The following is a 72,089-nucleotide window of genomic DNA, read 5'->3' as shown; positions in this document are numbered from 1 at the left end:
AAGACACCATTCATTTTTTCACAAATCCCTTGACTTTGCGGATGGTACACAGCTCCCAGACGCTGTTTAATTCCCAATTTTTGCTAAATTAATTTCACCGTTTTATCCACAAACTCTTTCCCATTATCTGAGGATATTCGATCTGGAACTCCTCACCTGCTTATGACTTCTCTACACAAAAACTTGACAACAGTTTGTGCATCTTTACACTTAGTTTATGACCTATTTCCTCATCTGGTGCACTAAGAAGAATATCATCCATGTATTGAATGACAGTACTTTTTAACTTCTGATCTACCCCAACTAAATCATCTTTCAATACTTTATTGAAAATGTGAGGACTATGTTTATATCCCTGTGGTAATCTCTTATACTCATAGAATTGTCCCTTGTACATGAACCCAAATAAACCCTGACTTTCTATACTTAGAAACACTAAACAATGCACCACATAAATCTAATGCTGTGAAATACTTTGCATCCGGAGGAATTTGGGCTAACAAAACATGTGGATCTGGCACTTCTGCTGGAAAGTCTGCAATTACTTCATTTACTGCTCTCAAATCATGTACTAAACGATAAGAGTTATCTGGCTTCTTCACAGGCAACAAAGGTGTATTACTCTGCAGATTCTGTGTTATCTTCAGAACATCTGCCTTCACAAGACCTTCAATTTGTGGTTTGGTCCCTTTGATTGCTTCTTCGTTCAAAGGATACTGAGGCTTCCACAGAGGTTTTGTTCCAGGTCGGAGTTCAACTTTCACTGGTTGAGCTGACTTCACAAATCCAATATCAGTGCTATGTTGTGACCATAAACATTTTGGAACATATCACAGCATTTCCTCTTTCAAAGAGTTTGAATCCATCTTCTCATTGTAAAGTGATTCATGTGTCATCCTGATGGCTTGTGGCTGTCCTTGTCCTTGAGCAGTAATCATAATCTTAATAAATCACTGATCTTCACTCCTCCAGATGGAAAAATTCTCTTTTAGCAGTTTAAAGACAACTTCTTCTGCTTCTGCCATCATTTCACCTATTTGTTTCTGCTCACAATCTTCAGACACCAGCAAAGTCACATGTGGTACACTTTTTCCCCATCTCAAACTCTTTATGCAAGTAATCATTTTTGTCTATCTTCATAGCAGCTCCTTGTGGTCCCAAAATTATGCAACATGAACGTAATTCAAATTGCTTTGGTTGATGACTCAGCCATTGTTCTGCATCTGATTGTTCAGCATCCTTAAAATATGTCAGTGTACAATGAAATGGATACTCTGGATCAGGCATGTTTGCTACAATAAATTCTCCCACATCTTGGCCGGTTCCAAGAATTCTTCGCTAAGATTTCCAATCCAAAATACTGAAGAAGCTTCAGTCTCTGTTTTCATCATCAATTGATCAATCATTTCAGTCGGCACTTCCACCAGGCAGCCGTCTGGTGTGCATTTTATTGTACAGTTCAGTATGCACAAAGCATCTCTTCCCAAAAGTGCAATAGGTGTATGTTCTGATACCAGTATGGGTATTGTAGTCTTCAGATGTTTATAGCAGAGCTCAATTGGTTCTGTGAGAGGAATCAGCTGTTTTACTCCCTCAAACCCGATTGTCCGAATCATCTGACCAGACCTGGGGAGGTGTATAGCATCTTCAGGCCGAATACAGGTGAAAGCAGCTCCACTATCTGCCATCATTGTCAATGGTCGATTATTTATTTTCACCTCTATTGTTGGATCTCTCTCCGGCCCTATTGCTACCAGCTGACACCTCCCACACGAGTTCTCCGGGCATCCCTAGAATCCTGGTTCCGGGCCCCTATAAGGGTTCACAGGTCCCTTGATTGACCTTGGTTGTCCTCTGAATCCTCCTCTAAAGTATCCCCTGAAGTTTCCTCCTGGCCGGTTGCACTCACGAGCAAAATGACCAAACTGTCCAAAATTATAGCACACTTCAGGAGGCTGCTGAAAGTTCAGACTGAATCTTCCTGGTCTTCCTCTTCCTAGATTTCCTTGACCTCTTCCTCTCCATGTCTGCACCTGACCAAACACTGGCTGTGGCCAGGGAGTCACTGGAGCATCTGATGTTGACTGGCTCACTTGAGGTTGAGTCTGATCCAGATGTGGTCCTGGCTGATTAGGAGGCTGACTTTGTATGACTACAGCTTGTTTCTTTTCTTTTTTCTTGTTGTCCACCAGTTGTATTTGGTTCAGAGGGTCTCTTCATCCTGTATTTTCTGATCATGTTCCTTCTTTCTATATAGCTCCACTTGATGGGCTATATGATCAGTATAGACACTCTTTGCCATGCTTCCGAGACCCACTACTTCTGCCAGTTTACTTCTCTCTGGTAAGGGTAGTCCCTTCTGTAATTTGGCTCGCAAAATGGACCGCTCCATCTGATTTAAGTCTGGGTCATTTCCTGTGACATTTCTCCATACCTGATGGACTCTTGACACATAGGCTCTCGGGTTCTCTGCTTCTCCCAAAGGCTCAATCAGGATATTGTCAGGATGCACATTGGTTGGAAATTAATCTTTCAATGCTCTCCACATTCAACCTCTGATTGCAGCAAACAGCTCTGGATCATTAACAGCAGTTCTTACATATCGATCTAGGCCCGCTTTCTGTAGAATTTCTTCCATGGCTGGAACTCCCAGGAGATTTGCTGAAAGTCTCTTTATGTCACCTATTGCAGGTTGCGTTCCCACCAGAAGCTCTTCCAATTTTGAAATCCAAGGATGTGCTCCCTCTTGCAAAGTTGGCAACTTTTCCATGATATCTGACATATCTGTATTTTGCCAAGGCTTGTATTCCAAATTCCGTCCACGGACTATCACTTGACACATCTTTTCAAGTGTTTTCCCTTTCCTTGGACACAATGTGTATTGTCTTTCAGATTTTTTAGTCTCTTAATTTTTCAGGTCCTCCTCATATGTCTGCAACTCTTTCAGTTGTGTCTCCAGTGAGCTAGAAGCATTATCTAAGTTCAATAAACATTGGTCTATACTTTTTTCTACTTCTCTTAAAGCTCTCCGTCTGTCTTCTTCTCCTTTTGTGCTGGATGTTGCAGGAAAGAATCCTTTTCCAGAGAAAGATCCCTTACTCTTCCATCTATCATCACTTTCTTCATTCTCTGTTTCATCACAACTTATAACATCCCTCGCTTATAAAATGTTTCTGATATTCTTGCAATGCCTTTTATTAAAGGATTATTTTTCTTAACTATATCAACAGGAGTAACCCCTTTTGAAACATTAGTGCCCATTTTTGGCATAATAATAACTAAATATGTTCCCAACTTAGACTTATTAATTATTTCTCTCCCTTTTTTCTCTGTTTATAGGCCACTATATTATCACAATCAATAAAAATTAAACCCCAATTGAATTTGCCAACTTCAGAGAAATCAAACCTTAATATGCAATACAATTCACACCACTCAATCCCCTTTTCTAAGTGATATAACTACTAAGTGTACCATACACTTAGATTTATTAAACATTCAATAACTACTTTGTAATTAAAGAATATACAAACTTATATAAGGCTCAACAAGCACTTCTAAATATGATTACCACTAAATATTTGCAACCCCATTACACTTATAACAAACCTTATATCAGAAACCCCTTTCCCAATAATAAATTTTCTTCATAAACCTCGTTGTTAATTCTTTATAATAAAATTATTTTCTTAAAATAAACAACCTGTTGACAAGCTTTCTTTAAAAAAGTCTGTCATGTATTGTAGCACAAATAATGGACTAAATGCAAATAGATAAACAAATCAATGAATTTCCAATTATTACTTTTTAATAATAAGACCTATTAATGATTTAATCTAAATGTATCAATGCAGAAGTTTGTGGATAAAATGACTGGCCTTTGCTCTGGGTAACTTCGACCCCCCTTTTTCCCAACCAGCTCCTCGTCTCACCGTCTGAGAGAAACGGACTCACACACACCCCACAGGATAAAAGAAACAGACAAATAGAAATTTAATACATTCAGCTTACTTCTTAGTAATTAAACATTCAGTATGCTTATTTGTATTTTATTTACCAACATTTAGTTCATTCATAACATTTTTACCCTTCATTCAATATTGTAAACACCTCCAATAAATCTCTTCATTGGCTTAAAGCCTAACTGACCTTTTTCTCAACCCCCCTAGGAAGGGTCTAAAGTGATTGATGGCAAAACTAAGTCCATCCTCAGTACAGCTTCCTTTAACATCTGGTTTTGCTTAACCAGTTTAACATAAACATGTCACATACTATTTTACTATTTTATATATATTTATTTTACTTGATAGTAAATTTTCAACCCTGCATCTTGGTTCTTCAAACTTATATACTAAGATAAGATTAATGTACTATGTTGTAATCTTCACATATAAACCATTGCAGTGGTATGTTTAAACCCCAGAAAGCACCAATGTCAAACACTCAAAGTTTTCCAATATTCACACATTGGCAGTATTTTCACTTATCAGTTGGCAGCTAAAAAATTTATTTATTTTTTTTTCATATAAAGTAACAGTACTTCACAGAGATCTAAACACCAGAGACTATAAGTTTCAACCTCTTTTTCTGAGCAACAATTGTTAATTCCTTAAACCCAAGTAAGCAACATTAAAGCTCAACATCCAACCAAATATATAAGGCCATTCCTCAGTTCCACTGGCCTAAAACCATTACCCCATTCAATGTGTCTCAATTTCATCAAACTATTGTATTCAAAGAGAACCCAAACTCTGATCTCTTTTTTTATCCCAATAAAAGCCATCATATGGAGATTTCAAATTCTCTCCTTTCTTCCCCAATAACAATTTTCCCTTTAATTCCCATGATTAAACCTTACAGTTTCCCCAATGTGTCCTATTAATTACTCAGCTTTAACCTCGCTCTCCTTTCTCCTATTCTCAGCATCTAAAAACGTCTTTCTGGAGCTCATTGTCTATAGTTTCTTAATGTATAGTCTCCAAGAAAGCTCATAAAATCGTCTTTCTGGAGCTCATTTTCTACTGTTTTCTTTAATTTACTGTCTCCCAGAAAGCTCATTTATTTTTACTTTATATCTTTTAATTTAAAAACGTCTTCCGTTCAGGCTCATTGTCATAAATAAACAAACCCCACATTTTATTGAGGTTCATAATCCTTTAAATAACTGTCTTTGAACGAAGCTCATAATTTTTACCATTACACATTTCTTTCCCTATTAATTTCTAAATCTCTCATTCTTGATCACATTTCCCCTCTTTCTTTAAACACTCTCTCTCTGACACTCTCTGGGCAGAGGTGTCCTTTCCCCCCTTTCTCTAAACACACCCACAGAAAATGTATGGCTCTTTACAGCGCAAGGGAGAGACCAGTTCTCCCCACACACACTCCTGAGCAACCAAAGAAGGGAGGGGGTTGATCATTCCCCCACTTTCTCCTTCTACTCTCAAAAAAATTCTTTCAGTTTACACACACACACATACACAGCAAGACACTCCTTTTTTCTTAACTCACTAAGCACACACACATACACATCATCCAACATCCCCCAAACAGCGCTTACACACACCCATCACTTTCAACACAATATAGTTGACTCATTCACACATTAACAGCATGCTTTTTTATTGCCGCCCTTTCCTTTATTTCCTTATTCCTTTATTTCCTTATTTTTAATTTATGCTACCTTATGAGGTGTAATAATTCAAAAAGAGACACCATCAATACAGTGTTCGTCAACAGTGTTTCGAGTGGGCACCCCTAATTAAATCTCTGCATCACACCTCCAGTTTATCCTAAACATTCCTCCAGTTTTATCCTAAACATTCCTCTCTGTGGAGCACAGACACGGAGCATATGGCTGAACATGAAAAACATTGAACATTCCTTAATACTGCCTTATAACACCTTCTGATTAAATATACCTCAAGCTCTTGAGATGGCAGTAGTATGCAAACAAGCTTTTTTAAAGCTTTCCTTTATTTCCTTATTCCTATATTTCCTTATTTTTAATTTATGCTACCTTATGAGGTGTAATAATTCAAAAAGAGACACCATCAATACAGTGTTCGTCAACAGTGTTTCGAGTGGGCACCCCTAATTAAATCTCTGCATCACACCTCCAGTTTCTCATCAAACTGATCCAAAAAATCACCTAGTGAATTTTTCAGGATTTACGGCCGGGCTATCCCTGCCTCCACGAGAGGGCTTAAATCTGAATCAGGGCGTCCTCTTTTTATTTAACTCTATTATTGTCTCTTTTCCTCTTTTTTCAATATATTCTTCTTATATTTCTTATATTCCTTTTCCTTTTAACCTTAAATAAATTTTAACCAAATGCTACTGGGCCCAGGGCTTCTCACTATTTCAATATAATCCAACTCCAGAATAACTCAAAGCTTACTTTCACGCAATGACTGTGTTTCATGTCATGTCATGATTTTAAGCAAAAATAGGGCCCTGTTTACCCTAACGTGCGTGTCATCATCAGCTCACCTCATCATTACTAATTAAGCTATTCTACACTTATACTTCAACTTTTACTTTCTTTTTCTTTTTCATTTTCTTCTATTCCTTTTTACTCTTTTCTTCATTATTTTTACTCTTTTCTTCATTATTCCCTTTTATTTACTTCATTTCTAATTTCTATGACTATAGTTAAAATTTAGAACGGAGAAACTTTATCCAACACCATCATCAACACAACACTGATACACTAATGAGTCTATCTCGGTGCAACTCTTTCTGCATCAAATCTTACCTTCTATTTGCCGGCTTTAAGTGGGAGTTCGAACGCAGGAGCTGTCCGAAGCAGGAAGGTCACAACTCAGCATCCCATCCTCGTCGCCATTTTTGTTGTTTCTTTGCTGTGTTGTGAAGGCAGGTGATGGAAAAGAATCTCCGCAGACACGGTTAAAAGTGTAAATACATCTTTATTTACCAAAACAGTGTCTTACGGGTTCTTAAGGATCGCGTGAGAGGAGTGTTCAATTCAGCCCTCAAGTCTCTCTCCCATGTCTAAAATCTCTCTCTCCCTCCTGGCTAGGACCCCGATCTATATAGTCCTCTCCTTTCCAAATAAGGTAAACATAGAGGATAATTTACAATCGCATGTTCTTAAGGGAGGGGTAAAATTTATAGTTTTCTGCCCTCACTGACAGCTTATCCTAAACATTCCTCTCTGTGGAGCACAGACACGGAGCATATGGCTGAACATGAAAAACATTGAACATTCCTTAATACTGCCTTATAACACCTTCTGATTAAATATACCTCAAGCTCTTGAGATGGCAGTAGTATGCAAACAAGCTTTGTCTTTTTGGAATAGCACACATGGCTATGTGCAAAAAAGGTAGAGCCATTTGTTGCAGGACCTCATTAATGTAACAATGAGCTGATAAAGTCCCTGCAATGAAAACTGAAGGTGATCTGGCATTGTACAAAAAATTCAACCTACACCATGACCAAAGACCCTCTGGACATATGACATGTGACAACAAACCCTTCATCTTGGCACTGACCATGTTGCCTCCGTGTCTATGTTCATGACTCCATGACAGTCCATTGTAGTCTCTGGCGATGTTGATGTGGTGTCGTATCAGTCTCTAGGCATGTGTTCCTTTGTTGTGCAGCCATCTGCCAAATGTCCTGCCATTAACTGCATGATTAATGGTTGATTCATGCATGATTTATCACTGCTTGCTGATTGTCCAACATCATTTCTATTCTGTCATTCCACACATCAGTCAATTCGTTTGTTCTTCCTTCCTGTGTTTCGTGTAGATCTCCTAGATCCGTCATGTTGCTGGTGCTTGTCTTCGATTCATTGCCACCAAAAGTGTGCTATGGAAATACAGTATCTGACCAGTATTAAAAAAAGCAATACGGTTGATAAGACCATCCAGCTTCTCTGAGCCCTATGGTGTGAACCCTCTCAAAATTTTCCAGGTGCTTGAACTGCTTTTGAACTATTCTCTAAGGCATACTTTGCTTGCAAAGAATGCTACCGATACCGAAAGTTTTTTTTAGTCCGTCTGGTACAGGGATAAAGCCCTTCCTTGCTCATGGATTATGAATGTGTTATTTGTTTCACAACAGTTTCAATGTAGTTTTAAATAAGTTATTCTAACACTTACAGAGTTTTTGTTGTAAAATTTTACTGCAGGGCACTGTTTTGAAAGTTACATGACACTTGCATAAGTTCTTTATAACAGATGACCCAGCATACACAGACATTTATTAATGTTTATTCTAAAAGATGTCAAAAGTTATAAGGGTCATATTTGTTAGCATTGATGTCGAGTTTCTGGTGACCCTTTAGGGTGTATCCCCAATTTGCGCAGAGGGATTCTGGGTAGTGTCCAGACCCACACTGGATGGTCACAGGAGATCGGGCATAAAATATGGAGCTAAATCGTTGACATAAATGTTTGAATATAAATTTTGAATATTTTATATTCCTTCAACCAGGTAAAGAATTATTGTGTATTTGTATTTGCTGCAATGAAAAATGGGGCTGAAATTTCAATACATTTTATATCAAAATCAGCATTTGAAAGAGTGCAGTTTTCAAACCACAGAGGCTGCAGTTTTAAATCCAATATCTGTTTAGGCAAGGCAAGTTTGATTGCATACTATTTAGACACTGTGATCATTCAAAATTATTTAAAATGAGAAATTGCAAAGATAATAGATGCAAGAGAATTTACATAAGTAGTAAACATGATTCAAACAAAAAAATATATATATATAAAAAACATCAGAACATTCAGAAATGTAGCATCTCAGAAAGTTATATTATATGTTTATATTTGGGACAGAGCAAGCAACAGCAAACCCTTTGTGTTCTCCATATGTTTATCCACTGTTTTTTCTTCATTACTGAAGCCCCAAAACTGATTCAAGCTCTCAGTGAAAATCGGCTCAATTCTCTTTTTTAGCAAACCTTTTTCCTCAAAATCCCTATACTTTCACCTAAAAACATTATTTTAACTTTAAATTGTAGAAATGTCTGTTTCTGACACATGTAAGTTTGAAATTATTTCACAATATAATTTTTGAGGTTTGATCATTTTTTTCAGCACTAGGGAGAGTACACTGCATTATAGACTTCAAAGTACAATCCTGTGGTATGATCTGCATCTTTCTGAAATATTCATGTTATTTTCATATAATTAAACTTTACATACATTTTTATATTTAAACAACAAATCAGAGAATTCTTACTTAATCTACTGCGTTTTCACCAAATCAATCAACCCTGTCTTTACTTAAAAGAATGCCATTTGTTAAGCAATTTGGGAAATATATCCTGAATTTTGAACATTTGTTTGTAGTGGAGTAACAAAACATGATCACAATCAATGACAGGTTTTCGTGTTTTTCTCACTTGCACAATACAGGAAGCTCCATTTTTCTCTTTCTCTCTGTCATGTAATACTTTCTCCATTTAAATCACCAGGGAGTTCAAATTTGAATGATGACATTGTGTACTCTCAAGTCCGCCATGTCCAACCATTTCATTCAAATGAAATAAAAACAACTGATGGTAAGTGAAAGAAATAATGTTTAGCTTTTCTCATCTCCAATTAACTTTTTCCTTGTTGTACTTTGGGATCTGCAAAAACTCTCATTTTGTGTTTCTTATATATAATTGAGTTTTAAAGCTTGAAGAAGAGTTGTTACTTTTGCTTGAGTAGCACAAGCTGTGGACTCATGCATGTAATTCAAGCATCCCAAATTTTGTTTATTCTAATAATTTAAATACTAAATGCTTAGTCACAAGTATGAAACATAATTTGCACATTTGCAATAACAATATAATTGTTTTATTTTCCAAGTACAAAAGCTGTAGATAAATAGACTACTAACAAACTTTTCACATGAACATATAAAGTATTTACTAAATAAATATGTTTATAATTATTTAGTGATAACATATCAGAATTTAACAGATCTCAAAATGTTTAAAATCACACAAAGCATGAACTTATCTGAATAAATATAACCTTGGATACAGTAATCTAACCCAGCCAAACTAGTTATCGCCCACTCTATAGTTACAGTCACAGGATGTGACCAAATAAGCTAAATATCATGTCAGTATAACTGCATTCACTCAGGCAGATTACAATATAAAAATGTCACTTTTGTCCTTAAAGACTCTTTATATATAAACTTTATTTTTCATGTAGTTAAAACAAAGTTGCAAAGAAAACACAACACACCACAAATATGGGAACATGAATTGAGTATGAAACAATGCTGCATATAAAAACATGCTTAAAATATGAAAGCACACTACATATAATCAAACATGCTTTAAATATGAAGCATATTTTATATTTGAAAACTGCAAATATTAAAATGAACAAGCTGTAGAAAAGGAAACACAGTGAAAATATAAATAAAGAAATCACATCATAGGGGCAGCATGGTGGGGCACTCATATTGGAGGTTGTGGGTTCGAGTCCCACTCCAGGTGACTGTCTGTGAGGAGTTTGGTGTGTTCTACCTGTGTCCACGTGGGTTTCCTCCGGGTGCACCGGTTTCCTCCTAGAGTCCAAAAACACATTTTGGTAGGTGAATTGGCAACTAAAAATTGTTCATAGGTGTGACTGAATGTGTATCGTCCTGTGAAGGACTGGTGCCCCCTTCAGGGTGTATTCCTGCCTTGAGTCCAGTGATTCTGGGTAGGCTCCGGACCCACCACAAACCTGAACTGGATGAATTAATTAATGAATGAAATCACATTATAATAAAAGCAAAAAACAACACATACCTCGACACATGAAGGGTACTAAAACCACTGTCCACTCATTTTTAAGTATACAGTGCATTTGGAAAATCTTCAGACCCTTTCCTTTTTTTCCAACATTTTTTATGTAGGTCTTGTGCTAAATTTGCCCAATCAATATGCAATCAGTACCCCATAATGAGTATGTGAAAACAACATTTTAGATATTTATACAACAGAAAATGTAAATGGGGCGGCACGGTGGCACAGCAGGTAGTGTCACAGTCACACAGCTCCAGGGGCCTGGAGGTTGTGGGTTTGATTCCCGCTCCGGGTGACTGTCTGTGAGGAGTTTGGTGTGTTCTCCACACCAAAAATAGCACCTAAAAACAGGACAGAGATATTATTAAGGAAAACCTTATTCAGAGCACTAAGGACCACCGAAGACAACACAGGAGTACCTTAGGCAGAAGTCAGTGAATGTCCTTGGGTGGCCCAGCGAGAGCCCTGGCTTGAACCCAATTGAACATCACTGGAGAGACCTTTGTCTGTCCACAAATGGTCAGCATCCAACCTGACAGAGCTTGAGAATGCCAGAAAATCCTTAAACCAATGTGTGCAAACCTTATGGCTTCCTACTCAAAAGGCTCTCATTGCCACCAATGTTAATTCAACTATGTACTGAGTAAAGGTGAGTACTGAGTAATTTCTTTTTAATAAATTTGCAAACTTTATTTAAATTTTCTTTTCTTATTTAAATATTCTCTTTTCACTTTGTCATTATGGACTACTGAGTGAAGGATGATAGTAAAGAAAACTTCTTTTTAAATTTGTGCACAAGGCAAAATCATAACAATTTGTGAAAAAGCAAAAGGTCTGAAATATTTGCAAATGCATTGTATAATAAATGTTGGTCTAAAAATAGAGATTTGTAGAGAATTTCAACTATTACTATATCGATACACATTGAATGTTACATGGGTAAAAGTTTATTCTTGGGCATATCTTTAAGATTAACATTCATTAATATCAATGCCTGCTCTGAGCTGTGAGGGAGGGTCGAGTTGCAGATTAACAGTGATACCTCCACTGCGATCTAAAACCTTGTGGAAACCCCCTGAGGCTGGCTTAGTCAGCCTGGGCCTGGAACATAAATATAAATGAATAATAATACTAACAATTTATTTTAATGGTCGTCTAGTACAAAAAGTTTTTTTTATATATATATGTAAGTAATTCAGCAAAGGTGCTCAAATCTCTACTTGTTTCCATGTCATACACATGTTTCAACATAAGGTAAGATGTAACTATATTAACTAGTGCTAAATTTAACTGAGGTGAAAATCGAGAGCATTTGTTTGTTATTCATATGCCCATCATTCAGATTTCCCCTTTTGGTTTCTCTTATATCTCTTATACATTTACAATGGGCTTTTTTGTATAATACATAGAGTATAGGTGTGTAGTGTAGTGTTGTCTAAAAGTAGCTAAACAGAATATAAGCAGCTGGTTTGAGTGAGCTAATGGCAATTTTATTATGGCTCTTCTCAAGTTGGGTTAGTCATCAATAGATGCAGTTTTTTATACCATATTTGTCTTGTCTACAAATTGAAAATGTACCCAACACCAAGAGAATCATAAAAACATAAACATTTGTACTTTTCTTTCTCTAATGATCAGTGTATAAAATAACACATTTATTTCACCATTATAACATGAGCATAACCAGTATAACACAGCATAACATGTAATAGTTGATTTATTAATCTTTAATGTTTTTTCAGCTGATGCCACCTACTCCACAGTGAGCTTCCCTACTCTGGGTGAGTCATTGTGACCATTCACACACATTCTTGTTCAGATTCAGCTCATGCTTGCTTTGTTTTAACTTTTATTATTAGATTTAAATGTGTGCTATCCGACATTTTGCCATCAGGAGGCGTACTAGTGCACCAGCACCTCAGATGCAAACAAATACTACTTATTCAGCCATGCTCATGCCATACATTTTTTTTATCTACTTGTTGAATTACCAAAGAAACATGTTTGTAAATCAAGTTGTTTAGTTTTGTAGCACTTTTAGTCTGTGTTTACTTTCATGCATTTATTCAGTTCTATTTACAGCAAACATAAGTCACTATTACCCACCTATGGAACAGGAATTAGAGCAATAGCCACATGTCAGTTCATGCTTTCAATGTTGTCTATTCATTTTCTAAAAACCTCATATGCCATTTCACTTCAGTAAATAGAGAGAGGGAGCCTAGCAAATCTGAATGAGACCCTTAGTATTTTTTTAGCCATTTACTGACAATGGGGTTTCATTAACACTTTATCCCAGTTTCAAGCATGCAAACAGACTGGAGAGCAGCAAATGGTAAGAAAACAGAGATTTATAAAAAGTTTTTTTGATTAAAATCATAAAAATTTTAAACCCCAGTCACACTTCCATAGTGTCACAGCTGAAGAGCATTGGTATCATAGCAACAGCAGAAAAAAATTATTTCTGTTTTATTTACTTTTACTCTCACTTGTGTTATATTTTATCCACACAGAAAAAAAGAGTGGTATAAAGTCTCCTGTGTTGAAACCAGAAAGGTTCATGTTTCCTCCAGTTTCCTTCAGACACAGCAGAGAGGTCACACACCCTGAGCAGCAGCACTGTTGTCTGAAGATGCAAATTTGCTTGTCAGAGTTGAATTCAAGCAAATCTTCATAGGCGAAGTTGTGTATGCAGAATTCGGCTTTCACTGCCAATCTCATTGAAATCAGTTCATGAACACAAACACAGTGTGAGCCCAGCTAGTGTACTACTTAAGTTTGTCGCATTTGCAGCAGTACAGGGGCATTGATATGGCAGTGTGTGTTGTGCTGTTATGAGTGTATCAGTCATAGCAGTGTGGAGCTGTTTAAACCCAGTGTAAATTTATTGTTTACACTATATTGGTATTGTAGTTTTATTGGTAAAGCTACACTTTCCAGGCATTTAGACATTAGACAGTTCTTGTCTTTTTGAACTGTGTAATTTCTAGTTATTTCATTTTCTGCTGTTTGTACATTTGGACTGTCTACTTAACCTCTTCATACAAATATGAAAATGTTCTACTCAGACTTTGTGTTTGCCATCTTTAAGCTCAGGTACTTGACTGACAAACCCCAAGCAGCACAAGCACCTGCTTTTATAACTCTACAAGTGCACTCTCTATTTGTATGTATAATAATTGTTTTTTTTATATATAGCCATTCTTCAAGATCCACCTCAGCGAGGCGAGGCTCAGCATCATCATGGTGACCCCTTGACTCAGCCAGCATCAAAGGTTGTAACGTTTGGGCACACTACAGAGAGACTGCTGCTGATTTCTCTGTGTTGTCTCTTCTTTGTTTTGGTCCTCACCTTGGGAGTGCTCAGTGAGTCCAAACTGAAATATATCTAAATATTTTACAAACAATCTTAATGAATGGATTCTCACAGCAAATTTCTTTTTGAATAGTGTTGCTGTCAGAATGTAAGACTCTTGCCAGTTCTTTTTCTTATTTAATTTATATTGATTATAAAGACTGTGGATCTTCTGTTTCTGTTCCAAAGATGCCCGTCGAAACACTTCGCATGAAGAAACTGTCCGCCAGCTAAGAGGTTTGTGTCATGAGCAACTGTGTGTGATAACAAGTACTACATTTTTCCAAATGTAGCTCCTTTTATTATTGTCCGTTGTTTATGTTCCCAGCACAGACATGTTCAAGAAACATGAAGCAAGTTACTTTGAGGATGTAATTTAAATGTATAAACTTCAGCCAGAATGAAAGGTTTTTAACTATGAACAATAAATACTTTGTCTGTTGTACAGCTTAAATATGTATGAATGTGTAAAAACAAGGAAAAGCTGCTCTAGCCTTTTGGAAAGTCATTAGAGCATTATGAGAAATTATGTGCCTGTATTAAATTTTGTGCAGGATGTTGGTTGTGGCGGTTGTGGGTTCAAGTCCCACTCCAGTTGACTGTGAGGACCCACTGCAACCCTGAACTGGATAAGCAGTTACAAATAATAAATGAATGTCCTGTAGTTCTACTCATTCATTCAGGAAAAAATGTACTTTTATGACTGTGATTTTAGTGGTGTAGTGGAAATATTATGCACACGTTGCGGTTGCATAAGCCCTACATAGCTGAGTGAATGATAATTCATTATTATTTGATTAATAATTAATTATTTAATTCATTTCGATAAGTTCCATGTTTGGGAGTCATTAAATAATATGTAGTGTCTTTACCTGTCCAATTTTAGCTTGGACAAGTAGACCATCTTCACCAGTGGCGATTGCTCTAAGACTGCAAGGGAAGCTCAGCTTCCCCTAAAATGTCAAAAAATAAGTGATCGAATATATACTGTTGTGTGTACATGTCATTGAATAAATATGCACTACAACACGGTTAACTTTTGTTCAGAATCAGCTTCTTATCACTGGTAAAGACGCGACTTTCCTCTCAATCATTCGCGCAGATTCACAGTGATTTAAACAGTGCGGACGCTGAGCATCCACAGAGTTCAATAGTGAAGCAGCAAAGTGCAGCAAAATGAGACGAGCCATTGGATAAATGCTGGGCTTTGTCCCGCCCATCGGACGCTCAGCATCCCTGGGGGTCTATGGGGCAGTGGGCTGGGATCGGCTGGCCCGGACGCTCAGCTTCTCCATGATGATTGGATGCTCTGTCTGAGGCTGAATCCCTTTTTGATTGACAGCGAAATGAGTCAATCAGCGATCCTTTGGTCTAAAGATCCGTGCGAGCATTACATTTTCATTTTGTTCTGAGTTGAACCGGAGACTGTCTTAAACCTCTTAACAGCATTTTCTCTCTCACAGGCGGACACACTTCACATGGGCCAAGGCTGTTTAAGCAGCCTAGCTCTGCTGGCCATTGAGAGGACACTAGTCAAGTCCCTGGAAAAGACGCCTTGTTGGTACGACAGGGTCACAGATCATTTCCTTGAAAAGGAATGGAGGGTAGAATTTACGTATAAATAAACCGACACATTTTATGATGTAGGCTGAAATTCAGCTTCCCCTCCTTGAAAGACCAGCATCCGCCACTGATCTTCACATATTATACAGCAGAATTAGCTAGAATTAATTATTATTAATGAATTATGCTCATTGACCCACTGTAGGTTCTTGGCTCTGAAATTGAATCTGAACTAGAAGGAAAACTTTTCTTCTGTACAAGAAAAGTGCACACACAAATAACCAAGGATTGGTTTTATCACACAACTGGTTTATTAATAATAATATCAAATAATGAATATTGATTATACATTCATATAATGAAACTGATTACAGTGATAGATGAGGGAACAGGGAGATTAATACATGAGGGAATTTCTCTATGATAATTACCCTAAAATCTAGACAGGCTATTGTTTATCCCAGCAAGCATTCAGCACCAACCTCCTGAGCAATGAAAAAAATGAAACCATGTGACCTTACGTATCCCGGGAGATACTGGATATAGCTGGGATCATGTCGCTGACGTGCTGTGCTTTCCGGCGCGGGCTTTCTGCCATGGGCCTTGTAGCGTTGCAGTCGCGGGCGTTCGTTTTCTCCCCCTTTTCAGACACGGCGACCCATCCATCGTGGGGATTCTCTGTCATCTCTGATCTGCTGCCTTGTGGGAGACACGTCCATGCCGGTCTCTTTTGGACAGGTTTCTCCTCATCTCAGAAGGTCATTCTGAGGGTGTGTGTGGCCGTCTTCATCACTGCTTTTCCGGAAGCTTTGTCATCACTTTGAGGGTCAGAGGTCTGAGGTCCTCTCATGCTCTGGCTGGCACTGAATTTTGCTAGAATTAAACTACAGTCCTTTCTAGAACTATTGTTTCTACTAGAGATACAATTAAAATAAAACTTCTGTTCTGTCTGGACCCTGCTTGAGGGGTCCAAGACTATTTACGAAAGCCATGAGTGTCCGACGCCTACAGAGGAGCCTGCAGAGTCATTTCAAAACCTGAATCATTTTCCTCATTTTTCTCTTTTTTTTAAAAGGTGTGTGATAAGAGGACGCCAAAAATCCGAAGCCTGAAGAGTAGCCTGAAAAAAAGTCTTTTTCATTTGGCGCCACTGGCTTTTACCAGAATTTAGAAAGCCCGCCTTTAATACCGGATTGGTCCTCAAGGTTGAAGATTGGATAGGATTGGAGCCTCTCTTGTTCCTGATTGGCTGTTTCCTGTACCTTGGTAGTGTCATCACATAAAATTTATGACCCTTGACAAGACAAAGACAAAGACTTGAAGACCATCCCTTTTTGAATGAATGTCCCAGGATTCTGAATCATACTTTGCAATATAAAAGATTATATGTTAACACAAAGTAATATCATTAAGACAACCATGTTTCATAATTTTTAAGCAAATACATGTGGCTACCTTGGTTCTACATAAGTTCATATACAAAAGAAATGAATTTAAACAAATGTAAATTAATCCCACCTATTTTGATTGTGCGAATGGAATTAATTTCAAACAACTGTGCCCATAGGCAACTTCTTCATCGGGTAAATTAAGGAATGTGATTGTTTTTTTAATGATCTTTCAAAATGTGTGAGAAGACAGTTTTAATCAAGGTTGAGTCTGTGTGTCTCTCTGCATTCTGCATTTGAGAAAAGTTGCATGATCCTCCAAGACCCTGTGTCGTAAACCTTCCTAAAATGTCCTATAGTGTCAATTTTATGACTCTAACACAGATCTTCAGGCACAAATTTGGGGCCAGTTCTTGCTGAAAAGCTTATCTCAAATTCCAAATCTTGGCTTGGTGTGGCTTTGGGATTTCTCTGAAAATCAGCTAAAGTTTGAGTATTTAAAATCACATCTCAGAAAGTAAAATTTCTTATTGGAAATTAATACACATTCATCATATCACACTACAGTGGAACACAGCAACATTTTTACCAGGGCACCAAAGACTGGTAAACAAATAATGATATTTATGTACTACACCAGACTGAACTCTTTCTGCTCTTCTCCAAAGCAGTCATCAGGTTGTGCTCAGATTTCTATGTTAATAGTTTCATTGGTTATAGTCGTTTATGGTTGTGGATTGTTCCTTATCTTGTCCTGTTCTCCTCTGTTCACCATTTTATAGTGTCTGTTCTTGTCTTGTTACTACAGTGTTTTGTTGTTTATACTCAGTTGTATACACTGAGTATACTGTTTAATGCATTGGTTTTTCTCAGTTTTATATCGTTCTCTATTATGTCTTTATGATTATAGCTATTTCCCAATTTTTCATTAGTGTGTGTATATATTAAAATGATAATTTTCTTTAATCTGAGCCTCACTTTCATTAACTTCATTAACATGTTGGTCCAGAATTTCCAGACAAAGAAAATCACATTGCTGCTCATTTTTCTGCATCTGTTTGCACTTCTTGAACTTATTGATGTGAAATCTTCATTTTTCAGGGAATCAAGAGACTATTACACAGCTCCAGAAAAAACAGGAAGAACTTAACAGAACCCTTCAAGGTCAGATCTTCATCTTTACCTTTCAGTAAGATTTTAATAATAAACGGGAATACTGAGAGTTTAATGAGGGATTTACGTTTTTTACTCATTCATTTTTGTTTTTCAACCACAAAACACACACAGGCAAATATATATATATATATCAGCCGCAATTTCTCTAAGACTGCAAGGGAAGCTCCGCTAAAATGTAAAAAAATAAGTGATCAAATATATACTGTTGTGTGTACATGTCATTGAATAAATATGCACTAAATAAATATGCACGCACTCAACTTTTGTTCAGAATCAGCTTCTTATCACTGGTAAAGACATGGCTTTCCTCTCAATCATTCCAGTAGCTTCAGTGCTTTAAACAGTGTGGACACTGAGCGTCCACAGAGTTCAATAGCGAAACAGCGAAGTGCAGAGAAAAGAGACGAATCATTGGATAAATGCTGGACTTTGTCCCGCCCATCGGACGCTCAGCGTCTCTGGAGGTCTATGGGGCAGTGGGCTGGCCTCGGCTGGCCCGGACGCTCAGCTTCTGCATGATGATTGGATGATCTGTCTGAGGCTGAATCCCTTTTTGATTGACAGTGAAATGAGCGATGTTAGTGTCTATTAAAAAATATAATCACAAAACACAGACTGGGACTTATTTGACCACCAGGATCTGGAAACATTCACAGTAACAGTACTGGACTACATCAAGTTCTGTATTGGACATATGACAAAGTCCTATACAGGGCTACTTGAGCTGACCTGAATGGAGAAATAAAAAAAGCTAGCAATAAACCATGGTAGGTGTGGTAGGCCCTAAAAACATCACAAACTACAAAAGTGGTGATGTAGTAACAGGGGACGTGAGCATATCATTGGCAGAGGAACTCAACTGCTTCTTTGCTCATTTTGAGACACCACAGCAACACTCCACTTCAGTCCTGCCCTGGACAACCTGGGCCTCCCTCCCCCCCACATGTGCCTGGATAAAAACTTCCTATCCAACCGGCCCCAAACTGTGAGTCTTGGCACCTACCTTTCCTCCACCCGCACACTGAGCACTGGCTCACCACATACTGTGTGCTAAGCCCCCTTTTGTGCTACCTCTACACCTACGACTGCAGTCCAGCCCACAAAAACAACACCACCATCAAATTTGCAGACGATTCAACAGTGATTGGACTAATCTCAAAGTGGGACGAGGCACCTTACAGAGAGGAGGTCCATAAGTTAAGTACTTGGTGCTCAGAAAACAACCTGGCACTGAACATCACAAAAACAAATGAGATTATAGTGGAATTAAGGAAGCATAAAACTGGCCTGTGCCCCCTCCATATCAATGATGAGTGTGTGGAGAGAGTCCACACATTCAGGTTCCTCTTGATCTCTGCTGATCTCTCCTGGACAGAAAACACCACAACTGTCATCAAGAAAGTTCAACAGAGATTACAATTCCTGAGGGTCCTCAGGAAGAACAACCTGGACAAAAGACTGCTGCTGACCTTGTATCGCTCGTCCATTGAGAGTCTCCTAACACACTGTATCTCAGTATGGTACAGGAGTTGCACTGAGGTAGACAAGGGGAGTCTTCACAAGGTAATCAAGGCAGCAGAGAGGATTGTTGGCTGCCCTCTCCTCTTCCTGATGGACATCTACACCTCCCTCTGCCTCTGCAGATCTCAGAACATCACCAAGGACAGCTCACACCCCGGTTCTCAACTGTTTGAACTGTTGCCCTCTGGCAGACGCTACAGGTGTATCACAACCAGAATAAACAGATTAGGAAACAGTTTCTTTCCCAGTGCTTTAACCTATCTGAACTCTCATACTTACCCACTCTGACTTCCTTTTTCACTAATAATATAACAATAATGAGAAATATATTTAATACCACCACTGCTGCTGCTTCTGTTTTTTATTTTTTTTTTCTTCAGTGTGCAATATTCATATTAATCACTTGAACACCACTGTGCTACTCGAACATCACTGTAATACTCACCTCTGAGCAATATATTTTCTATTTCTATTTTTATATTACATGTACACTTTTATATTTTCGGTGAGCTATGTCTTAGAGCCTTTTATTTTTATAATTATATATTTGCCTTGCACTAAAAAAGGAATAACTCCCCAATCTCATTGTAAATTCTGTATAATGACAAAGATCAACTTTATTAAATCTTAGTGTATTTTTTATTTTTATTTTAGAAATAATTTGTTGAGTAAAGGTTTCAGGGAGAACCTTAGCATTGGACAGGCCAACTTTAATAAGAAAAAAATATTAGCACTACATAGCAGCTCATGCCTTAAACAGAGAGAGAAAGGGAATTATCATCATCATCATCATCATTTTCTTCTCCGCTTCTCCATTTCAGGGTCGCGGTGAAAGGGAATTAATATTTTATAAATATTTCAGCATAAATAATATGTAATTTATATTTTAAATTTAACAGTAGCTAGAAATCATCTAAATGTTAATAGAACATTTGTTTTCATTGATCTGACCCTCACTTGCGTTAACATGATGATCCTGACTTTCCAGACAACGAAAACCACATTGTGCAGCTTCAGACAGAAAAGAAAACACTGCAGAGTAATGTCACAGGTGAGAACTTCTACTACAGTTAAATAGTTAATAAAAATGAGAATTGTAGTCGTGGACTTCCATAAAGTTTATTCAAGATAATCTGAGTGTGAAACCCATTTGTTTATATTCTATATTTTTCTGCATCTGTTTGTACTTCTTGAACTTATTGATGTGAAATACTCACTTTTCAGGGAATCAGGCGACTATTACACAGCTGCAGAAAACCCTTCAAGGTCAGATCTTCATCTTTACCTTTCAATAAGATTTTAATAATAAACGGGAATATTCAGAGTTTAATGAGGGATTTATGTTGTTTACTCATTTATTTTTGTTTTTCAACCACAAACCACACACAGATTAAAAACAAAATTGTGTTCACTTACAGTGTGAGCAGTTTCACAATCTGATTTACTGATGTGCCATATAGAAGAGAGTGCAGAAAATGGTTTTGAACAACATCAATTAATCACCAATTTTTCTTAAATTAATCACAGTTATTTACATTGTCCCTTTTTAAGAGTGAATATTTAAATTTAAAATTAAATAATTCATATAAGATCAAGGGTGGCATGGTGGAGCAGAAGGTAGTGTCTGGTTCAAGCCCCGCTCCTAGTGGCCGTCTGTGAGGAGTTTGGTGTGCTTTCCTCTTGGGGTTCCTCTGGGAGCTCCGGTTTCGTCCCACAGTCCAAAAACACACTTTGGCACATGGATGCACGACTCTTTGTGTGTGTCGCCCTGTGAAGGACTGGCGCCCCCTCCAGGACCCACCACGACCCTGAACTGGATTAGCAGTTACAAATAATGAATGAATGTCCTGTAGTTCTACCCATACATCCAGGAGAAAATGTACTTTTATGACTGTGATTTTAGTGGAACACAGCAACATTTTACTGGGGCACCAATGCCTGCTAAAAAAATGATGATATTTCTGTACTACGCCAGACCGAACTCTATCTGCTGTTCTCCAAAGCAGTCATCAAGGTGTTAAAAGGCTTTAACCTACACTTTAGTTCAATACTGAACTAACAATAGTGTTTCCAGAGAATCCTCTGCTCCCATCACACCATGCATCTAATGAGCTCATTACCAACCCTTTCTGAAGTTGAACTGTGTGTAATAGGGGGACCAGGACTGAGAACCACTAGGTTACCTATGACCCAGCACACGCCTTTTGTCTTCATTGGTGTCAATGGTCTTGGTTTCTTCGTCCTGAGCAGGTTGTGCTCAGTTTTCTATGTTAATGGTTCCATTGGTTATAGTCTGTCGTTTATGGTTGTGGATTGTTCCTTATGTTATCTAGTCCTGTTCTCCTCTGATCATCATTTTATAGTGTCTATTCTTGTCTTGTTACTACAGTGCTTTGTTGTTTAGTATACACTCAGTATACTGTTTAATGCATTGGGGGTTTTCAGTTTAATATTATTCTTATATTATATATTTCCCAGTTTTTCATTAGTGTGTGTATATATTAAAATTATGATTTTCTTTAATCTGATCCTCACTGTCATTAACATGTTGATCCTGACTTTTCAGAAAAAGAAAACAACATTGTGCAGCTTCAGATAGAAAAGGAAACCCTGGAGAGTGATGTCACAGGTGAGAACTTCGACTACAGTTAAATAATTTATAAAAATGGGAATTGTAGTCTTGGATTTGCATAAAGTTTATTCAAGATAATCTGAGTGAGAAACCTGTTTTTTCTATTCTTTATTTTTCTGCATCGTTTGTACTTCTTGAACTTATTGATGTGAAATCCTGACTTTTCAGGGAATCAGGCGACTATTACACATCTCCAGAAAACACAGGAAGAACTTAACAGAACCCTTCAAGGTCAGATCTTCATTTTTACCTTTCAGTAAGATTTTAATAATAAACGGGAATATTGAGAGTTTAATGAGGGTTTTATGTTTTTTTACTCATTCATTTTTGTTTTTCAACCACAAAACACACACTGATAAAGAAGAATTGTGTTTACTTACAGTGTGAACAGTTTCACAATCTGATTTACTGATGTGCCATATAGAAGAGAGTGCAGAAAGTGTTTTGGACAGCATCAATTAATTACACGTTTTTCTTTTTAATTAATAACAATTATTTACATTGTCCCTTCTTAAGAGTGAATATTTAAATATAAAAATAAATAATTCATATAAGATCAAGGGTGGCATGGTGGTGCAGCAGGTAGTGTCGGGTTCAAGCCCCGCTCCTGGTGACTGTCTGTGAGGAGTTTGGTGTGTTCTCCTCGTGGGATTGCTCTCCTATTGCAATCCTATTGTTAACAACAAAAAACATTGACTAGTAATATCACAGGTGAAATGTAAAATATTTTCTACAAGAGTTAAACATTAAATACAAATGGGAATTGTAGTCAGTGATGTGTAGATTTGGACTTGTATAACAGGACAAACATAATCTGAGTGAGAAACCCCTTCAAGGTCAGATCAAGGTACCTTTTCTGTAAGATTTTAATAATAAAGAACAGACAAATTGAATGAATGAAGAGGGATTTGCCTTATTATTTAAATTTTTTTTACGTGTTAATATTAATTTAATTACATTTAGCCACAAGAAAACTCAGGTAAATATGAATTTCAGAAATTGTGTTCAGTCTCGCAGGCGATTTGCTGAGCTCTCAATGTCAAAGATAAAATACCTGTCTGTGTCAAGTAGAATAGGGCTGAAAACGGTTTTAGACTCCACCAAGGACAGTGCATGGTCTGATCAACATTAGCATCTGTATGAGGTTGTGAAGTACCTCTGTTGTGTCATTTTAGTCAGGCTGATTACGATCATAAGATGTGAGCCACTGTGACCATATTTTGATTTTAAAAACAGGACACTGGAGACACATGGGCTTCTTTTTGTGTGTTTGAGGTTCTGGTTTGGGAGCTTCAAGTAGTTATAAGCTTTAAGGCTGTGGTGGTGTGTATGTGAATGTGTGTGTGTGAGGATCAGGTGGGGTAAAATATCATGAAATTATATAAATTAACTTTTACACATTTACCTATTTACTGAGATTAATAAATAGCCTTCAAGCCTCTCTTACCATATCATCTTCTTTTTTAACTTTCTTTTTAAGGTAAAGTACAAAAACATTACTTTTACTCAATTTTATATGTTTTTCCTTTTTCATGCTAATATAAAAAAATATGAATGAATACATTAATAAAAAAAAAGTCAGGTAAAGTCTGATTTGTATTTATTTACATTTACATTTGCATTTAATTCATTTAAAGCTGTAGTCAGTCGACTCTGGTGGGAAGCAGTTTAACCAATAGTTGATGTAGTTACATGTAGATCAAAGCCAAAGCTTTCAGACATGCATGGTAACCAACGTCTATAACATTTGTATCAACAACCTACCAGCCTACAAGTTGATGTCCTGCCTATTACACATGGTACACAGATACCTACGACAGGGAGGTGTGATTGGGCACCACACCATGGATCTCTCAGTGTGCCACTTTCTTCAGTGCGACACAAAATCTTTTCCAAGATGAACATGGAGCTGAATCTCAGCGATCATAAAAAAATACTGTATTGTACTTTACTGAATTATAAATACAGTTGATTATAGTGAGGCAAACTGATTTATTGGGCTCCCAGCCTCTGATCTGTGAGGTATAATGTGAAGCTCAAACAGCCGGACGGCAGAAGCAGTGGCAGCAATGACAAATGTGGCACACAATGATGGCAAATGGAGAGCAGCAATGACATGAATAATGTAGTGCCTTTTAACTGTCCAATTTCAGCTTGGACAAGGAGGCTATCAAGGTGAATGACATTACATTTAATATAGCTGGATTATTCATTCATTCATTCATTATCTGTAACCGCTTATCCAGTTCAGGGTCGCCATTGGTCTGGGGCCTACCCGGAATCATTGGGCGCAAGGCGGGAATACATCCTGGAGGGGGCGCCAGTTCTTCACAGGCTGGTTTAAACCGGACGTGATGACCAATGCCTTGGAAGCCTGATTGGTCCTGAGGGACTAGGGGAGGGAAATCCTTTCCCTTGTTCTCATTCTAATTGGAGATTTTCAGAGTCTTTTAGACTAGAACTTCCCTGAAGTGGTGACATCACATTTAATTTACGAGAAGATAAAGAACTTAGGAGTGAATGGCCAAAATGGTTACATCTCTGTGACCAGGCTAAGTCCCAACGAGTCAAATTTCTTATGAGAGAAAATAAAGCTCATTCATCTCACACTACAGTAAAGTGACAATGGCCCTCAGTGGTGTCATAGTGGCACAGTAGTCCCAAATAACATAGAACAGGAGACTGTGACTAGTGATCAGTTCACTGAGCCTAGGAAACAGACACAGCTGTTGGGGACTGGGAAGGGCTCCCAGCATGCCTTGCAGCTCCCCCTAGGACTTGTTAGGGGGTTATTTTGGGATTAATCTATTGATGATAATGTTGTTTGTGTGTGTTGTGTGTGTTTGGGATTGGTGTGTAGGGATATGTATAGTTTTTGGGGGCTCACCATCATCCAAAAGGGTGTCTAGCCCCTGGACCTCTCTACACACCAAGTCCAAATGCTGCAAGTTGTTTCCTTTCTGAACTGTTTCCCTTTTAGGACACTTAATATTGTTTACAATATATCTGTGTCTTAAATGAAACATCTATGATTCTGTGGAAACTCTGTTCTCACGTTTGTTTATATTCAGAAGCTCTATCTTTTAAGGTGCAGTGGTATGTTTGAGGCTAAAATATACAACTGTTTGTATGTGGCTTAATTTTTTAAGTGTTTTATCAACTTTGAATTACCACAGAAACTCATTTGTAACTTGAGTTGTTTAGATTTGCAGCACTTTCAGTTACTTTCATGCAATTAGCACTCAGCTCCATCTACAGCAAAAATCAGTCAATATTACCCATCTATGGAGAAGAAATAGAGCAATATCCTCACCTTCGTTCATGCTTTTTAATATTTGGTCTACAACACCTGTCTAAATACCTCCAGATGGTGTTATTCTGCTGTGAGCAGAGAGAGAGAAAGCCTAGCATACTGAACCAAGACTTAAAAAAAACAAACTATTTACAGACACTGGGGCTTTGCAAAGCGATTAGCTCCATCTTTCAAACACATGGCCAGTGTTTCCTCTCATTTGCCTCTGGTCATGGAGATTTGTTGAAGGAAGCTGAATTTTGTTAGATTTTCATGTTAAAATCTAACATTATCTCTGTTCACTTTGTTATGTCAGGGCTGAAGGACACTGTGTCCACTATTGTGTGTACTGGCAATCCCGTGTGTTTGGACTGTAATGTGATTGGACCGAAAGTGAGATCTCAGACTTAACCTCAAGATAGAGCTCCACTCCAGAATGGGTGCTTCTCAAAGAGAATATACTGACTCCAGCACTGCTGTCAGAGACACCAAGGTGTGTTCCGCAAAGCAGGATTTCTCAGTTTAGCCAGATAACTTAAGCTCAAAGTCAAGCCTGTCCAATAAGAACAGAGCTGAGGGAGAGTCCTATGGGACAGTCCTTAAATTTGGGCTTAAGTTAGCTTAATCTCAGATGATACGCCCTGGTCATGTTATGATTGAGTACAGTATAAAGGCTGTGTTACAGATTGCTCCTTTAACTGTGTCAGTCTGTCCTCATTTTGTAGTGTGATTAATTTAACCATCATGATATTCTGTCTTTTTCAGATAAAGAGAATGAAATTAAGAAGCTTGAGGCAGAAAAGCAAAAGCTGTGTCAATCAAGTGAGATACATTTTTATCACTGTTGAAATTTAGAAAAGTCAGATTTACTGATTAAAAAAAACGGAAATTGCATCACTTTAAAACAGACTGTGTTTTCACTACAGCCACTAATTATCAGTTCCTTAGCAACACAAGCAGGAACGAGTACGGGAAGTACACCCAACACAGCAGATGAATACATTAGTATGATACAAACATTCAAAGAAATGCTCCTGCATCTAGAATGCCTTTTCATGAACAGTAAGGTAAATTAAGTAAATATGAGGAACAATGGTGTGCATCAGCAGAGCAATGACTGAACAATAATTTTTAATTTGAATTAATGTTTGTTCAGAAAAGCTAAAATGTTTGCAGACAGGGATAGGTCAAGTTTTCCACTCAGGGTGTTCTTCGCCATATTCATTAGACTGCTCTAATCTATCTAGGGACCTTACGTCTCTAATCTAACTACAAAAGTGCAATGTTCATCACTTTCCCTCCTCCAGCGGTCTCCTCCTGGGTCGTGTCCTGAGTACATCATGTAATAAGCACTTTAAGGTCACAAGTCTAAGCACAGTATGTTCTACACTTCAATCAGCCTTACTAGTAATAATCATTAAAAAAGTATATTGGGTTATCATCATCATTACTGTGTTCATTTGCATTTTCCCATCACAATCTCACCAACATTGTCACATCTTGACACTTTCTGGTTTGTTTTCCCCTTTCTATTGGGCTCTCTCTTTGTTGTTTTCCTATCCCTGCACATGGCTTTGTTTATGTTCATTCCTAGCTCCGCCTTCGTTCCGCCTCTCTGTAATTGTCCTCGTTATCTGTGTCAGGTGTGTCTAGTTAGTTCATGTATTTAAGCCCTCTTCCCTCACTTCCTGGTATCGGTCATTTTGTTGTTGTTAGGTTTTGTTCGTTTGCTTGTTTGTTTCTTGTTTCTCTAGCTTGTTTTCTCGTTTCTCGTGCCTCGTTCTGTCTCCTGCCTGTTTCATGCCCCAGTCCTCTAGTGTTGTCTCCTGCTCTTTCTCATGTTTTGTTATTGCGTGTTATTCGTCAACTTCGTTTGTCGTGTTATTTACACATTAAACCTTCCGTGTTATAGCGAGTGTGTCCGCCTCCCTGAATCTACTCATCACACCACCCTGACAGAATGACCGATCCAAAGATGGACACAGCTAGCACGGACTACCCATTTAAGAGAGGAGTAATTCGCCGTACTCCGTTCCGCAATGATCCCGTGGAGGAGGCGTTAAGGGCGGCTTCGGATTGGAGTCAACGGCTTCAGAGCATGTCCGGTGTGGTTCCTTTCCCCCGAACAGAGGAATCGATTCATGAATCGAGTGATTCCTCCAGCGGGAATCGACGGAGCCGGAGGAGAAAGCAGGCTAAAAACCCAGCTCCAGAGAATTACCCCCTCAGGTCCGGAGAGATTTTTGGGGGGGCGTTATGGACAAGGGCTGTTAGCCTCAGAGCACAGGACATGGGGAATGAGGCTAACAGAGGCGCATCTCCGGGGGAACTACGGTTAGAGAAGTCCCTCGAGAGTGCGCCCAAACCCGCTAAATCCACAACTCGTGCTCGCCGAGCAGCACGAGCACCTGCCTCGCTGGGCGTTTCAACTCCTGCTCCCGTAAAAGCGGCACCTCCGGCCGCTCCTGTTCCTGGAAGAGCGGCACCTCCGGCCGCACCTGGCTCCATGAGCGCGACGCCTCCGGCCGCGCCTGTCTTCCTCAGCGCGGCGCCTCCGGCCGCGCCTGTCTTCCTCAGCGCGGCGCCTACGGCCGCGCCTGTCTCCATGGACGACGTCGCTGCAGGGCCTCCTGTTTCCATGGACGCCGTCGCTAGGCACCCAGTTCCCAAGCACCGCTCTGCGCTCACTCCTGACATCCAGGAGAAGCTTACAGGCCTCATGGCACGCCTGGAGCTCTCCTTGAAGGCGGCGCGCGCCTCTCCTGTCTTCATGAGAGCGACGCCCGCCTCTCAAGTCTCCGTGGACGACGGCACAGATTCCTCTGCCTCCGTGGACGTCGTCGCACGTTCCCCAGTCTTCGTGGACGACGGCGCAGATTCCTCTGCCTCCGTGGACGTCGTCGCACGTTCTCCAGTCTCCGTGGACGACGGCGCAGATTCCTCTGCCTCCGTGGACGTCGTCGCACGTTCTCCAGACTCCGTGGACGACGGCGCAGACTCCTCTGCCTCCGTGGACGTCGTCGCACGTTCTCCAGTCTCCGTGGACGACGGCGCAGATTCTTCTGCCTCCGTGGACGTCGTCGCACATTCTTCAGTCTCCGTGGACGACGGCGAAGATTCTTCTGCCTCCGTGGACGTCGTCGCACGTTCTCCAGTCTCCGTGGACGACGGCGAAGATTCTTCTGCCTCCGGGGACGTCGTCGCACTTTCTCCAGTCTCCGTGGACGACGTCGCAGATTCCTCTGCCTTCGTGGACGTCGTCGCACATCCTCCTGACTTTTTGGATGACGTCGTCGCAGTTCCGTCTGCCTCCGTGGATGACGTCGTCGCAGTTCCGTCTGCCTCCGTGGATGACGTCGTCGCAGTTCCGTCTGCCTCCGTGGATGACGTCGTCGCAGTTCCGTCTGCCTCCGTGGATGACGTCGTCGCAGTTCCGTCTGCCTCCGTGGATGACGTCGTCGCAGTTCCTTCTGCCTCCGTGGATGTCGTCGCAGGGTCTCCAGTCTCCGTGAGTAAGGCTCCCTCAGCCACTCCTATCTCCATGACTGTGGCTTCAGCCGTGTCTACTCCTGTGACTTTGGTTACGGCCGTTTCTGCCCATGAGACTGTGGCTCCGGCCGTTTCTGCCCATGAGACTGTGGCTCCGGCCGTTTCTGCCCATGAGACTGTGGCTCCGGCCGTTTCTGCCCATGAGACTGTGGCTCCGGCCGTTACTAAGCCTGTGACTGTGGCTCCGGCGCCAAGGACTTCGAGGCCAATCCCCAGAACTGTACCCAGGCTGGCACCTTGGACAGTCCCACAGACACATGCCAGTCCTGGGTACCACCCAGTTGTTTTTGTCCCTTTCTCTGTCCCTGTTCTGGTTCCTGTCTCTGTCCTTGTCCCTGTGCCTTTGTCTGCTTTTCTTTCACTTCCAGTCCCTGTCACTGTGTTCGTCTCTATCCCTGTAAATGTCATGGTTCCTGTACCCCTGCCAAGTCCAGTCCAGTTCCCTGTTAGGCCTTTCCAGTACCCTGTTAAACCCTTTGTCCAGTCTCATGTCCAGTTCCCAGTCCCATCACCTGTCTTGTCACGTGTATCTGCTCCTGTTCCGTCTCAGTCCCCATTTAGTGTTCAATCAAAGGTTCAGTCACGTGTGTTTTCTCCTGTCTTCTCTCGTTTCCCTTTTCCATTCTGAGTCTTTTCTAGTTTGTCTTGTTTCTTCTGGCCCCCTCCTGCGCCAGCTCCTGGAGAGTCTCGTTTTTCGCGCTCCGGGAGTTGCGTGTCTTGGGGGGGGCGTCTGTCACATCTTGACACTTTCTGGTTTGTTTTCCCCTTTCTATTGGGCTCTCTCTTTGTTGTTTTCCTATCCCTGCACATGGCTTTGTTTATGTTCATTCCTAGCTCCGCCTTCGTTCCGCCTCTCTGTAATTGTCCTCGTTATCTGTGTCAGGTGTGTCTAGTTAGTTCATGTATTTAAGCCCTCTTCCCTCACTTCCTGGTATCGGTCATTTTGTTGTTGTTAGGTTTTGTTCGTTTGCTTGTTTGTTTCTTGTTTCTCTAGCTTGTTTTCTCGTTTCTCGTGCCTCGTTCTGTCTCCTGCCTGTTTCATGCCCCAGTCCTCTAGTGTTGTCTCCTGCTCTTTCTCATGTTTTGTTATTGCGTGTTATTCGTCAACTTCGTTTGTCGTGTTATTTACACATTAAACCTTCCGTGTTATAGCGAGTGTGTCCGCCTCCCTGAATCTACTCATCACACCACCCTGACAAACATTTTCTCTCCAAATGTTAACAAATGTTCTCTGCTCTGAAAGAGGGTGATGCTTGCTGTGCTAAGGGCTGGAAATACTTCAGTGGAAAGTGCTACTACTTTTCTACTGATTACAAGACATGGACTGCCAGTAGAGATGCTTGTGTGGCTGAGGGAGGAGACTTGGTGATTGTCAGCAGTACAGAAGAGCAGGTATGATACTCAAATATAAATGTGACTTATTCCATAACACTCACTGATAGATTGGGTGGAGATTAAGCCGCATTAAGTTCCTATTGCTTCAAATGTTTACAAGTTTTAAATAAGGCCCACTGCTTACAGTAGCTTTTATTATTATATTAAAGATAAGGACAGCACGGTGGCGCAGCAGGTAGGTGTCGCAGTCACACGGCTCCAGGGACCTGGAGGTTGTGGGTATGATTCACGCTCCGGGTGACTGTCTGTGAGGAGTGTGGTGTGTTCTCCCTGTGTCTGCGTGGGTTTCCTCTGGGTGCTCCGGTTTCCTCCCACAGTCCAAAAACACACGTTGGTAGGTGGATTGGCGACTCAAAAGTGTCCGTGAGTGTGAGTGTGAGAGTGTGTGTAGCCCTGTGAAGGACTGGCACCCCTGCCAGGGTGTATTCCCGCCTTGCGCCCAACTATTTCAGGTAGGCTCTGGACCCACTGCAACACTGAACTAGATAAGAGTTACATATAATGAATGAATGAATGAATATATTAAAGAAATACAATCACGGATGTAGAAAACCAAATCAGTCAGTGGCAGCAGTAGACTCTGTGATACTTTGTAATCAGTGTCATAGGGTAAAGCTGTACACAGTAATATATTACAGTAATGTAATATATTCAGTGGTCTGGACCCCTACAGAAGCACCACAGAGCAGGTATGATTTGGGTGGTAGCTCATTCTCAGCGCTGCAGTGACACTGACATGGTGGTGGTGTGTTAGTGTGAAAAACTCATTTGAAAAACAACTGGTGCATTATGAAGTGAAAAACAATGGAAACAGCGAGATTTTGGGCAGCTGAAACCTTCAAACAAGCAAGAATGAGAAGATATTTCACCTTTAAATCTACAGAGACTGGTCTCCTTAGTTCCTTATATATTTACAGAGTGTGTTTAAAAGAAGAGGTGATGCAACACAGTGGTAAACATGCCTCTGTCCAAACTTTTGGAAGGTGTTGCTGGGCAAATATAAAAAAAAAAAAAAACATTAAACTTTCTTAGTGTCAACATACAAATTACTTTATTTGTACTAATTGTCTAATAAATATTTAAATGATTGGCTCATTATTGATTTTGTTTTCATTTACATTTTATAAAGCATCACAATTGCTTTGGAAATGGGATTTATAACAGAATAAAATTATCAAATAAAGCAATAAAGTCAGTGTAATACTTATAAAGATGAGTCATGTTAATGGGTGACATCATCAAGGAATTGATCCAACAGCGTTAGCCATTGTCTGTGTTGTAAAACACTCGGTTCAACTCAGTGTTTGTTAATGAGCTGATCAGGTTTGACTGAGTGTGTTAGAGCAGAGAAATACAAGAATGTACAATGACAGAGTTCCTCCAGGTTTAGCGCTGATTGAGAAACACTAATGTAGTATAATGGTGTTCTCAGTGTTGTCTTCACACAGAGGAAAGTTATATGAATTCAGCTGAAATTTGCTGTTAAAAATAAAGTTTACATTTTTTGTTGACGGTTTAGTTAATCAGACACTGAAGTTCTTTCTGCTGGAGCTGTCTAATGTTTACTGTACAGTTCACTTAGCAGGGTGTTTGTGTTTGTAGGATTTTCTGAATAGGAGGATTTTATTACACTATTATTACTGGGTTGGTCTGACTGATGCTGTGAAGGAGGGAGACTGGCGATGGTTAGATGGAACACCACTCAGTGCTACACCACGGTAAGTCCATTTCAGACTCAGCTGTAAAATACCACACACGTGATTTCTGAACTATATCTACTGTAGATTACAGCTCTAGCTCTGATTTAGTAAAAATATCTTTTTAATATATTTTTAAAAATGGCACATTGTGACAAATAATGATTTATTTTTCTTGTTTTCCAGGATCTGGTATTCAAACCAGCCTGATAACTGGAAGGGAACGAGAGGTAGACATTCTGAAGGAGAGGACTGTGCTGCAATGGCCCTACGTAGTACGTCATATCTTTTATTCAATATTTTATACAAATTCTGTGATGACAGATTTTATCACATCTGTGAGGCAAAAACACAAATAAAATAAACAAATTACAATTATGACAGAAATGAGAGGGCTCTAAAAACATATGCTCCTTATACTTTTTATGTTCATTTTTAGTGTTTCCTTCGTAGGGGAATGTGGGGAATTTGTGGGAGTCTTTTACTTTTAATTGATTCATTTTATTTTTGTTAATTGAGCCTGAAGTAGGAAAGGCAAGGAAGGTGAGCTCAGAAAGACTTGGGCTGGAGTTGTGGGCAGCTGCTGCTGGGACGAAAGCTGAAGCCAGGGTCATTGATTGAAAAGGAGGGGTTGGGATGGGGGTGAGGAGTGAAAAAATCAAAGCAAAAAAATAATTACTAAATCAGTTTAGTTCATGACAAGATCGGGATCTTAATATCAGAGGATGACTGATATATAAAGTTTTAAAATTTATTTCATCCCTTGATATTAAGAACCTAGTGTTGTCATGAGCTAAAGTGATTTAGTAATAATTAATTTATTAGATATTTTTTCACAGTATACAGCCCTTAGATATCTGTATGAATATGAAGTGTTATTATCTGTTTACTAACATTTTCAGAAATGACGAGGCACTGACACAGTTTTCTCTGGATCTCCCCTCCAGTGAAAATGAAATGTTAAAATTAAATCTTGTTAAATTGGTTTTCTTCAAAACCTTGTTGCTTCTGTCTGGATTTACATTAAATTATAAGAATGAAATGAGAATGAAAGAATGAAACATGAACACAAGATGCTGTGAGATTATTGATTGTCATACTCGTCTTATTTTTTGTGTAGCTCTTATATTTCATTACATGTCTGTAATTACATAAACGAGAAAATGCGGTCCCATGTTATATTAAGTGCCTTTAATTACTGTGTAGTTATACATGAACAGCATATGCAACAACATTGTAACAATTGATGAATTAGTGCCTGTTACAGATGGATTACAGTAGCAAAGCTTATGGAATTACATATGTTTATCAACTTTACTTTTGCCTTTTGTAATTACACAAGTGGATCTTCATAGTTGTAACAGCATATTCTCTCTACACAGTTATTAGAGACTATATAAAGTGGGACAAGAAGATGAAGATGATTGTCTATAAATGACAAATACATGTAATAAACTATAACGCAGGGTTGGGTGCTATGATTAACTTATGATATATCCATAGCAAATAAACTGAATGAACTATAAAACTAAATCAATGGCTCTGATTAACCTGGGCTACACTACCAACCTGGGAGGGTGAGACTAACATCATCTCCTCTGTGACAGTAAGCCAGCCATGCTTCTTTCCAGGCTGCAGTTAAACAACACCACTGGACAGTTAGCAGATGTCATGCCTAGCATCATGTTTATTGATGAGAGAGAGTTAGGGCCATCATACCCACAAAGAGAGTGAGACCAGTTTTCTATCTGACTCCCAGTCTCAGAAAGCTGATGTATCACTTGGAATCAAACCAACGATCAAACAGTGACAGGGCAAACGCAATAAGTAACCTGTGTTTACAAGTTATCTATTCCCACACCTTACTAACACATGTCTCACTAATTATGACACAATTTCTGTGTCGTAGTAAGCTGTGGCCAGGACTATCACCCAGCACAGCAAATATATATAGAAAGAGATTCAGCCAGTTCTGGTTTTGAAGTGTATAAACCGTGCTCTACATTAAGATTTTGCTGTCTTTAGGACTGTTTTTGTAGGGCCTGGACTGTCCTGTAGATGGCACTGTAAGTCAATGACCTTTCAGCCCAGAAACAGTTTACATATAGTACATTAATTTAGGAATCGTTTCTTTTTTATGCTCAGGAACCAGACAGTTCAGTAGTGAATGGTAGGTTCTGGCCACAAGGTTGATAACCACTTCCTTGTGTTCAGGTCAGTGTAGCCTGCAGCTCAGGTATTCCAGCTGAGAGATTGGAAGTGGCTTTACTCTGTGTTCTATCCAAAGCTTTCCTTGTGGGATTTCAAGTGCCAGGTTAATGTTTTACATATTCTCAAATGGATTACTTGGGTTACTCTATAAAGTGAGATATCTCAGAATATTCATTCATTCATTATCTGTAACCCTTAACCAGTTCAGGGTTGCGGTGGGTCCAGAGCCTACCTGGAATCACTGGGCACACCAGTCCTTCACAGGGCAACACACACTCACACATTCACTCACACCTACGAACACTTTTGAGTCGCCAATCCATCTACCAACCCGTGTTTTTGGACCATGGGAGGAAACTGGAGCACCTGGAGGAAACCCACACAGACACAGGGAGAACACACCACACTCCTCACAGACAGTCACCCAGAGTTGGACTCAAACCCACAACCTCCAGGTCCCTGGAGCTGTGTGACTGCGATGCATCCTGCTGCACCACAATGCCAATCTCAGAATACAATAAAATGCATTATTATTGTTGATGTTGTGGTTGTTATTATTATACATTATATTTATATAGCACTTTTCAACTCAAAACCTTTTACAATAATCAATCCTTAGTAAACACTGATACACATATAAAAACAGAGCATATGCAGTATACAGAACATTAACAAACAGTACAAAACAAGCATGAATAGTTAAGATTTATGGAATATTATAAGCAAGGGAGAAAAGATATTTTTTGAGGTTTGATATAATGATCTGGTTAGACAAACAGCAAAAAAATGTTTTAATTTTAAGCCATGTTACATATCTGGCTCATAATTTATGCGTGAATTCATATGCTGTATGTGACAAAAATGTACCTTCACTTTCAGCAGTGGTAAAAAATACAAATATATTAGATTTGATTTGGTGTGTTAAGCTGAGCATGCTGTTGGTACCAAGCTTCCTGACCTGCAGACCTCTACATCAAACGTGTTGAACCAGGCCCAAGAAGGTGAAGTACCTCAGCCATCCAAACAATGGCGTCTTCTCTCTGCTGCGGTCAGGGAAATACTTTTGCCCTCTGAAGATAAACACAGTAAGGATAAGAGGAACTTCTTCCCACAAGCCATCGAGGCTCTGAATCAAGAACAGTAACTAGGATTACATCACACACTAGACTTTTTCACAGGACATCACAGGATTGTACAGTTCATTTCTTTATTGCACACCAACTGTTAGCCGCTTACATTGTTATATGTTTGTCATTTTCTTATGTTTATTTTATATCCTTGTATTTATCTTCATATATTTTTCACTTATCTCTATCTTACACATTTTAACTTTATTATTTAATGGGACTGGACAGTCATCAAAGCATTTCACTGCTGGCTGTAGAGTGTGAGACTATGTATTTGATGAATATACTTTGATTTGATTTGTATATTCCTCCCTTCTGCTAACCCCGCTGTCCTCCCCCAACCTCCACACCCCGTTCCACTGCAGTCAGCTCACAACTGTTCGGATCTAATTTCTCCATCACAAACCAGGTGAGGAAACAACTCAGAATTGAGGCTAGGAAGGCTCCTGGCCCAGATGTCATCAGCTCAAGGTTTCTTATGTCCTGTGAAGACCAGATGTGTGGGATAATTTACCACATGTCCAACATGAGCCTCAGCTTGTGGCTGGGGATAGTGCCGCAGCTGTGGAAAAAAACAGTGCCAAAAAACCGCTACCTCAAGGTCCTACACAGCTACAAGCCCATGGCTTTGACATCACACTTGATGAATAAACTGTCTCCTCCTGTGTCTGTGAACATGCAAAAAAAGGATATAGAGATATTGGGCTCCTACAATTACCTGGGTTTTCACCTGAACAGTAAACTAGACTAGACTTCACCTTCTGACTAGACTCAGGTCTTTTAGACTCAGTTTTTACACTCTGCTAGCATCAGTCAAATGTTATGGAGTGGTTCGCTGCGGCAAGCTACTACTGACAAGAAGAGACTCAGTAAGCTGAGCAAGAAGTCCAGTTCTGTCCTGGGATGTTCTCTTCACACAGTGGTGGTGGTGGGAACAGCTTCATTAGTGACAGTAGATACAGTAAGTAACAGTAGTAGTGAGAGATACATCAGGTCTTTCCTTATTGCTGCAGTCAGACTCTGTAAAATAGTCTGCTCTCAGTAGTCTACAATCAGTAGTCACCAAATCTGACAAAACAGCCATGCATTATCACTTTTGACTGTTTAGTTCAGTGTATACAAATTGTGAAATGGTGTATCCTTTAATTGTATATACAAATATATTTTTATATTTTGACTTTTAACACTAGTGTATACTCTCAATACTTCTGTAGAATCGTCTTTGCTGCTATTAACTGACATTTTGCCGTGGGGCTAATTGAGGATTATTTAATCGATCAATTTATCTAACTTTATTTACCTTTAGACTCTTTCATAGCCCTGTCTGTAGTACCTTTGTATGGAATTTAACAAATGAGTTTTTAATAAATTGGATTTGGGAATGCAGCTGACAGAAAACAATAAGTATTTTATCTGTGAAGCTAACTAGATTATCGTTGTACTGTCACTTTAAGAAACGTTTAGCTGAACTTTAGCTGTACAAAACGGTTCATTTGGTTAGGTCTTCAAAACATTTTCAGAGGTGCTTCCTGAGCATAGCAGGAAACTGATACTGATATGACTGTTCTGGTTGTGATCGAAATTTCTGCAAAACTTGTGTACAAAAAATCTGTGTACTGTGTACTTTTGCACTGTGCAGGCAATACCCTGTCATACTTTTTTATGTATAGAACTCTCTGAAGGTTTAGTTCTCTGCTGCTTCAGAGATTGAATTCCAGAAGTATAAATAATAATAAAGATGCCATAAATTACTGAATACTTTATTTAAAGAAATACCTCTCTATATATATATATGCTTTTGTATGTACAAAGAAAATTATTCATACAGTATATATATATATTTATTCATATAATTTTAGTTGCATAAAGACAAATGTCTAAATATATGATGAAAGAAATACAGAAATATTCTCAGTTGTGTAGATTACAAACAGTGATGAGTTTTTCAGATACTTTACTGGTATTGGTTGTTATTTCTGCCCCAGTTTCCAGTAAACTGTAAGTTGTTTATCAGATTCCTCTTCTGTTTCTGCACTCACATGTTTTTTCTTTTCCTCCAAAGGTGCTTCCTGAGTCTCATTTGACATTTGTACACTTGCACCTTGGGGAGCCTTGACCTATAAAAAAAAAAAAGAATTTTTCAATTTCAATAATCCCACCTTAAAATAAGTCTGAACTAATAATGTTCAAATGTAAATTGTCTTCTTTGGACACTGAAACATTTGGTTTCAAATGCAAAAATATTAATTTTGTCTTTTATTCAGCAAAACGTTTATTTATTTACTGTTTTAAATGCTGATTTTGTATATGACGGCAACAAGATAATATTAAAAATATTGGTTCTTTAGTTTCTGAGGAGACCAACTTTTAAAATTCTGAAAGATAAATGTTTTCCAACTGTTGCTTGCTACAGGATTTTGCCTGCTCATTCTTTCTAATAGTTTTTAATTGTGTTTTCACTGTGTGACAGGTGTGGAGTGCAGGTATGCCAGTTTCACACTGACTGTTTTACTACAAAGCCTTTCTGTTGCAATATGTGCCAAATAGAGTATAGCAATGTTGCAAGGCCTTTCCGTGGAAAAAAAGATCATCTGGTTGGCAGCATATAATGCTCCAAAACCTTTATATATCTATAAGCGCCTAGTGAAGGCAGCATTTTTGGTGCTTGGTGTTTTCCACTTTGCATGGTGTAATGTGAGTGGACAGTGTGTGTGAGAATTGTTACTGAGCACTGATTTCCACTACAGAATCAATTAGAATCAAAGTCGGTTTTAAATGCAGAGCCATTTGAGGGATAAAAGGTCAAGCACATCCAACATTAGCGTTCAGTCTTTAAAGTAACAGTAACAGTAATTAATAGATTTCTCCAGATTGTATGAGTATTTTAATGATACGAAATATGGTTATTTTCTTTAGGTTGAGAAATATTGTTCTGAAATTGTTTCACTAATTGCCCATGCACTCCTTCACAGAGTGATGAATCCCTCCCTGTCTTACTTCTGATAACCCAGCCTCACTGCGACACACTTTTTATACGCTGTTATATTACTGCCTGGTTTGCCATTAACCTGGATTTTCTTTCATTGTTGTTGGGGGTTTCATGTTTCTCGTTTTTTGTCTTAGTATTAAAACATGTTTTTCCTTTTGTTGCCCTGTCCTAACATTTTTTTAAGTGTGTTATATTTCTTAAATCATATTTCCACACTTGAGTTTTCCTGAATTATCTTTAATTAATTAAGTGTTTAAATCTTTTGCGCATCATTGCACAATATAAAACAATATTTTATAAAATAATAATTTGTATTTTGCACATTATCCCAAAATATTTGGAGACAGGGTGTTGTGGGTTATTTTTTATGTATCTATCTGTTCCCTTCAGTGTAGTCCATGACAGACATAATGTTATAACAGTAACAATGGCTTCATTTAAATATTAGAGAATTAATTTGAAACATTTCCTCATGAGTGGGTTGTGCACAGGAATCTGAAGCACTAACTGGAGTGTGACTGTCACCTGACAACAGTTTTGGGCCTTTTTTTTCTTCCTGTATTTGGCTATTTTTAAATTTTGTTTACTGTGATTAAAAGGCCTCTCAGAATAGATATGTTTAGCAGTAAAATATTTACTTTTTTATAGATTTTATCAATGTACAGTAACAAAAATTAGCGATAAGAAAGATTTATATGTTCTACAGAAATCCTAGAGTCTCAGAAACCTCAGCTCAGTTTCCCAAAGACATTTTAGTGTTAAGATCAGCTTAACAGGGTAAGAGCATGTTCAGTGTGATGCTCACTCTACCCCTTAAGTATCTTGTTTGTACTAAGAGGTTTGTGGGAAACTAAGCCCTGCTTTGTAAGACTTTATTGCTGAGATCGAACAAAAAGTATTTGACCTGCCTTTGATATTTTTCATGAGAAGTGTGCATCCCTGCCACGATTACTCACCAACATATTAACCTATGACATTCTGTGTATAATTACATCTATCTGAGTTCAGCGAAAGAAAAGAAGATGTGGAAAATTTACGCGATTTGAAGGAACATCGTAGACTGTTGTTGGTGACGTTGTTGCGGCACTGTTCCCTGTTGGAGGCCGTGGTTTGCACACCTCGCTGTAGATGGTGCTAACAGGGATTTCTTGATGATTGTCATTCTGCTGACAGAGAACAGAAAATCTTAGATACAATTTGTAAGGCTAAATCTGTCAAATGCATTTACCAAGGTGAAGGTTGGTTCTGTTCTTAACAAATGATTGTATTTTGGACAAATTAATGAAAGAGAAATGCCTCGTTTCTTTTCTAAGGGGTTTATCTTGTACAGCAGGTCAAATCTCCGGCTGTTCCATGTGAGAACGGGGATTGAGGCCTGGTGATTTAATCTTTACACGAGAAGACTAAGGCTATTATTAAGGTAATTAATGTGCAATCAAGAACTGCAGAAAATTTTTTGTGTACAAATATTGGGCGAGAGTTACTCACTATCCAAGATGCTGATGTGTATCAAATAGCTTGGGTGCAGCCATTGAGATAGAGCTAGACACAGAACAGTTTATTTACCTTAAATTTTTTTCTGGAGTAGTGAAACACTATAATGCAGATGACGAGAACAAATACTAGTCCGCAGCCTATTGCAGCTGCCTGAATTAGAAAGGAATTAGATGTCTCTTCCACAGTACTGAGTTTTTCTGAACCTAAAAATAATAAGAGAAACAGAAGCCTTTTATCAGTAAATGTTAAAATGATAACAGAGTATCCTAGAATTTTGGAGCATGTTCCTGAATTATTGCCATATATATGAAATGCAAGTAGCATGGTATTTATGTTTATAAATGCTGCTTGACTCAAAATGAACTGAATCAGAGTTCAATCACGTACATGTTTTACTCATGGGTTCTGAGACCTTCTTTGTGCTCACGTGGTTGCTGGCTGTACATTCCATATTTCCAGTGTCAGTTAAAAGTGTCAGAGTAATGTTTAGCTTGGTCAGTGAGGTGTTTGTCGGGGTACATTTCTGCGTATCACAATCATACGTTGCTGATTCACCACCGGCAGAACATTTTACAGAGTAACGACAGACATCAGTGGAGGAATTCAGCAGGAGGGGATTGTCAATGACCGGCTTCGAGACGGCAGCTAGAACAATAACAAAGAGGTCATTAATAATGGGAAATACTGTAGTTTCAACCTGAAAAGTATCCCTCACACATGTAAGTACCAATGATAAGTTTACAGATGATTTACTATGAACTCTGAACAGTAAACAGTTGAAGCGCTAGTGATAATTTCATATAAATTATTTTCCTTAATATACCAGTTTAATTCATTCATTCATTATCTGTAACCGCTTATCCAATTCAGGGTCGCGGTGGTTCCAGAGCCTACCTGAAATCATTGAGCGCAAGGCGGGAATACACCCTGGAGGGGGCGCTAGTCCTTCACAGGGCAACACAGACACACACACACATTCACTCACACCTACGGACACTTTTGAGTCGCCAATCCACCTACCAACGTGTGTTTTTGGACTGTGGGAGGAAACCGGAGCACCCGGAGGAAACCCACGCAGACACAGGGAGAACACACCAACTCCTCACAGACAGTCACCCGGAGCGGGAATCGATATACCAGTTTAATACCAGTGCTAAATATTTTGAGTGTGTATTAATGGTGTTTTTATACATTTACAACCCTTTCCACAGTAGTGTAATATATTCAAATCAATTTATCAGCAATCACTGTCTGACTGGGGATCAGAGTGTCACCTCACTGTAGAGGTTTTTGGGACACTGTTTTATGTGGAATTTATGTTAAGGGCTTTCAAGTATCAACCCAAGCTGCTAATTTAATGCTCACCTACAACATATCATTCAATTAGGACTTTGACTACAGCAACCAAACTTGACTAAATACAAAGTTTTATTGTTGATCCAAGCCATTAATACTTGGTCTGCTGCACAACACTCCTTGAGCTCCATGTAATGGACTGCAGTCCATTGTCTTGCAGGATTTTCTGATAGAGAGCTAAAATCATGGTTCGGACATTTATGACTGGTTTGGAGCTAATCATATCCACATCATTTGACTAATGGTATGATGTGTTAGTTCTTAGTTATTCCAATCTTTCAAAATCTTCTACTTTCCTCACATTGGTCCTTAGGAAATGTTCCAAATATCTTAGAGGTCATTAAGTTATTTTTGCAACTATGTAACAAGACTATATTTGCCTTGTCATTCTCTCATAGTGGAATGATGAACGCTGATCTCTTGTAAAGTCAACCAGCCCCAGCAGTTCCTTCGATGTGCATTTTTTGTTTTGATGAGCATGGTTGTTTAACGATTAATTTAATGAGGTATTGTCACGCTCTTGGAATTTTTGTTTGACAAACACTTCTGTGAAGATTCCCAATTGTTCCAGGTTTTCTCCAGTCAGAGATAAAAGCTCTCACTATGGTTTCCCAAGGCCATAGAAATAACTTTGAATAACTTCTTTCTAAATTTCTAGTATAACTAACTGTTTGTTGAAACTTTGGCTAGTTGGGTTCTCTTTAAGTGGTGTTCAGTTTTAATGGGGCGGGCAGTAATCATGCCTTTGTGTGTAGTTTAGTTGAATTCTGTTACCAACTAAATTTGGTTAGTAGTTTGATAAAGCAACTAAGGATTGTTATGTTTTTACATGGATCAGCTGATTTTGTGTAACTTTTATTCTTCACTAAATGAAATGTCCAGAGCCTACCTGGAATCATTGGGCGCAAGGCAGGAATACACCCTGGAGGGGGCGCCAGTCCTTCACAGGGCAACACAGACACACATTCACGCACACACTCACACCTACGGACACTTTTTCCATATAAAAAGGTGCATTATTTATTTATTTATTTATTTTGAAGAACAATAAAAATTAATTTGGACAAATATGCAAAGATACTTTTTTGAAAAACCACAAACACTGTTTTGTAATGGATTTGATCACAGCTTACCCTCCACTGTCAGATGAAATTTCGTGCGTATTTGCTCCCACAGACCAAAAGCAGCCTCATAAGGGCCACTGTCCTCCTCTGTCACATTGTTGATAATTAAGGTGAAATCAGATGTACTCACACTATACTTGCCAGGAGCAATAATGCCTGACTTTTGGTTTTCTACAAAAGCTATAAGTCCTTTATCAGTTCTCCACTTGATATTTGTTTCATTCACATATTCCTTTCCCAGTGTGAACTGAACTGCTTTCCCCTTTAGGGCGTAAACCAGCTTATAGTCCTGAGCTTCACTGGCTGAGGATAACAAAGAAATCAAAATGAGTCATCACAAACAGTTATATTTTTTAAAATTAATTCAAATCTTTTATATATTAAAATGCAGCTGAAAGTGCACTTAGTGCAATATATTGTTATATTCTTATACAGTACAACATTTTGACATTGTTAAAAAACACTTGGCCACTGAACGATCAAAAACGATGTACAGCTGAGCCTTTGGGCAGACACCATATAGGACACAACCTATAACACCATATTTGTACAAAATATCTTTCTTAATATAAAGGCTCTAAATGTGTTTAACAACAACAGCCATACAAAATACAAATCATAGTTTAATGCTTAGCCTGTGGTACAAAATTCAGAGCAACAAACCTGTAGCGAAGTTTGTAATGATGAAGGTAACGATGGTGATAGCTATGCGTTGACTGCTGAGCATTTTTGCAGGAAGTGGAATATCTGTAGAGACAAACATTTAAACCACATAAACATACTCTCACACCTGCCACGGCTTGTGTGGGTGAAAAAAAGGAAATAATATGTCAGAGAGAGAAAGAAAAAACTAAAGAGAGACAGAGGCAAGCAAAATAGCTTCAGGTACTTTTTTAAGGTTTCCCAAATACACTGAAATGCACACGTGCACACAGGAAGGATTAAGTTATGAGGGGGAATTTACCAGCTTTTAAAACGCATAAAGTTGTGTTAAATGCCTTACAAATATTAAATGATACAGTGCCTATAGAAAATAATGATACATCGTTAAACTCTTTACCTTTAGTAAAAACCCTGAAAAAAAGCAGTTATTAAAATTTATTTGGTAAAATTCCTGTTGCTGAGAAGTGTAACTATGCTGAACAAAATTATACATGCTACACTTTTGTTTTGCTCCCATTTTTCATGAGCTGACCTCAAAAATCAAAAGACTCAAAAGACTTTTTCTATGTATCTTTTTCTCACAACAGGTCCTTCTCTCATTCACATATTTGTCTAAATCTGTGTTAGTGAGCACATCTTTGCCGAGATAATCCATCCACCTCACAGGTGTGGTGTGCGATTGGCATGCTGACTGCAGGAATGTCCTCCAGAATGTGAATTGAATGTTCATTTCTCTACCATAAGCCGTCTCCAAAGGAGTTTCAGAGAATTTGGCAGTACATTCAACCGGCCTCACAACCGCAGACCACGTGTAACCACACCAGCCCAGGACCTCCACATCCAGCATCTTCACCTCTTAGATCATCTGAGACCAGCCACCCAGACTGCTGCTGTACCAATCGGTTTGCATAACCCAAGAATTTCTGCTCAAGCTGACAGAAACCATCTCAGGGAAGCTCATCTGCATCTGCTCATCGTCCTCATCGGGGTCACCACTTGACTGCAGTTTATCATCAATACCGACCTGAGTGGGCAAATGCTCATATTCGATGGCGTATGGCACATTGGAGAGGTGTTCTCTTCACAGATTAATCCCGGTTTTCACTCTACAGACTGCGTATATGGTTTCGTGTGGGTGAGCGGTTTGCTGAAGTCGACATTGTGACAACGACGTTATGGACAATGAACACAGATGCATTTGATTGATGGCATTTAAATCCTGATGCCCATTCTTGTGTTATTCATCCATGACCATCACCTCACGTTGCAGCATGATCCTCACACAGCCTTTGAAGAGGAGTGGACTTTCCACAGGCCACAATCAACAACCTGATCAACTCTATGCAAAGGAGATGTGTTGCAATGTGTGAAGCAAATGGTGGTCACACTAGATATTGACTGATTTTTGGACCCCCCACTTTGCTCAAGTAACAACCAATCAGACAGCGCCAGGTGGGCAGGTGGTTAACTTTCTAGTACAACAATGACCCAAAACACAACACAGGAAAACGACATTGACTTATGGACAAGAAGGTGAATAATAAGAAGGTGAATGAGTGGTAAGAGTTCGGTCTAAAGCCAAATGAAAATCGAAAAGCCAAATGTAAGTTGTGGATGATGCTGTGAGGAAGAAATGGCCAATATTCCTCAGTGTTGAGTTGCAAAGGTGGTAATTATACACATCCAAACACAATGATGGCTGTTATTTAAGTAAAAGCTGGTAGCATCTACAGAATATTAAATCAGGGGCTGATTCTTTTTCCAACATTTTAATTTTATAAAAATGTTCTCATTACTGTAATGTTTTACATTCGCAATGCATATGTCCACCTAATTTACATAACTGTAAAACTACAAAGCAATATTGTAAGTGTAGCTTTAAAATGGACAATGAATGTAGAAACAAGGAGTAAAAAGTATATTTTTCAATATATTTTAAGTTGAAATTGCAAAAAAAAAAGGATGGTCTTTGATTATATTACATGTCAATCATATGGGGCATCAAATTATTATTATAGAAAATTACGGCTGTAAATATATAGCTACTGTCAGCTAATTTATTGCACTAAACTTTGTAATATTTTAGTCTGAATTAGCTCTGAATCTTTAACCGTGGACTTTTCAGAGTTCTTTATCATTGCTTTCCAATTAAAAACATCTCTCAAAATAGTAACTTTACAGGAGAACGAACAAAAAAACTTCTTAACTCTCAAAGGAATACAATGTATAAAACGTAATTTTGGAGCATTTCTATTGGTTCACTTTTCCTTTTTTCGCACTAATACCTTTTAGATTTCTTGCTCTAAATATTACACTAATATTAACCCACAACTTCATAAGTTTATAGTTAATATATAAGCCCTAATATATTTTGTGTGATGCCTCTGCATGTGTGTGGCATAACTTTGGACATCAGTCCCCACCTTCCTCGCACTCTATCCATGTGACTGAAATTAAAACCGTATTATCTAGAAGAACACAGTGACTATGTGGAAGAAACCTAATGCCCAAGGCAGAAAAAAGGAATGAAGAACAGAAAAGACAACAGAAATATAGAGGTGATGTAATGTAGGACTGAATATAACAGCTGCTTATTCTAATTTTCAGTTTCATCTTAGATGAAGCAGAAAATGTAAATACGCTTCTGTGCTGCTAAAGGTGTAATGGAAAACTACACAAAGCTGATATTTATTTCTTGATGTTTTAACGGATTTCTTCATACAAAAATTCTGATCTATAGTGTATGAAAAATATAGACCTATATATCAGAAATGATAGCATTTAACTATATACCACATAAATATAACATCAACTAATTAACTACAAATATGTTTTTAAAATAGCATTTAGAGAAATTATAATGCAGAGTTTCAGCAAATGCAAATGAACCAAACACCAGGTTGGCAATATTTTGGTTTCAAATCAAGTGAACACGGAGAATCGCTAGTTGTCAGAAGTGTTATAAACCGCCTATGTGTCTTTGGACTACTTTATAAATGAATTGTTAACAATAATATCCTTGTTAACAACAAAAAGTCAAGATAATTCTTGAGGCAATAATTGTTTTTCTAAATTTACACCATCACCCAAGCCTACTAGCTAGGTGAAGTTGATTTGCTAATTTAATAAATAGCTACTAGCAACATTTAGCATCAGTTACACCCACACTACATTCATTAGGGAAAGTTGTAAAGACTGTGGGAATTAAACTGCATAAAAGTTATTCTTTAAAATGAATCTTGCATGAAGCATCCACTGTCTACCTGATGAAACCAAGCTTGTTGGCTAGCTTATAAAGCTGTTAGTCGTGCTTATAATAGTCATCTCTGTTTCAGTGCATTTCATTTTGCCATTGATGGATGTAAGCCTTTATATTTTCATTTAGTTCATTGCATTTGATATGTACAGATTATAGCATGTGAGAGAAGTGCTCACTGAATACATGTTGATGCAAAAATGATAGTTGTGATGTAATCTTACTGCTACTATACTCTTCCTCTTATAATGTAGGTGCTATTAGGTGCTATTATTGACTGGGTTTCCCTCTTAGCAGCTTTGTTAATTAATATATTGTAACACCGAAAGGTCACATGTACTTCTCACTTCTCTTCAGATGCACTTTTGAAATACTGGAAACCCATCCGGGCCTATCCTGGGCCAGGGGGCACCAGCCAAAATCTTGACAAGGGCTCCAATTTTGTCAGAGTCAGCTCTAAATGTAGTAAACTAATAATCCACAAAAATTGAGATACATGTTTTTAACCGGACAGCAATGATATATTTATTTCTAACACGTCTTGTGAGATTAATACCAAACCTTAATTAATGGATTAAATATTAAATGGACTTTGTTGTAATGCTAATCTTAACTATGAACATGTAACATGGAAGATGAAGACACAAAGTTACATAATCAAACAAAGCAGAATGGCCAAGAAATTACTCGCTAAAAAATTGTTTCCTTGAAATTACAGCTTTGTAAAACTAGGTTATAGAACTTTTTCTGATTCGGAGGACAAAACTGATTAAGAAAAAACAGCAGTAGACATTTTTGGTGACTTGGTCACCTGTCTATCATCTGTGTTACAGAGACTTAGACTGAGACTTAGACTGAGATTTGAGATGTGTACAATCACAGACATACATACACAGATTGTAATCTCTGTGCTCAATGCTACTAATAGAAGCAATCACAATAAACATTCTAGAATAAAATTAAATGAAAATAAAGGTGAAACCGTACCTTAAAGGAACCCCAAAATTATGTTGATGTCGGTGTTCCAGTTTACTCTCAAGTGTTTTTCAGAACCATTTCCTTGCATTGCAAATTTGTTTGATGTGCATGAGCGAGTATTGTTGCTGACATCTCATTTCCATTGCTCACAGCTATTCTAATGTAAACAGTAGGATTATGTGCATTAATGCGGTAATACAGTGACTAACTGGATCCACTAGGAAAACAGATTGAGGAGAGATATGACGAAAATTATACATTTTTTTGAGCAAATACGCCAAATTCAGGAAACAGATGTTTGTGACAGTTACTTCACTGGCTGGGTTTTCTAAACCAGAAGTCATTTCTGAATACAATTATTGTTTTACCTTCTCATACCCATGATAACTGACTCATTCCCTGTCCTTTAATGGCTCTGTTAAAGTGGGGAAAAACACTTGCTTGTGTAGGACTGGAGTAAACACCAGAAAAATGGAAAACCAATAGACACCTACACAACGCTACAGGTCTTAATCACTTTGTCCAGGGTGAATCACATTTGCTTAAGTTTCTTTAAACTTGAAAAAGAAAAATAACAGATCTGAACTCTATAGATCTGCATTACATAGATAGTCTTTAATTAAACATATATGATATATATCAGACCAAGAATCACATAGGAAAATTCCTTTACTACAAAATTTGTTTGAGTTTAACCTAGGGCTGGACGATATGGCCAACATTTATATCACAATATTTTGGTCATTACAATGTAATTCCAATATCGATATAAACAACATAAAAGCCACAGAGAATCTAACAAGAACAAACAAGAAACATGACATCAGCATCAAACGTAAACCTCTTGGCTTTGTCAATATTAATAGTTTTAAACCCAACTTTAAAATTGAGGGCAGTGGACTGGGCAGTGCCGTGTAATGAACGTCAGTCGGTGACGAAGGCTGTAAATAATGTATATTGAAATATTGAAAATGTGTTTCAAAATTATAACATTGTTATTGAAATATTATATATTGTTATATATTGATATTGAATTATTGCCCAGCCCTAGTTTACCCTGTCCAAAAAAACCACATATCTCCAAAATAGTAACTTTACAGGAAAAGAAGACTTTATTTCAGGCTAATTTTGGAGCATTTCTCTTGGTCCATTCCTTATGAGATTTTCACACAATGTGAAGTGCGAAACTGTTAAAAAGATGGAGATAAATGTTTTTCTTTGGATAGCCAAATATACCAAATATACCTCATAAGTAGGTGGACTGGCTGTGTGAAATTCTACACAGATGTGAAGCCCTGTGATTGACAGGTGTTCTGTCCAGAGTGTGTGCCCAGTTATTCAGGGCAGGCTCCAGACCCCCCTCAACCCTGGTCAGAATTAAGTGCCTAGAGGAGATGAGTAAATAAATTAATTAATTTATCTTGCCTAACTTGGGGGGGATGTTAGTCTTTAACCTTAAAATGTACACACAAACATATAATAATGTTTCTTTACTTTGGCTGACCACTTCTTCTTCTTCCTTTTCAGGGTCACAGTGTGTCCAGAGCCAACCTGGTTTCATTTGGCACAAGACAGGAGCACACCCTGTGGTGGGAGGCCTCAGACTACAGCGAGCATGTGATAACAATTCTGTCAAGTTTGTCCTTACAAGTGCTAAAATTGCAATGTCTATGACGCAGAGGTGAAAAACTTTGTGCATTTATTAAACATGATAAACATGCATTTATTTGTCATTGTGCAATGAGTCTTCCCCATTTAACCCATCCCTCTCGGTGAGCGCGCACACACACACACACACACACACACACACACACATCCACTGCTTCATAACAGAGTTCACAACCCCACAACAAATGGTCAAAATATGGGGCAGTACAGTGGTACTGAAGGTAGTGCTGATGCCACACAGCGTCAGGGTCCTGGGATTGATGCTCGACTTGATCACCCGAGGTCACCCGAGACCTGGTGCTCCAGTTTTAGAAATCTGGTCCTGGGTTCTATCCTCACTTCAGCCCCTATAAGCATTGACAGGAATGCAGTTTTCTAAACAGAATTTAAAAATGAGAGTTGAACAGGAAATAAATTGAGGAGGTGGGGTATCATCCCCAAAGTTACAGAAGTTGACTAATGCATGAGAAGGACACTTGAACTGCTTCAGATCTGATCATTTATTAAAACAGTCATTTGCTGTTAAAGTGGTGATGACCCAGTGTTTTTAATTTGAGCCCTAATGAACATATTAGCAGAAAGTTACAGTAATCTTTTCTCTCACAACTAGGACAGGCAAGCCCAGAAAACACTTTCATTTTGCAGGAAGGGTGTTAAATGACACACAGCAGTATTCTGCACAATAATAATAATAATAATAATAATAATAATCTATTTTGATTTTATCCTTCAGATTCATTCTCTAAAATATATATAAACATTTATGTAAACTTACAAAATGTGATTCAAAATATTCCTTTTTTCAACCGTACATTTCCTGACGACTTATGCAAACGTTCCAGAGCCACGCTCTCCCTCCAGCACACGGTTCGTCTTCTTTCAAACAAAAGTACAGAAAGAGTCTTTGTGCTGAGTTAAAGTGCTTTTAGTATTGTTAACATACCTCATCAATATGTTTGTTCCAGTGACTAGAAAATCTAGATTTTAAAAAAAACAAACAAAAAATAAACCTAGACCTATATTTAAAAGAGTCCTCAGCTGGCACTGTTAGGTACAAATATATACACATATGTACATGTCCAAAAATATTCACTCCAGTTCAGTCCATTGATACAGGAAAAAAAAAAGTCCAGGCATGTGGTGTCTCTCTTCTCTCATTTACATTTGACAGTACATTGGTTCACGGTTAATTATTAAATGATCTGTACCATATTTTGGCCCCTTGGTTCTTAAATGACTCTTTCAAAGTCCATGCCATGAGCTTAATGTAAAGACAATGTAAAGTTTGTATTATCAGTTACTGGTGTCCACTCCAGTGATGGCACTATACCTTTCGACCACAAGGTGGTGGTAAATTCTTCACCTTTCAGCAGTGTGTACCTTTAAAGTGTGTGTGTGTGTGTGTGTGTGTGTGTGTGTATACATTTGTCTTTTATCTCCTCTGAAGCAGCTTATTCTGAAATCTTATAATTTCTCTTCTAGTATTTTTAGTATAAATCTGTCGTTCTTTTTCCTTTTCTCCTCCATTCTTTCACGTTGGGTCCACACTATGTCCTAAAGCATCCAAATCAGCTTAATTTATTTCTAATTACATTAAGATGCACCAACTGTTGACACAGTGCTGACACTCTGCCTGCTGTATCTCCACGGAAACGAATTACTAATAGAACAGTTATGAGCCTTACGTTATTATGCCTAGTGCCAAATGTCAGACAGTGGTGTATAAACCGCACTGTAAGGAGCAGCAGAAATGTGTTCTCTGGACTGATGACATTCTATTCAATCGTATATTTGGGATGAGTTGGTGTGGGCCTTGTAACCCATCACTAACCATCCAGCATCAGCACCTGACCTCACAAATATTCTCAAAGCTGAATGCCACTAAATAGCTATAGATATAAAACTATAACTCCTTAAACACTGCTGTTCAGCAAATGGAGAACAAATTCCCTCAGTTTCTAAGGTAGTATGAGTAGGTGCCTGGTGGTTTTTGGACATATAGTGTATTAAACTGGCACACTGTCGAAATAAACAGCCAAGCGTACCTTAAAAACATGGCTGATGTCTCTTCATTCACTTTTCTTTTATAGCAATCTGCACCCCTCTCGTCTTCCTCTCTGTTCTAATTATACGTTGCTAATGCGAACGCTAAGTGGGCTACTGTCTCGGATTCGGCCCCTCTCCCGCCCCTTCTCTTCTCGATAGCTCTCCTCCAGCCTCATCTTCTCCGGGTCCGACCCCACACTCCCTCCACTTCCACCACCTCCTCCTCCCCCTTGGTACCGGGTGGACTTGGGGCTTGGGGGTGGAGCTTGTTTAAAGAGAGGCGGGGTCTTGGTCTTGGCAACCTTGTCGAAGAATGCGAAATCGGCGACATACTTTCCAGACGGCGAGAGCGAAACGACGGGGGGAAACTCGTAACCCCACAAGATCTCGTCAGGCAGGTAAGAGGTGCGAACCTGACAGGTGGCTGAGGTGGGCTCCACCGTGGCACTCATTATCACCAACAGCTCGAAATCTGCCAGCTCAGGATCTGTCCACCCACCACCTGGGGGCAGAAGAGAGAGAACAGATGATAGTAACTGGACTCCAACTGACTCAATCATACAATGGGAAATTCCTCTTCATTTTGTGTGGTTTGAAAATGAACATGAGTCCTGAGTAAAATGAGTAAAATGGTATTGCTGTACTGACTCGGGGACGTCTGGATCAGATATACAAGTTTGGGGGAATCAGATTCAGCAGTAGTTTTAAAATACAAATATTGGATCAAGAGTTGGAAAACTAATTTGGTATTATGCCATCTCTATCTGTAGATGATAAATGTTTGAAATTATCACTGTTTAACACACTGTAATTATACCTTCAAATCTCCAAGGGGATAGGTAAGGTACTTTACAGACGGAATATTTTCCTAAAATGCACCGCATCTGTTTATTGATCATCCAACTGTGTCAGGTAATTTGTCTCAATCCCCTGGCTGAGATGATGTCATTTTTACTGTGAACTCTTGCTCTGGGCCACAGTCCTGGGGGAGGCAGAGGATTGGGTTTTCCCTGCTTTAACACTTATAGATCATCAGGAGCATTATCAGTATGTCGCCGTGTGTAGGGCGAAAATAAGCATTAACGTAGTGTTTTCAGAATGAATGGGTTAATGCACATTAAAGCACATAGGATTTTAACACTTTTTTATGCAAATTAATAATTTTACTAAATTCAGTAAAATTCCCCTTATTCACTCTTTTTACGGAGTTTAGTGAAATATTAGCATTTTTCTCTATTGATTTAAACAGGGGGCTTCTGTTCAGTTTAGAAGGCAGATTATATTTTATTTATTGTAAAATATGTATTAAATCATTCCCTCTCTCTCTCTCTCTCTCTCACACACACACACACACACACACACACACACACGCATACGCTCTCCCTCTCACATACGCAGACAGAGCACCTGTTTTGTGTTCTAGCTCGGCTAAATACCTCGGTTCATCTCTTAAAAAGTAGTTGAAGCCAGAGGTGTCTGTTGTTTGAGATAAGAACGGCGCTGTACTCTTCATTTTCTCCATTAAACTTCTCTCTCTGATGCAAAAGCTCTCCCTGAAAATTTTACTCAGCAAACTAAGAGATTCTAATTAAACTCATCCAAACAACACTGACATATTATAATAAACAAAAAGAAACTTTACTCAGTTTCTCATGAAATTCACACTCCACATTTTCCTCCGTTCCCAAAAACACAATCAAATATAAAGGGACTACTAGCATTTTAACTTTGTTGTAATGGCTACACTTTGATTAGACACCAGTAATATTTAAGAGAATTCCACTGTGTTTATTTTATACTTCATTTTACATTTATTTATTCATTATTGAAAGCTTTAGTCTTAATTGCAGTTAATCACAGCAAATTGTTCTTAATAAAAACACAAGGACCACATGAGCCAATGCACTGCACAGCAATTTTGTTGAAGAACTATATATTGAGAAGTGTGGTGTGTTCTCCCTGTGTCTGCGTGGGTTTCCTCCGGGTGACTGTCTGTGAGGAGTGTGGTGTGTTCTCCCTGTGTCTGCGTGGGTTTCCTCCGGGTGCTCCGGTTTTCTCCCACAGTCCAAAAACACACATTGGTAGGTGGATTGGCGACTCAAAAGCGTCCGTAGCTGTGAGTGTGAGAGTGAATGTGGGTGTATTCCTTCATTGTGCCCAATGATTCCAGGTAGGCTCTGGACCCACCACGACCCTGAACTGGATAAGTGCTTACAGATAATGAATGAATGAATTAACTATATTTTGATGAATGTGACAATACCACATCTACTAAATTCTCTATACTTCACAAAGCAAAAGAAATGCAGCTAACACTCAGCTGCTCAAAAGCTGTGATGTTTCTTTGTTCGGATCTGTAATCTTTGCCCTATTGTTTAAAGGCCTCATGAGTCATGTATCATGATTTTATAGTTATAACAATTTACATAAAGATGTAAGAGGGACAGTCTGGCTGAGCCGAGTAGAGAAATCCTATTGTTTTCCTGTAAATGAACTTTTTGGTGACACATGGGTTGGTTCCTGTAGTGACGGTATATCAAGTTTTCTTATGAAAATGTTTATTAAGATTTAGGCTCCAGGATTCATGGCTTTAAAAAAGGCAAGGTTTTCAAAAACTTAAAAAAATAAAATACCAAACCATTATAAAGTATCAAACCATTACTGGACTGTAAGAACCGTCATGACCAGAAGTATACTTCCCAACATACTTAGCTGGGATAATCCCTGTGCTCTGATTTGTCACATGCAACTAAACAGTGCATACCAATGCAGAAACTTCAAAACAAAACAATGTGAATACCCTCACTATCTCACACACACATACACATGAGAACACACTCACACACACCTGCATCAACATGCCACACTCAGAGCTCGGCTCTGTCATCTGTAAAAACAGTTCTTTCCCTCAGCCAGACCCACTTCTGCTTTCTGAAAACAGTTTCATAACTCATGTTATGAAAAATAGCGTCTATTCTATGCTACAATTACTGCAACTTCCTGTAATCCCTTGCTTTCTGTTTCTAAATTAAATTTTACATTTGTGTTCATGTAGTTTACATAATTATTTTCTATCATCTCTCTTTTTCACTCACTCACTCACACACACACTCATTATTGATCATTTTTTATCAGTGTACAGTAATACTGCTGGACTGTTTTGACTGGTGGCGTGAACCTAAAACACCTTGGATCCATTCTTTTACATAAGTACTATGTTGCATTCAGCAGAGTGTAACTGTGTATACTGTAACAGTACACACTCACACACATTTACTCATATATAAATAAACACATGTTCACACTGTGAAATTTTTGATCCCATTATTGTGAAAATGTACAGATTCATAGAAGGCAAATATGGAGCAAATAGAGAATTAATAGAGAGCCCATATGTTTTTGTAAATGTTGGATTTTACTGAAAGGCAGACTGAAATTTTCCTTATAACATATAACGCCTGAGCTTTAATCTACTAGCCAGAATGAGGGGCTAGAGATGCATACGTTGCTTTCTGTGGCCAATTTCGAATACTTTCAGTATGATTTGACAGATATAAACCAAAATATTCTGTGATATGGATCATTTTATGAAGCCAGAGGAGGGAAATATAAATCTATAAACAACTCAAAAAGTGACCGAGCATGTCTGTTTATGAGAGAGAGGTGGTTTCCTGTGAGGTTACAGTAACAGTAGAATCAGAGTGAAGCAGTTCCCATTAGAGATCAAGTGAACAGTGATCTGATCTGACTGGCATTGGGACATTCTGTCACTCAAAGTGATTAAGTGATAACAGATAACAGTAAGATTCTTTCATTGGGTCCAAACCTATTTAACTTTTCACCTACGAAATTACTGTTGAGTCACAGTATTCAGGGGCACAACTTTTTAAATATAGATTTCCACAGTGAGACTAACCATTGAGACTGCACCGACAAACACAGTAATAAAGTGCCTTTAGCGACCTCCAGTGGACACATTGCAGTGACAACTTCCACCGCAGAGAACAGAGTCTGCAGAATCTTCTCCATGTCCAGAAACGGAGAACAAGAGGACAAACATGGTGTGTTTTTGGATTAAATAGTTTTGTCTAAACAAATAACTGAACATTTAATTAGCTTTTGCAGTTTTATTGCAGCTGTAAACATAATCACCTTAATCTAATGAACTCAACCTGATGTTCCCTGCCTCCAGGGTTCAAATCCAACCTGAGGTCACTGTCTGTGAGGAGTTTATTGTGTTATCTCTGTGTCTGTGTGGGTTTCCTCCAGGTGCTGTTGTGAAGGTTTAATGAGTTTGTGTCAGAGTGTGTGATGCCCTGTGATAGACTGGTGCCCTGTGCAGGGTGTGTTCCTGCTTTGTGCAATGATTCCAAGCAGGTTCCGGACCCAATGAACAGGATGAATTTGTTACAGAAAATGAATGAAATGATAAATGCATGAATCAATAAATTAATTGTTCATAAATAATTAATAATGGACATGATCTGTGTAGAAGCTTGTGACCAAAACTGGGATAAATAATGATGGGTGTTCATATCCATCGGTCAGCCACAAGATTAAAACCACTGACACAAAGTGCATACATACCATCTGCCAAGAGGGGGGGGGTATATTGGCCAGCAAGCCAACAGTTCAAGTTTAAGAATATGAGTCAAATTGCAATAGTGTGTTAAGCAACTGTGTCAGTGCATCTCCAAAATGGCGGGTCCTGAGGTGTGTTCCCAATATGCAGTTGTTAGTACCAAACAAAAGTGTTACAAGGAATGACACCTTGCAACATGTGCATTGGCGAACAATGCTAAGCCTTATACACTCCCACATAAGAGCTACTGTAACACCAATTGTTGAAAAAGTTCAAGCTAGTTTTGACTGAAGAGTGTTAGAACAGAGTACCTACATGTGACTCCTGAAAATCAGAACTGGAGCATGAAGCAATGGAGTAAATCACATTTCCTTCAACATCATGTAGGCAGCCTTTGCATCGCATACCTGAGTCAGTGATGTTACCAGGATGCATTATGGGATAAAGACAAGCTGGCAGGAGCAGAGCGATGGGTCATGCATACATTTGGATCTTACTTTGACACATACAACCTACCTAAACATTTTTGCAGACCACATACACCCTTTCACGGCAGCAATACACCCAAAGGACAATGGTCTCTTGCAACAATCTGATCTCAATGTGATCCGTCAATGGGTGGGATGTGCTGGAAAAACTAATCCAATCCATGGAGGACCCACCACACGTCTTAAAGGATCTGCTACTATTATCTTGGTGCTAGATATCTCAGGACACCCTGGGTCTTATGGAATGCATACCTCGAAGAGTCAGAGCCGTTTTAGAGGCACATAGGGGACCTACACAACAACTAAGCACTAGACATGCAGTTTTAAAGTTGTAGAACACTTACAAAAATACTGTTCTATATAAAAAAATATTCATTCTTTAGATCCTTATATAAATAAATGACACATTCATAACTCAACTGCTGAGATTATTTAATCAAAGTGAGTTATGGCTGTCCCTGCTGATAGCTGCCCACCGCTCTGGGTGTGTATCACTGTCCTTAATGCACTAGGATGATTGTGTGTGGTCATTGCCACAGACGGGTTAAATGATTCATTTCGTTGTATGTTTTAAAATGACAAATAATTGCACATTTACTTCACATTTGAACAAAAAGTAAAACAAATTTCCAAGTCAGTGGCAAAAGCTCCAAATAATGTAAGAGTTATAGGTTTCATTTAAAGATTTTAAATAGAACTGTACTATTCATGCTAAAAATAATTTAAAACTGTTCATATATATATATAAATTCTTGCTGCTTTAATGGCAGTACGTCACATTCTGCACCACACATTGATTCAGTTAAATGTTTAAAGTAAAGCAGAGTGGAACACAGGTCAGTGAAACGGCAAGTAAAGAGGGTTTATAGTGTGTAGCATAGAGAGAGGGGCTGTAATGGCCTCCTGTCTGTGGCTGAATCCGTGCTAGCGTAACCGGATCCACCACCTAAGTTTCAGCACCATGGACTGAGGTGCTTTGTGCCCCTAATGAGACACTCTGGCACACACTCATACACACATTCCAACCAGAAACAGAAAGAAACAGAGTGACACAGAGGAACAGAAAGATAGGGAAAAATGATTAAGGGATGAGACAACACTAGGGATGTAGAGAGAGAGAGAGAGAGAGTGAGAGAGGGGAGGAAAGCATGAGACAGAGAGACGTGCCAACTTCCAAACCCTCTCCCCATTATAGATACCCTACTCATGCAAACACTAAGCCCTCCATTACTACATTGTTGCATTCACAAGCCCCACTGTGTGACAGCAGCAAACTACAAGACACAAGGCTGCACAAATTGCGCTGTCTGTGACATTCGATTCTGTCTTTTAACCTCCTCAAATCAAGTTAACACTGTTACTTATACAACAACTCCAACACACAAAGCTCTTTCTCTGGGCATGAAATCCAGATCAAGACCTTGACTCTCAAATCCTCAAAAACCAAAGCATTTTTACACATCCATGCCCATGCTCTCTTCTCCTTCCCATGGAATCTTAATGTTCATAGCATTTTGACCTATGACCTCAAAGTTATACATGATACCACAGAGAGCAGATATTAGCAGTAAAACTTCAACTGGAGGCATTGGTATTGTCAAACTAAAAAAAAACTGTGTGTAAAACTCCAACATAAAGAAAAGCTCCACAGTATAGCTGTAAAGCACTTTAAAATGCTTAATGTTTCAGAACACTTTTGCTAATCGCTCCAGTACTGATACAGTTCTATTGCTTTAGTCTGCTAGCATGCTAGTTCACTACACAGCTAGCATTAACATAAACCAATAACACACCAGGTTTTTCAAAATTTATAACTAGAAAATGTACACTATGACACTATGCTTAAGCCTACAATAGCTTCAAATGCATTCACTGAGCTATTGGTTTTAAGTATTTCATAAGCATAGATTTTAAGTATATTTTGCACGAAACACAGAAAAGTACATTTCTACTTCCTCATATTTGTCAAAGTGACATTTCAAACACATAAATAAATAAAAAAAACAGTTTACAAAACTCAGGTTCATTTGGAAATGTAGTAAAGTCTACCATGGGGATAATTCCACTTCTTGTTTTTCAGTTTTACTACTTGTAGGTCCAAATGCCCTGAAATGAGGCCCAGGGCCCTGGCTCTGTTGGCACATTACAGTGCTGGCCCGATTTCCGGGCTTTTCCACTGCTCCACTGCCTCTAGCAGTTCCAGTCGCACTCTAATGGGCCTCTCTCATTCTCAAAGGCTCTGGCTAGACTGCTCCTCACTTATCATGTTACAACTACCACTGCACAATTCATTACACTTTGCATTGCTGACTACTGTAAAACACAATGTACTAAACTGATATGCACAAGATATGCAGGTTGTACTGTAATGCATACTGCAATTCTGTTTTGTGAATTTATTTTGGTTAATACTGTCCAACTGCTAAAAGAAATTTAATCTGAATACAAGTGCACTTGTTTACAACAGGACAGTAAGGTCAACACAATGGGATATAATCTGCATGTAATGTTTTTTCATAGCTAACCTCAGCTCAGCTGTCACTTTCCATCTACTTTCCATGCTAAATAAATTAAGAAACCCAGGATATGCATTATTACTGACTCCTTGTTTCTTCGATTTTTTTTTCCAACTTGAAATGCATTTAAAAATAGCTTAAAATCATTTATGCGACTGAACAGAAATGTATGTAACTGAGTGTCTGTAATACAGATGTAAAATCAGTGAAAAAGAGCAGCATATCTTCAAACAGCAACAAAACCCTTCACTCTTCTTCTCCAACACTGTAATGGAGCACTGCCCAAGTCTTTGACCCCTCACTCTAAGCTGCAGTTCACATTTCCCCATCATACACACCTGTCCTCAAAGCAACTCTGTAAAGGTACATGGGGCTAGTGTCCAACCCTGTTCTCAAGAGCCCTGTACTACTACTCTCCACCAGAAGATCTGTATCAGAACCTTTGGCGTGGATGTTTGGGTATTATCGTGGCTGGGATATATAAAACAGTGACATTGCGTTGTTCCAGTTCTACTTTACATTTGAGCTAATAAATATAGTCCTAGGTCTGGAGTACAGGAGTTTGGTGTCTTCCCTGATCACCCTGTACCTGATCCCATGTCTGTAGAACTTTCAGCTCAAACCATCGAGTAGCATTCGTAGCACAAGTTGCTAATTGAATAAAGTTTAGGAGAACTTAAAAGAACATCTTAAAACGTTTAATATTCAAATATAAGCTGACTTTAAAATCTTGCCTGTACAGATTTACCTATTTTGGTTTATTCTATACACTTTTTGAACATTAACAAAACCAGGGTGTCACATCCTGTGTTTGTTTTCCTCACCATGTGCTCAGCATATGGCTCTGTTTATTCTTCCTGTCTCTGCCCTAGTCCCGCCTTAGCTCCGCCCTCTCGTCAGAGTCTCCTTTGTAGTCCTGCCCTCCCGTTAATGTCCCCAGGTCTTCCTTGTCAGTGCTCGGTGTATATATAGTCCCTTTGTTTCATTTCATATACTAATAACTCTGAGTATATTTTGCTCTGAGAGCAATCCGAGACACTGCTTTAATTCGGGTGGGTGTGTTAGTGCAGAGACAACACACAGACGGCCACTGAATGGCTGCTGTAGGACCTGAGCTGAGAACCACTATACTAAAAATTCGGAAAGGCCACAGAACAAAATTATTTGACCAGGTCTAATGTGGACTCTGAGCAGTGCACTGACTGTAAAGTTTTCCTCAAGTGGTCACTTCCTACCCTTGGCGGCCCAGGCTCGGAGGGGACTGCTATCATCGATGATGTGGTAGAACGTGAGGGGGAGAATGAGGAAGGGGCTATCGCTAGACGTGTCCACCTGGAAGGCCACGTTCCTCTGGTCCAGACGCACCGTCTCACCTTCTTTAGTCAGAGACGTCTGCAGCAGCTTACCTGTCACCTGGACAAAAATGAAGGTAGGAGAGTCTATACCAGGGCATACAACAAACTGATTCATCATAAATAAAGATGAATAGGAACATTATTACTGTACATTTATATATCTGTACATTTTTCTTACATTCCTTTAAAGCATTTTTGACATAAACTGTCTCAGGTGTATAGCTAAAGTAAATGGTTCTTGTGACAAATTCCACCGTTAAAGACCAGAGTGAAACAATGGAACAAATGACACACAAACATTAAACTGTAGAAAACTCTATAATGTTGTGTCCCCATTCACTCTGATTCATTTAATTTCCCGGTTTCTTCGTTTTTATTTGTTTTTTTACATTGTGCTTGTGTCTGTGTGTGTCCCATTTGGCCTGTTTGGTTTATATTTAATAGTTACAGAGAAAAAAGTAACATATTAACAGCTCTATTAGAGCTTTAAAATATTAATTCAGTTTTTTTAAATTTTGGGATTAATTGGAGTAACTCTGTACCACTATCATAATCACACAAGCTCATACTCTCTTACCTGACAGCCTAAAAGCAGGCTCTTGCGCATGTTGGCTACACGAATCATGAGACAAGGTCGTCCTTCATGATTGGCCACCACAGCATGCTGACTAAATTTCACTGTCTCTCCACGCTTTTTTGGCCGAGCCACCTGCACGTAGAACAACACAAATACATAACACACATAGTGTATTTGAATATACTTTACAAATCACTATAGCAGATGTATAGTGCATATTCATTACTGTGGAAAATGTCAAGACCACCATGGTCGCCAAGTACCAGTTATTCATTTTCTGTGTCTTAAAAAGGCATTATTCTTTTGAGACTTTTAGTTTTTAATGACATTTTCTCAATTTTCTGAAATTCGTCTTTAAAGTACTTGTATTATAAGATATTTCCCACATGTTTTATATCAAAATGTTCAGAATAATCTCAACTCTCTCGTTAAGAGAGGCCCATGTGAACCAGAGCATTTTATGAAGAGATAATCTGTCTCTAACCCTGAAAAACTTAAATCTGATTTTAGAAAATCTTTATATTTCTTACGAAAACATCCCTTTACTCGTGTGGACGAATAGTTTTGGTGATTGAAATAGTTTTATCAGAGTCTTAAAATCAAGCGAATCCACCAGTTAGACACGGTGAGAGGCAGAGGAGGCGTTTCTCAAGCTTATACATAAGCTAGTAACTCGGGTTGTACAGTATTCCGTACAGTCGCGATAACATGCATCGAAAAAGCAGTTTCTGCACATTCACTGAGTGGTTGAACTGTATTTCTCTGCTGTGCTATCGCTAAGATATTAATAGAAACATTGTGAATTTTGTAGCAATTTTTCCTTCATTACTCCAAAGTAGAAGTTCCATTTCCTAATCCAAGTGATCTTGCTCTGAGAAGGCTAAGGACGGTTTTAAGTTTATTTCTTCACATATTTTCATTTGACTTTTTTCTTTATGCAAGTGGATTATAATTATCTTCAAAAATCTAACAAAAAGACCAACTTAAAGGCAGTTTAGACTAGAAATTAAATTCAAGGTGTTCTCTGACAGTTGTTCAGTACGGTACACCATTATAGATACTATACACTCTATACATACAAGACCTTCTGTACACTGACCAGCATAATTCATTCCACACATCATTCAGGATCCCACATAAGAGACACCCACAAGCAGAACAATGTAGAAACCCATTTATACACTATACACTCTTTATATTATACATTACCATGTAATGCACAGTATGCATATAAAATATATCTAACAATACATATAATGCAGAAAATGTAAGATCATAGTCTTGTTGTATTATCTTTTATGAAATTAATTTAATGTCATAATTGTTTTGTCTTCACCTTAGCAAGAAAGGTTCCTGTGATGAAGATCTCCATCACCATTGTAATGACGAGCTGCACAATGAGAAGGATGATGGCGACTGGACATTCCTCAGTGATGCAACGGAAGCCGTACCCTATGGTGGTCTGCGACTCCAGAGAGAAGAGGAAAGCCCCGGTCAGCGTTTGGACCTGCATCACGCAGGGGGTGTGGTTTGAAGGTGGATCGAACTCTAAAAACGGTAAGACCCAAAGATGTTAAGCACTAAAGGCTCAAAATGCCTGTGGACATGTCGTCAAAAGAGTGATTTCAGCTACTTTAAGGATTCAAGCGCAAACACAGCTTGTATAGAAAGGCACTAACCAGCTGAATGTGATGCTCTGACTTAGGGCTGTACAATATATTGTTTTAGCATCATCATTGGGTTGTGCACATGCACGACAGTCACAACACAGGACGTGCAATGTTATGAGCATAGTGTGGATGGAAGCAGCTTTTAGACCAGTATAATTCATTTTACTCCAATCTTGGATGCACTAAGTTTGTTGCTGGTTGTTGAAAGTGACACACTGCGGTGTATAGCTGCTCTTCTAGATACCACCTTCTTCATTCACAGATAGGCCCCTTATGTAGGGTAAGAAATATGCGTTATTATCATGACATGTTGGATCGTTGACCTCTGGGGAAATTCTTGCTTTTTTAATATCGCTGTATATATCTCAGACAAAATATTGCACTGTGGATTTGTCCCCAAATCATGCAGCCCTACTTTGAAGCAGACACACGTTAGCCTAAAATCTCCATGACCATACCCAGATACCCGCTAGAGAAAAATCCCCTGAATTCCAAACTAATGACCTGCTACAATTTCATTAAAAATGTATAAAAACAGAGCAGATTATTTGTTTACAGCGAATCCTCTAAGACTACCAGATGAACCAAACGGCATAATTATCAGTAAAGTCATCTGTAAAGGCCTGGCCGCCTCACCTAGCAGATCTCCATGCACCAGCGCCACCAAGTACCACAGCACCCCAAAGACGAACCAGGTGCCGGCAAAGGTGGCAGAGAACAGGAAGAGCTTATATCGCCATTGCATGTCCAGGAAGGTCGTCCAGAGGTCACGCAAATAGAGTGCCCCACGCCCACTGACGTGTTCGATGCGTACATTACTCCGCCCGTCCTTCGAGAGCACACGCCGACGCCTCCTCAGTGCTGCAGGACTGCCCCCTGCTGCAGCTCCGCCTCCTCCACCCAGCAGTGGCTTCAGAACCTCTGTCTGCGTCTGGGAGTGACACACCTTCTGAGGGGAGGGGCTCCGTGAGGAGGGGGGAGTGGCCGAAGTCATGGCTGAAGTAAGAGAGAAACAGTTAACTGTGATTTATAATGCTAACCCCAGCTACCTGATTTAAAGACATAAATCTCCTGGGACTCCCATGTCGCCTAGAAACACCTTGTTTATTTCATACTTGTATTTTCTTTCGTTTTGAATGTGATGTTTTGTTTTTTTTTAAGAACAAAAGATTTTAGCCATGACTTTAAAAAACATTTCACAGTTCACAGCCAAACAGTTTGGTACTGCATGTAAACAAATGCAATGATTACATAATGCAATTATGATGCAATTATTACATAATTAATTATGTAATTGATTATTCATGCAAATTAAATCTCATGAAACGTTATGACAAGAAAAATCAACACTTATAACCTATTTCTTATACATCAGGGACTGTTATAAATATACTGGCCAATCGCTGATTATAACTAATAATAATAATAAATAATAATAATTGTTTAAAAAATATTAAAATTGGGATTAAATCTGTCTGGATCATAAATGTAGTAAAATAACCAAACATACCATTTTTCCCACAACACACCAGTGTCATCAGTGTGTATCAGTTTTAAATATTGGACAAACTCTATACATCTGATATTAATATGTGTATTTTTAAATCAGTAGTTGTGCTGATACTAATAATGTTTCAGCATCGTTGTGTAAGGCATCATTTCTGCTTTATTGCCTTGATGGCATCACATGACATAATTGAAAGTAGGAACTGTATTATCAGTTGTATTTGAAATGGAGAATATGACTAGACTGGTCAGTAAATTTTTTGCTCAGTCTAACATGAGAAAAAGATAGAAGGAGGTTGTAGTGAATGGCCAGTGTTTGGAGAAGAACTACAGCTGTCTGTCTGTTCTGTGAGAAACTAATCACCTCAGGAGCGTCATGAACACAACAAATGATGTGATAGCATCTCAGACCAACTGGCGCCATTTAAGAAAAAAAAAATCACCTGGAATATGCCGTTTAACCACTCTCCCACAGCACTAAAGGACAGTGCCTTGAGTAATGTTAGCAGGACTTTTAATGTGATAGAATCTCACAGGGTCAGAGCAGAGCGTCTATACTGATGGTATCAGCGATGAGAAAGAGTAGCTTTTCTTTCCCTCCTGAGGTTTGTGGATGGCACTGCTACACAGAAGTGGGCACAGAGGTGGCCCCAGGGCCCAGGGGTTCCTTGTTTGCAGTGCTCCATTCAGAGAGCCCAGCTGCTCTGGCAAATGAAATGAGTCTCATTGAGGAGAGTGAGGCAGCTGGCCTCTCGCTTTTCCAGCTCCTTTTTGACCACAGGCTCTCTCACATGTCGCCCAAACCTCGCCAGGCCGGGGGGTGGGGGGCCGAGACAAGGGGGGGGGGTTTATTCAGCGTCCGAACACAGAGTGAAGGATAGAGAAACAGTCACAGGAGTGCAAGGCGGAGGGTATTCACACTTAAAGACAAGATTTATGGAGGGATGGTAGGATCTGTGAGTGAAAAGGAAAACTGTTCACTGCAAATACAAACTCCACCCTGTTACCCTCCGTATAGAAAATGCTGTGCGAATATCAGAAGCCCATCTTTAATTCATTTCTCATGTGAACAGCAGGAAATATATATTTGCAGAGTGTCACACACTCACCAAGTCTCTCACACACACACACCTGGGATAATTACACAGAGAGAGTCAACCTACCAATATGTGTTTTTGTACTGAGGGAGGAAACCAGAGCATCCCAAGGAAACCCACTCAGACACAGGGAGAATACACACAGACCTGAGGCAAGGCAAAAAAATCTAGGACCCCAGGACTCTGGAATGGGTGGGAGAGACACAATCTGCACTATCACTGTATCACCAGCTTCTTTGTCATAGAGAGAAAATGTATTTCTCAGACAATTAGTGAAGGTTTGGCTAAGGAAAATATGTTGAAAAATAGGGCTTTGAAAAATAAGGAGCTGAAAATAATGATACACATAAAAAGCTGCCCAATAATCGTGCAAAGTCTGGTAACCACTCAAACGTCCTCCATCAGATAAACAGTACAGAAGAAAATCAAGCTCATGCTCAAGATCTGAAAACATCCACAGGTGCTTCAGTCTGTCCTTTCAATGTGAGATCTGAAAGGATGTGGAAGAGGAGACCTGCACTAGAACACTGAACGTGGACCTCTGAGGTATTTACATGATGCTTGAAAGAAATGTATGCAAAGATTTCTTCAAAGAACTGAAAGCAAGTCTCCCAAAAGTAACAGAGCTGTAACGGTGAAAAACTGTAGACACAGATGACATTCATTCATTCACTCATTCATTAACTGTAACCCTTATCCAGTTCAGGGTCACGGTGGGTCCAGAGCCTACCTGGAATCATTGGGCGCAAGTCATTTTGGAAGTCATTTTTCCAAGTCATTTTGGAATCATTGGTCCATTTGTCATGGCATTTTCACAATGTGCAAAACAGCTGCTGTGTTCTAATTGAGCAGTAAATTATAATTCAACAATTTAGATACATGGGCAGCACGGTGGCGCAGCGGGTAAAGTCACTGTCACACAGGTCCAGGATCCTCTCCCTGTGTCTGTGTGGGTTTCCTCCGGGTGACTGTCTGTGAGGAGTTTGGGGTGTTCTCCCTGTGTCCGTGTGGGTTTCCTCCAGGTGTTCCGATTCTAAAACACACGTTGGTAGGTGGATTGTGGTATGAGTCCATATATGTCCATAGGTATGAATGTATGTTGCCCTGTGAAGGACTGGCGCCCCCTCCAGGGTGTGTTCCTGCCTTGCGCCCAGTAATTCCGGGTAGACCCTGAACTGGATAAGTGGTTGCATACAATGAATGAATGAATGAATGAATAAATGAATTTAGATACATGTTTTGTTCTTGGAGAGTGGAGCTGTTTCATTGTTTTTATTAATGCTGAAAAACGCATAACTGTTTACTTGGAACTTCTTGGTTGAACTGATTTGCTGGAAGAAATAAAAGTATATGGATGTTAGAAGTGATTCCTCAGGATACATATTATTATTATCCTTATTATAGAGTTCTATGCCCTATAGTTCTGTAATACTACACTTTAGACATTCTCCATACATGCTGTTACTTTTCTAATGACCATTTTGGCTTCTTGCTTCTTGCTTTCAGCTTGTACCAGAAATAGAACAACAAACTGCAGAGACTTTTTTTTTTTTTGGCAGTAGCTTTAGAGCAACTTGTTTAACGTTTCAGATCAGCAGCGTTCTAAAGCCATCAAGTCCTCAGCTGTGACTTGGAACAGATGGCAGGGTTACCTCACTTATAAAGAAATGCTTAATCAGGACATATCCTCACATCCAGACCAGACACACAACACCTCCATTCACACTGAATAGAGGACCCCTTTAAAAGGTGAATCCTTTAGTCTAACAGCTTTCATGCCTCTCTCTCTCTCTCTCTCTCTCTCTCTCTCTCTCTCTCTCTCAATAGCAGCTTTTAATTCATTCAGCTCCTGGTTTCCGGATGCAATAAAATAAATAAATAAAACAAAGAACAAGAACAAAAGTCATCTGGCATACTCTGTTCTCTCTCTCTCTCTCTCTCTTTCTTCATTCTTCTTTCACTTTCTGCCCCAGACATTTTACCCAGTCTGTCTTTCTGTTTCTATGCTACAATTTTCTCTTCCATTTTCCACCATGTCTCTTTTTCTACTCCCAACCACTTATTTTATTCTTCACTTCTTCTCTATCTTCCATTCTCTCTGTTTATTTTGTCTCCAAGCTTTCTCTCTCTCTCTCTCTCTCTTTCTCTCTTGCATTTTCCCCTTTTCCTTGTATGTTTCCTCCTTGTTCTCCAATTTCTTTCTTTTTTTGCTTCTTCCATTTTTTCTTTTTCACCCTCTCTCTCTCTCTCTCTCTCTCTCTCTCTCTCTCTCTCTCTCTCTCTCTCTCTCTCTCTCTCTCTGTGCTGGACTCACACTGTGGATATGAATAGGTATCTGTCTGCATCTCTGTGCTCTGAATACTAACACTGGGCGAGCAAGGAGGGGGCTGCCTCTCAAAAGGCCACGTGTGACAGACTGAGTGTACACACAGCTGACCTCTGAACTCCTGCGAGTACGCACCCACACACACACACACACACACATGCATGCGTACACACACACACACACACTTACCGTACATGCTTTAACACATATTTGCATAACCGTTCACACTGTAGCACATAGAGAATATTCAGAAACAACCTTCTGATACAATCTGAAGTGTTAAAATCAGCTCCTCAGACATTAAGGCTGGAGCTTGTGTTGAAGTTTACAAATTGTCGTTATCAAACACTTTTCTCTCACTCTTCCTCTCATTTTCTTTCCTCCCTCAATCCCTCTCTCCATCCCTCGCTCTCTGTCCTGTATGCACAAGAATCCTTTGTTTAGAGAGGAGATGAAAGGGACAAAAGCCACCATTGAAAAATACGACACTGTGTGTGAGAGAGAGAGAGAGGGAGAGAGAGAGAGAGAGAGAGAGAGAGAGAGAGAGAGAGAGGATGTGGAGAAATAGATTGCAAATGAATCAGTAGCAAAATACACTAATCAGTATTCTACAGTTGTGCATTCCAGCACCCTTCTCATTCCTGACGACCCCAACAAAAAACTCTCCATCAACCTCCTCACAACCTCCACTCAACCTCCTCACAACCTTTACACAACCTCTCCTCCTACACCACTGTCAAGTATTCCAGCTTTGATAGTAGTGAAGTGTTGTTTGTAAGTGTAAGTATTTTATTTGAACAAACACTGTGACTTGAGCCTTTTGTAAGCAGACGTTTTCAAGTATATAGTATTGTCACTTCTGGCTTAACATTTCCAAAGAAAACCTTGAGCAGTGATCCTGGAGACAACATTGCTTCACACACATATAAGACTAAATTAAGGGTTAAATTCATAACACACTACTAAGGGTTACATTCATAGCATACTATCCATCCAATTCAGGGTCGTGGTGGGTCCAGAGCCTACCTGGAATCATTGGGCGCAAGGCGGGAATACACCCTGGAGTGGGCGCCAGTCCTTCACAGGGCAAGATACACATTCACTCACACACTCACACCTACTGTCACTTTTGAGTCGCCAATCCACCTACCAACGTGTGTTTTTGGACTGTGGGAGGAAACCCACGCGGACACAGAGAGAACACACCACACTCCTCACAGACAGTCACCCGGAGGAAATCCACGCAGACACAGGGAGAACACACCACACTCCTCACAGACAGTCACCCGGAGGAAACCCATGCAGACACAGGGAGAACACACCACACTCCTCACAGACAGTCACCCGGAGGAAACCCACGCAGACACAGGGAGAACACACCACACTCCTCACAGACAGTCACCTGGAGCTGGAATCGAACCCACAACCTCCAGGTCCCTGGAGCTGTGTGACTGCAACACTACCTGCTGCACACCGTTCATAGCACACAATAACGTGCACAATAATAATGTTAACGACATTAATGTAATTGTGAAGACACTTAAGTTCTACTCAATAGTTTTCAGAGGTCTTCTGAGCGCATTAGCATTAGCATCGGATCTAAAATATTTTAAGCTCTGTTTTACTCACCTTGGATGCTTTTGGTACAAAATATGAATTATACAACTTCAAAAGGACTGATGTGACCAATCAGAAAGAAGATGTCGTAAACAATGTATTATAATGAAATGAAGAACAACAAAATATATACACAGGGAAGTACACATTTATCAGAGTGATATTTGAGCACAGTGTAACTGAGTAAAATAAGTCCTACCTCAGCTTCTGAATCCACATTTAACATCAATAATTCAATTTTATATATAAAGTTAACCACAAAAATACTCTTATATTTTTTGGTGAAACACTTCTACATGTGCTCAACATTTTTTTTAGCTACTATACAAACCTCTGGCTCACTTCATTTGCCCTCCTCATGACTCCCTCACCCCTATCCTGACATATAGCTAAGCAAATCCAACTCACCCCCCAACTCACCCCAAAACACTCTTTGAAAACAGACTATAAATATCACTGAAATTCAGTAGAATCTCTGTGTTATTTTACTGGATGTTGCGCTCTATGACTCTCGCTCATTGGACGGCTTACACAGACGTCTCAGAACATTGGGCACAAGGGCACATATAAATCCCCTCACTTTGTTTAAAGGGTATATTTTCAAACTAAAACTGAACCTCAGTTATACACCAGTGCATGAAAGAAAAAAAAGTGAATAAAAAAGAGGTCACTTTTATACAGAAGTCATATATACACTGTCTCACAGAGTGTAGGCTAATAGGTTTATTTTTTATATACAGCATGTAACAAAGCAGATACTGTTCAGTTACTGTGTCAGCGTTCAAAACGACATAAACCACCTTGAAGAAGCACTGTCCCACTATTAATATTTCATGACTTGACGACTATTAAAGAACGCTCAGCTAATTCAGTGAGATTTTTGACGGTTTGTTTTATGAGAAACAATGGAATTTTTTTTATGAAGACAAAAGTCAACAAAAGCATTAATATCTTTGGCTTTTTGATGATTCGATTTGAAAGCATATGTATGGACATGATGTAATAAGGACAGGGTTTTGGCGGGGAATTTTAAAAATGCAGCCTTCAAAACAACAAGCACTATAATAACAAATGCCAGTCCACCAGTTTCATTAAACATTATACATTCAGGTACGTTATTATGATTCCAACACCTGAACTAGCACGACAGCTCATTGGTGTCAGTTTAGCTGCTGGAAGCCTCACTATAATCTCATACCTCGACAATACTCTTATTTGCTGCAGCCAGCTCTTATTAATGCACACAGTAACTGTACAGTTATTGGTTGTAACGTTGTACACTTCGTAAAATGATTTTGTATTATCCAAAACATACAATTTAATTGGAAGAGCAGAACCAAGATGCAATAAAGAACAAACGTATGCAAGATTCATTCAAACGCTTCACAGTTTTTATCTGAAGAGTTTTGAATCCTGCAAATTAATTTGTAATCATCTCGAGATCTGGAAGGAATAACATCTGATGAATTATGTAAAATGCATTTTTATTTCTCAAATAAAGGTGGTATTTCTTACTAAACCTACCACTGACTCATGAACATGAAGAGGAAAGTACTGTAGGAATTACAGCACTGGTTTTAATTTTGAAGATCAATTTAAGAGAGTATTACTCAATAATTTAGGTGTTTGTTTGGGAAAATAACATCATTCAATTCACATGTAAATAACTTGGTGTAAATATTTATTAACATTAGTATGAAACAGACACATTACGTTTCAGACCTCAATCACTATCAAAACCTACTGTGAGGCCTGATTATTTACATTGATTTGAACTATAGGTTGATAATTTTTTAATTGTATAATTGTCTCTTACCTTATGATCAGGACTTTAGTGTTGTTTCTGAGAGCTCGTGATTTATGAATTTCTACTCCGAGTTTTTACGCTGAGGACACATTTAGACCGAGAAGGGTCTCCGTTTAGACCCGAGACTCTGTGCTCGTGTCCACGGGGGGCAACACACTGATTCTATCTACATTGTTTCTTAGGGAAAAATAAATAAATAAATAAATAAAAAGCAAGCAAAAATTCGCGAAGCTCGAGCGACGTGAAACTTTCCTGGAGTTTGATGAGAGCTGAGTGTCAGTCTGTACCGGTCCTGCTCCAACGGTTTATTATGTAATAATAGGAGCACGTCTCTGTCTCTCTCTCTCTTTCTCTCTCTCTCTCTCACTCTCTCTCTCTCTCTCTCTCTCTCTCTCCTTAGGTGACAGAACTTTTCACCAAGTTTGTCACCACTTGCAACCCTCCCGGTTTAGCTCTGCCTTTCATTGTAGACGTAAATAAATGTGCAGCCACAGTTTCTCCGCCTCAGAACCTTTTAATTCATGAATTCCCTTCTCCTCCCCCGTCTCTCTCTCTCTCTCTCTCTCTGTCTAAATGGCGCTGTTGTTGGGGGCTCCTCCAGTATTCCGCCAATTCGTAAAGTTTTCATGTAACCACATAAAGAAACCACACAGTGAATCATTGTGATGTAGAATTCCACTGTATATAATAATAATAATAAAAAAATATTATTATTATTATTATTTTAAGATGTCGTTGAACCACTTAAAAGCTTTGAATTTTGCGTACATTCTTCAAAAATGAATAAAATGCATTGGTAAAATTCGAGTAAATTAATTAAAATCAGTTACTGTATTAATATCAGATGTAGGTACTCGTTTGAATCACAAGGCAAGTTGATTCAGGTGTCGGCACTGATTCAGATTAAAATTGTATCTCCAAAATTTTTTTTATATTTCCTGCATATTCCTTGATGTAAACAAAGTCACAAACTGGAGAGTTTTGCATCGAACTGCAGTGAATTAATTTGTTTACACATTAACTATACATTAAATATGCAGAACTTTATTTTTAAAAATGGTGGAATTGCCCTTTAAAATAATAGTTGACAAACTTTGATGTCAGCGTGTAACTCCTGACCTCATTCTGTAAGGATACATCAACACAAGGGGAATGTTTGGCCTCTGACACAGGGCTCAGTGTGTACCAAATTCCTCTGAATTAAAGTCTCAGAAAGACAAGAGATCGGCTCTCACTCAGCGCCTCTTCCATTTGCGCGCCAAAAACAGGACACGTGATTCCCAGATTACCT

The 72,089-nt window shown here is 39.0% G+C and overlaps 3 protein-coding genes across 6 annotated transcripts; 1 reads left to right on the top strand and 2 right to left on the bottom strand.

Annotated features, from left to right (window-relative positions):
- The first annotated feature begins 30,302 nt into the window (after positions 1-30,302).
- LOC136707245 (asialoglycoprotein receptor 2-like) lies at positions 30,303-49,228 on the top strand. Its single transcript, XM_066681203.1, has 4 exons — positions 30,303-30,642; positions 32,248-32,363; positions 32,529-32,617; positions 49,071-49,228. Exons 1-4 carry the CDS (start codon positions 30,475-30,477, stop codon positions 49,226-49,228), a joined length of 531 nt encoding a protein of 176 aa, XP_066537300.1. The 5' UTR covers positions 30,303-30,474.
- si:ch1073-220m6.1 (uncharacterized) lies at positions 35,332-49,151 on the bottom strand. Of its 4 annotated transcripts, XM_066681337.1 has the most exons (8): positions 44,048-44,705; positions 43,310-43,393; positions 42,656-42,949; positions 40,554-40,811; positions 40,236-40,369; positions 39,707-39,835; positions 37,639-37,797; positions 35,332-35,623 (listed from the first exon to the last, which is right to left on the bottom strand). In XM_066681337.1, the coding sequence occupies exons 1-7, from the start codon at positions 44,154-44,156 to the stop codon at positions 37,651-37,653; spliced, it is 1,155 nt and encodes a 384-aa protein (XP_066537434.1). In that variant the 5' UTR covers positions 44,157-44,705; the 3' UTR covers positions 35,332-35,623; positions 37,639-37,650. The 4 variants fall into 4 exon arrangements, with proteins under 4 accessions (XP_066537434.1, XP_066537438.1, XP_066537436.1 ...); XM_066681341.1 differs by lacking the exon at positions 35,332-35,623 and having other exon boundaries at positions 37,438-37,797; XM_066681339.1 differs by lacking the exons at positions 35,332-35,623; positions 44,048-44,705 and adding an exon at positions 47,553-49,151 and having other exon boundaries at positions 37,439-37,797.
- An 87-nt stretch (positions 49,229-49,315) lies between the features above and the next one.
- kcnj10a (potassium inwardly rectifying channel subfamily J member 10a) lies at positions 49,316-71,239 on the bottom strand. Its single transcript, XM_066681137.1, has 6 exons — positions 70,808-71,239; positions 63,082-63,441; positions 62,112-62,323; positions 60,776-60,907; positions 60,079-60,256; positions 49,316-51,759 (listed from the first exon to the last, which is right to left on the bottom strand). Exons 2-6 carry the CDS (start codon positions 63,437-63,439, stop codon positions 51,338-51,340), a joined length of 1,302 nt encoding a protein of 433 aa, XP_066537234.1. The 5' UTR covers positions 63,440-63,441; positions 70,808-71,239; the 3' UTR covers positions 49,316-51,337.
- Positions 71,240-72,089: the final 850 nt, after the last annotated feature.

The sequence above is a fragment of the Hoplias malabaricus genome, chromosome 9 (assembly GCF_029633855.1).
Source record: "Hoplias malabaricus isolate fHopMal1 chromosome 9, fHopMal1.hap1, whole genome shotgun sequence".
Taxonomy (NCBI): Eukaryota; Metazoa; Chordata; class Actinopteri; order Characiformes; family Erythrinidae; genus Hoplias; species Hoplias malabaricus.
The sequence above is the reverse complement of the archived record's forward strand: the minus strand, read 5'-3'. Positions and strand labels throughout refer to the sequence as shown.

Excerpts from the sequence above, each read along its gene's own strand:
- LOC136707245 (XM_066681203.1), top strand. The coding sequence starts at position 30,475 with ATGTTCTCTGCTCTGAAAGAGGGTGATGCTTGCTGTGCTAAGGGCTGG. Across the intron at positions 30,643-32,247 it reads TCAGCAGTACAGAAGAGCAG|GATTTTCTGAATAGGAGGAT; the intron begins GTATGATACTCA and ends TTGTGTTTGTAG. Across the intron at positions 32,364-32,528 it reads CCACTCAGTGCTACACCACG|GATCTGGTATTCAAACCAGC; the intron begins GTAAGTCCATTT and ends CTTGTTTTCCAG.
- kcnj10a (XM_066681137.1), bottom strand. The coding sequence starts at position 63,439 with ATGACTTCGGCCACTCCCCCCTCCTCACGGAGCCCCTCCCCTCAGAAG. Across the intron at positions 62,324-63,081 it reads GGTGCATGGAGATCTGCTAG|AGTTCGATCCACCTTCAAAC; the intron begins GTGAGGCGGCCA and ends TACCGTTTTTAG. Across the intron at positions 51,760-60,078 it reads CCGAGCCTGGGCCGCCAAGG|GTGGTGGGTGGACAGATCCT; the intron begins GTAGGAAGTGAC and ends TTCTGCCCCCAG.
- si:ch1073-220m6.1 (XM_066681337.1), bottom strand. The coding sequence starts at position 44,156 with ATGCTGGATGTGGAGGTCCTGGGCTGGTGTGGTTACACGTGGTCTGCG. Across the intron at positions 43,394-44,047 it reads TCCTTTGGAGACGGCTTATG|ATATTCCACTTCCTGCAAAA; the intron begins GTAGAGAAATGA and ends TTGTCTCTACAG. Across the intron at positions 42,950-43,309 it reads CATTACAAACTTCGCTACAG|CCAGTGAAGCTCAGGACTAT; the intron begins GTTTGTTGCTCT and ends TGTTATCCTCAG.